Genomic DNA, 72,089 nt, shown 5'->3' with positions numbered 1-72,089 from the left:
TTTGTAGCCTCACAAAGCTGCTGGCATGGCTGTTTATTATCATGACGGGTCATTTGTAGTGATGAACTGAGGACGTTAAATACTGGATGAAGATTGGGTCATTTGGACAGAAATACAACTTCAAATGAATGATCATGCTGCCCTCCTTTCAATGCTCAAATATTCTAATCAAGTCTAATTAAACATTTGACCTGTCATTTCCCTTCAGTTTGTGTAAAAGGAATATGAACATGGTGGGAAAAAACTATATTGGCTGTTGAACAGTGTTCAACACTATGCAAAAGTGAAGAGTGTGAACACTGAATAGTAATCTTTATCCTCACAGAGAGGGAAAGAAAATTGCACAGGGTTCGAACCATCGCACAAACTATAGGCTATCTGAATTTAAATAAGTGGAATCTAAGTGTCTTCTTTAGCGGCATCCTATAACACACATACTGTATATTGCATTATGGTTTTAAAATGAGCTGAACTTGAATGTTAAAAAATTTAATGTGTACATGTCTCAGACAAGCTGAACATCGAACCAGTGCCTCACTGTTTACACCCTTTGTATCCTTTTCTATTTAAAGGAGCACATTTCAAATGGAATTGCAAATAGAGTGTACATTTAAATAAGGCCTGCCATCTGATGTCTCCTATGGTTTTGAGTTTATTTCTCTACCGCAGCTCTTAAACTGGGGAAAAGTGGGATCATCACACACATAGACGGAGTGTTAACTAAGTCCGTAAGAAGATTTATTTGCATAAGCACACACAGGCAAAGCAGCTTCCTGTGAGGCAGCATTGGATGAAAAGACTATATGATAGTATATAATGTACCCTATGAATCCTGCAATGGGTTGTGTCTTTATTCCTTTTTATTTTTTATGGCAAATAAGAATGTTGATTTACTAATTAATATGTTTGGTATTAACCTAAATACCTACAGTAATACTTGGTTCTTTCAAAATAATTAAAACCCCAATTGTATTCTTTCTTTTCAAAGTCCTGCTGCATGGGCATTAAAACACTGAGGAATGTAAATGAAGAAGGAAACATGCAAGAAGATAAAGAAGTTTTGCTTCATTAAAATCCCTAAAATTCTATATTTAAAATAGCCTGTGATGCTGGATGATCCACGGCACATCACAGGCTGGAAGGTTTGACAGTTTCTCAGCCATCACTCACCACAGACCGTAACAGAGACGTGTAAGTGTCTCACACCATCACTGAGGCATATTTGCACAAGTGGTGTTACTTGCTTACTAGTGACAAAATGAAATATCTTGGCAGTGAAGTTAGTCATGTAACATCATTTTCACCCTTTGGCAGCCATTGTCTCATCTCTCTTCACCAGATGAGCAACGTCAAAACTACAGAAATTAAAAACTATAAAGTAAATTATGATACAAGTAATAATAAGAAAATCCATGTTTTATTGGGACACCGAGGACTTGCAGGCACTGTGAGAGAGGCTACATAAATGGACTTATGGATGTATACATTTCCCAGTTTTGGTCACATGTTCAACTGCTTTGAGATTGTTCTTTCTTTTATGTGTTTTTAATTTAGGGGTTTATGTACGCCATTTTTTAAAGTGAATGTACGTGAAAATACAAATTATTATTAAAATCATGTTTGTTTTCGACCAGAAGAATGACCTAAAACCAATGTGTTTTTCTGTATGAACACTTTGAGCCATGACTTTTAATACATACTACACTTAACATTGTACAATTACCCCTTTAATCCATACATTAATTTGGTTTATAATGTAATAATTCAATTACACCATTAGAAAAAAATATTTCATAATGTCATAGGTGAACCACAATGTAATTAGTTTGAACATTATGTGCAAAATGTTATTACATTATCCACTCAGCAATTTGTTACAATATGTCGTTATGGGTCGTTGATACCTTATGTGCTCTCACCATAACATTGCTTTACTTTGCCTAAATTGTGTCTAAACGGTGATGCTCCCTCTCACACACCATCTCTTTCTTTCTAATTCTGACTACTACACAGCTCATTGCTGTCCCCAGCCACTAACATCAATGCTGCAGAACACACAACCACGCTTGGAGCTGATCTTCTTACCAACTGCTACCCTGATACTAACATGGTAAATATGATTTAAGGTTATTTAATGTTTTCCCCTTTCATTAACAATAGTGCAAAGTGCCTCCTATGAAACAGACATTGAACATGTTTAATTATCATTATCACAAAAGAACATGCTCCCATCACAAATCAAAGTAATAATAACCGCAAAAATGTGTTATGCATAGGACAAGAACCCATCACCTGCTAGGAGCTGCCAAAAATGTGGAAGGCCCCTTATGCCCTATTAAAAAAAAGTTACACTGGGACCGTTAAGTACATTTTGTGTATTTTGACCTTTAAATTGCATTAAATTTATGAAAGATCAATATTTTTTCACAATTTTTTCTTTCATATTTTTCATGAAGGGGTTGTTGTTCAATCTATGTCATGATTTAATTAATCACAATTAAAAATGAACCCTTTAGATGCCAGTTTTGATCATATACCACCAACCGCTTTATTGAAAAATACACAAAAATTCAATATTTGAATATTTTTTTTAACTTTGATTATTATTAGTTTCACCGGCTCACCCATCTGAATACTAGGTGAGAAAATTGAATTTGGTGCATTATTACTTTTTGTATAATGTCAGATTGAATAAAAAAGTTACACTGGGACCGTTAAATACATTTTGTGTATTTTGACCTTTAAATTGCATTACATTGATGTAAGATCAATATTTTTTCACAATTTTTTTCTTCATATTTTTCATGAAGGGGTTGTTGTTCAATCTATGTCATGATTTAATTAATCACAATTAAAAATTAACCCTTTAGATGCCAGTTTTGATCATATACCAACAACCTCTTTATTGAAAAATACACTAAAATTCAATATTCAAATATTTTTTTTAACTTTGATTATTATTAGTATCACCGGCTTACCCATCTGAACAATAGGTGAGAAAATTGAATTTGGGGCACTATTACTTTTTGAATAATGTCAAATTGAATACGAAAAGTTAGATTTCTACCATTGACTTACATTATAACGAAACTTTTTGGCAACCCGCCTTTAAATTAAAGTGAAACAATTTTTTTTCCTCTGATTTCCCATTTTACTGCAGAAAACACAATGCAATTGGGTAAAATGAAAGAGAATAGTAAAATTTACCCATTTTATCACCTCTTTTATCATCAAAATATGAGTTTTTATGATGAAAACCACTCACTAAAACTACAAAATAACAGCTTTTTTTTTTTTTTTTTTTTGTGTGTGAGTGTGTGTCTATGTGTCTGTGTGTGTGTGTGTGCAGGTGTAAGTGCATGTGTGTGTGTGAAAGTGTGCTTGTGTGTGTGTATGAGAGGAGAGAAATTACAAGGGGTACAGATTTACAGCCCTAATATCGTATGACACATGCAAACACACACACCCCCACACACACACACACATACACACACAATCTTATTTTGTCATGGACATGCAGACATCAGTCCATACTATCCATATCAGAACACCTTTGACATTTTTCTTTAGATTTTTTGTCACATTGGCCAGTAATCCTGAAGTTTGACAGAAAATATGAAAATTTCAAATTTTTCCTCGTTTTTGTCATTTGGCATGTTTGTTCCTCGGTTTGAGACCATATGAAATGAATAAATCAACTAGAAATGGGTTAAAACCTAAAATGTGATGCCTTACCTTCAAAATTAATGCAAAAAATTATATAAATTCTGATTTTATCTTGCCATTGCCAAGGAATCAAAAATACTGGTTGTATGGCTTTTTATGAGTTTACGAAATGGCATCTTTTTACACAAGGATATCAGTGTCTGTGATTTGAGTTCACACAGACTGACTCCTGGAAAATATTTTTTCTCTTCAACCATTCTGACTAAAAGAGGTGTTCACTAACTACACATCAAAACCATTTTATTGTATTTCTTTATTTTTGTTATTGGTTTGCAGCCATGAATTATAAAAGGATGCCAATTTGTTGTAAAGGGTCACCATAGAGGTCAGTGGGAGGGGGGGGGGGGGGGGGGGGTATAAATGGGGTATTTTTTTTATTGACCTTATTTTTACATAAGTTTATCAAGTTTACTACAGAGAAATGGCAAATTACAGTCAAAATAATTTTTCACTTTAATTTTAAGGTGGGGGTCAAAAAATGTCGTTATAATGGAAGTCAATGGTACAAATCGTGTAGCTAACCGTCCCAGTGTAACAAAAACATCTCACACAGTCAAAATGAAGTAGATATGGATGAAACTCAGAATATCCAAACTTCATTGTAAAACACACCTCCTTACCAAATTTTATGGCTAGGGGACAATCACAGCCGAAATTATCTCAAAAATGCAACCCCAGATACACAAATCTCCACCAATAGGGCATAAGGGTTAAAGGGACACAAGCTGCCAAGAGGAAACAGTTGCACCCTTGAGCCAGATCCACACCTTCTACAAAAAAAAGAAGCCACTCCAGGACATCTACTGAACCCGCCTCACCCGCAGAGCAACCATCATTGTGGGAGACCCCGGCCACCCCTCACACAGCCTCTTCAGCCTCCTGCCATCAAGAAGAAGGTACCAGAGCCTTTGGGCCAACTCCACCATGGTAAACAGCTTTACCATGCTGTCAGGAAGCTCAACTCTCTCTCTCTCTCTTCCCTCCCATCTGCCCCCAGGAACTCTGGACTTTGGACCTATTTATACTCTGCATATTGAAATTACCTTTTATTGTACACTTTAAATTTCATATTGCACATATTGTAAATAATGTTCCCCATATTGCCCATTTTAATGTATTTAATTAATTTGTACCATTTTCTTCTTATTGTATATATTACTTATTTCATCATACCTTTTTATCCTTTTGTACTCATTGCCACATTTTAACTTGCACAACATGCACCTCTAGACTCCTGAAGCATTTATATTCATGTGCTGTAAAATAACTGAACTGTAACTACAGCCTCACAGCAGCTAAGTGATATTACCCTGTGAATATAGTGCAATACAATGTTACCACTTATGTGTGGTTGGGTCTACTTATTTATTTTTTGCTTTAATCTCACACTTTTTCCGGTACACTGAGAGGAGTTGCTATAGATTCCGTTATACATATTTACGAAGACAATAAATGGAAACTGAATCAACCTCCCGACCCACTAGGGGTTGACCTCTCTACCTCATTTCTACTCTGTCTCTACACTATCAATAAAGCATAAAAATGCCAACAAAATAACTTAAAAAAAAAAAAAAAAAAAAAAAGAACAGTGTGAAGAGGGGAAGAAGTCAGAGGTAAATGCCAAATAACAATATTTTTAAAAGTCTATCTTAAAAACAATCCTGCACTTGATCTTGTGTGATTAATACACACTGTTGTTTGTTATCATGCACAACGTGTATGTGAAGAAACTAAGTTACGGTGAGAAATCAGATTAAAACAGGAAATTGTAGCCTACAGGAGTCAGTAAAGTTGGATAAGATAAAGACACACACACACAACACACAAACACACACACACACACACACACACACACACACAGTCTATCTCTTCTACAAACAAACTATTCTCTAAAGGGTCTGTGTCTGTTCAGCTAATCTGTGTCAAATGTTGCCTCCTCTGCCTTTTCTGGCTCCAAAGTAAAATATAGTATTCTGCTGTGTAGGACATTGATTAAGATCTACTTCCCCCTTGTGGTTACTGTGAATATTGCAGCAGCAAACAGAACTACTTAGACAGCATTTAAGTTGATAAAGTAGACAAAAACAAAGGAGATAGGCCTACAATAAAAAGGTGAAATCTTAACTTGATTTTTAAAACCTAATTAAACCTTGACTCGTTAGCTTTAAAGAACATTTATTTTTAGGAGGCAATATTAAGGTTCTAACTCAAAGTTGCTAAGTTACCATGGAGTGAAATAGCACAAGTGCAAGAACTGCATTGGAAATGTTTATTACACTTAGGCCTATATCAGAAAAAAAAATACTTAAAAAAACAAATGAGAAGTTGGCCTACTAAATTTAGAAAAATGGCACCTTTCGGTGTGCTTTTTAGGCCTATATATTGTAGCATGCAATTATCTACTCAGGTCTACTGATGCATTCATGTGTAAGCCACATTGTGCAATTATTTACCCAGCCTATTTATGAAAACCCAACACACAATTGGTTAGGCCTAGACCTAGGCTAAATAAAAACACTAAAGCGGTGCCTAGAAAGGTTTCAGTTGAACTTTGCTTTTGTTGGCATCACCTTAGTTTTAAGTAGCCTACCCTGCCACTGACAGGCACGTGAGCGAGACCACGTCAGGGGGTTAAACTTGGCCTATTGCTGTTGTGAGTGATCTGTTTAAATTGTGGGTGATCTGTAGCCTACCCCCGTCCGCCCCGCCCACTCGTCTGTCCCATAATAAGTGGTGTGAGCCAGCAGCAGCAGCGGCACAGCGGTTCCACACAGCTGCCCCACTGGAAATGGACGCCAACATTGTTGTTATGGGAACGGAAAGCGTGGGCAAATCAGGTAGGCCTACCAATAAATAAATACATAGCCTACACATGTTTTATGAGGATAACGAGTAGGCTAGCCCAATAAGGAACATGTGTTTATGTGGCCGGTGTCCTAAATTGTTGTGTCTTTTTCAGCTCTGACTGTGCGCCTCCTGACTCGGAGATTCATCGGAGAATATGGAGATATTGGTAAGTACATTTTTTTAATTAGGCTAGCTATTATTAAATAGCCTACCGATGCAGTGCAGCCCTAACGTCATATCACTTTCCATTAACGTCACCTTTTTGTCCTCCAGAGTCCATCTACAGTCACAGTTCGGTGGTGGACGGAAGGGAAATCAGTTTCAATGTGTGGGATTCGCCTTATTCTGAGGTAAGGGACACATCGGCCTACCTATTTGACTCCTGCAATCAGTGATTTACTGTCATGAAAAATGCTGGTGTAATGTAATCGCTGGCAGTAGGAGAAATAGCCTGCACATTTAATGAGTTAAAAGTAGGAAGACCACAATGTAGCTAAACGTAAAGGTTCATCATTCAAGGTTTTACTTCTGTGACTTAAGTCAGTGATTCTTGAGAAGTAGGACAAAACAGGGTGCAATGTTGAACAAATACAAACCCTATGTTTAGGCAAATTGAATTACATGTAGGCTATGTATCCAACGTATAGGCTACTGAGCTAAGCTTTGACACAACCTCCCAGCTTTTGTCCTTTTATCAAAATGGGCTTATTATCTTGCCATTCCTTATTTTGTGTCAACACCGTCAGAAACCAACAACACAAATTAATTTTCCCTCAATTTATGCTAGACCCATGAGATGTATAGTGATCACAAATATTCACCAAGACTGACAGAGGCCACAAAAAATATTTTCAAAATGTATATGAATATTTTTACATCTGATGGTGTTGACATATTTAACGTTTCAGAAAAAAATTAGTTTTTCTAGTAGCCATTTGGTTTTTCTGTTGATAATAGGTGCTAGTATGAACTACTTCAGGAAAATAAAATGACCAAAAAATGTCAAATAACTTCTTCAGAAATTGTAAGTCGGTGTTGACCTATCGTGGTTGTGACGCAGGACTTTCAAGATTTGGAATGTAAAATATTCTAAAACTACAACACTTGAACCTGTCTGACTCTATTGTACTCTGCAAAGGTAGAATGTGACAAGAGGTCCTTCATAGTGACAGCTGCCCCTTATTTTGGCTGATTTTATTACATTTTAATGGATTGTCTTACGGTGGTGACAAAAAATGTCCCACCACTTTGAAACCTTTTAAAACATGAACATGTTGAAGAAAAACAGTTTCTATTGATATGAGGGATTATTAAGTGTTGCTTTCGATAGAAAAAAAAAACACTTTTTAATCATTAAAGTACATTTTTAATAGGTTTTATTGCATATGAAAGATTGAAACCCTCTCTGTGGACACACTGTTTTGGACGTCGTGACAAGTGTCATATATTTGACATAATAATGATCCAATTAAATTTAAGGGGGTAATTGTGCTCCAGACATTCTATTCTCAATCCCTAATAACATCTACAAATTTAAATATTTCTATTTTTAAAGATAACAGCAGTTATATATGGAAGATGGCCTTTTGTCCCGGTTCTCAAGAATCACTGAAGTATCAGATTTAGGCTAAAAGTGCCTTTCACCCTGTTTTATTATGCTATATTATAATATAGTTACATCATAACTAATATCTTGATAGCGCTTTGGGGCTGAGAAAATCGGCTAGAAAAGCGCTATATAAATCAAGTCCATATGTAAGCACCATTTAAGTAATGCAGTAAAAGTTCAATCCATAATCATTTGATGAACATAAACATCTGATTTGACAGGATTCGTCTGTGGGGACGCCACTCTTTGAGAAGAAGGTTCAGTGGGCGGACGGCTACGTTCTTGTCTACAGCATTTGTGACAGGGCCAGTTTCAACAGCGTCAGCCGGTTGGTTCAAACCATCAAGTCCACCAAAGACTACCTGAGTGCAGACAAAGCGCCCATAGTGATTGTGGGCAACAAGAGGGACCTGGACCACAGGCGGACAGTGCTGAGCGAGGAGGGCCGGCTGCTGGCCCTCAAAACAGACTGCCACTTTTACGAGGTGTCAGCGGCCGAGAACTACCACAGCGTGCTCAAGGTGTTTCATGGGCTGGTGGACAGGATAAAGGATGCCAAGTTGACCATTAAGAGGCCTTTGGGTCTGAAGGGCATCGTGAAAAGCATGTCGGCGGTGTTCGCCAGGAGACGGACCGATTCCCTCTAGTCGGAGCATGAAAGAAGAGGAAAGAGTCTCAGCTAATGCCTATTTGGCTGGATAGTAAAGTTTTACCAGATGTGTCACATGTTACTGTGACAAAAGGTACCAGGGAAATGCCCTGATGTAGAGGCACTACAGAAATGGGAGCTTTGCTACAAGTGTGCAAAAGACTTCAGAGAAGAACAATAGCAACTAAGCTGAAGAAAACATGGAGACTTAATATATGTCGCATACGTTTTCTGGCTACACAAGACTCATGAAACTACACAGACTCATTAATGATCCACATATCTGACACATTGTATATTATTGTTTGCAACACAGTGTGCAATATGTGTAAGCTGTACCAGCTATGGCCTCGTACGGGAAGAACCCATGATGATGACCAAAGATAATGTCCTGAAAATAAGGTAAACGTTTGTATTGCTTAAAAAGTGCAACTTAAATTTTTGTGTATTCAAATCTTATCACTGTAAAAAAAAAGAAAAAAAAAGTTATAAGCTCTCTCGTGCCTTATTAAATGATTGTGGGTTTTGGTGTGAAATGTATTGCTTATGGCATAAAATGTGCACAGATGTTTATTTTTTTATTTGCATTCACGATTGTAAAATCTTGAAAGAGTGGCATCCTAATTCCTGCTTCCCTGATGGACACAGTGAATAAATGGTCCAGCCAGAGAGCTCTCATGGATCTGCCTCCTTCTTGTCTGTCTGTCTGTCTGTCTGTTTGTCTGTCTGTATGTCTCTAAACTCTCTAAATGGACAAGCAACCGCCATACTCATATTTAATACAGCTTTAGTAAAATCAGACACTGTATAGAATAATCAACTGCCAGCTTTTATCACATTAAAAATACTAATCTGACATCAATAATACATTTCCTAAAGCCCCTTTCAGATGCAAACTATTTTAACTGCCTATATAGCAGTATGAATAAGATTAAATGTACTTGTTGTATACAACCCTTTTCAAATAGTATCAATCCATTAATTAATTTAATGAATGGCATTGTTCACACTAATGATTTTGGCTTCTCTCCAAGTCCTTCCCAGATCTTAAATCATATTGGCTACACTTCAGACGGTCCTCTTTTTATATCGAGGGTCTGTGAATTTCATTCTAAAACCATTTCCCCTGGACAGAAAAATCATAATAATAAAAGAGTCTTATTTGCTTCTGTTGAGCTCCAGTTAACTTGGCCTGACCCCCTATTAAGCGGGGTAGATTTTCTTTATTTATTTTCCTTAGTGTGTCAATTTTTTTTGCCAAGATGACACACACTTACAGGTAATGAACAAGATGTCTACATAAAAAACAGGGATTGGCTGTGTTTCTTCTTTTCGTGCCACTGAATAAGAAAAAATGCATTTGAAGGAATAAAAATGCCATAACAATATTGCCTTAGCATCTTGATTCACATGCTTTAGATGAAGTATGCCTTTTTGACACTTTGCAACCATTAACACGCTGTCTACATGACAAACTTTCATGAACCTGTAATGCTTTTGTGTTGTCAAAGGGCAATTGAGAAGCACTTTACCGGATTAAATAGATGTACATGTGGTATAAAGCGCTGGCCAAGTGTCATGAAAATGCATTGTGGGCACAATATTCTTGGCATGTGCGGATGTTGCTCACCCCTAATGGTTAAAATGTCTTTTAAGTGCCAATTCTGCTGCTGGCTTTTTAAACTGTCACATCTCATCTATCAATTACTTCTTGCATCACAATTGACAAACTTCTGCCTATAGATCAGCCTGAATATCACATGGCAAGAATTTGTCAAGGTGCCAGTTTTGGAGAGATGTATGTCCAAAATCACCTGAAAAAATATATATATTGGGGGTATGGGTTTTTTTATGTGAAGGGGCTCAACACATTGGAACTAAAACTGTAATCTTATAAAATCAAAAAAATAAATCAGTTGTCTTCTATTAATTCTATTATAAATTGTAGCCTATTTGTACTAAGCAAGACTGTGGTCATTAGAAATGTTTCAACCGGCGTTGTAAAAGAAACAGGGAGCTGATTTTACTTCTGCATCTTCCTGTAAATTGACTCCCAGAAGAGTGGCATCCCCCACGATGATGGTCAGTGAATCAGGTTTTGTAACACACACTCAAAGTTGCATATCGTAAAACTCATTTAGTAGAATAGTAGCTAAACCACTAGACCCTGACTGAATATTTTTGGTCAAAGTCACTTCGTGGAGGGAGGTGTGTAATCAAGGAAGTACAGTAAAAAGTATAAAGAGCACTCTGTAAAGTTTCTAGGATAACAGTTAAGGTCAGAAGAAGTCTCAATTTCTTAATGAGTTTTAACATGTGTGCATTTTTTCCACCTTGTCTTAGCCAAGCATCTACAATGACATGATCAAAAGGCAGCTGACGATTTGTTGCTGACATTTATGTGCTAGCTCTGCTTGCAGATAATCAGTGTGATTCTGTTGCTGTGGCTTCAAAGAAACAAAACCTTCATGAAAGTTAACCAATTTTCAGATGCCTTTGTTCTTACACAGAAAAACCAACATAAAATGATTTTTGAATGATCTGATTGATCATCCAACTTTGACTCACTTTTACATTATGTTACATTTACCAAAATATACATTATTTGGAAGACAATACATTTAAATCTATACACATCAATCAATATCTGATTGCTTCAGGTTACCTGTTAGACCTCCACTGAGTGCTGTGTGCTGTTTCCTGCCAGGAAAAGGCAGTATGTTTTCAAAGGACATACTGTAACATGATTTACCTCATCTTATTAAATACAAGCTGGCAAAACTATTTATTATTAATTTTTTATATTAAACAAATTGACTGGACTTTTTTTTAGCTACTGGCCTTATTATGAAGACTGACGAAGTTAATTCATGTGATGTGGTTTATTAAAACCGATTATTTTCAAAATGAAAGAGTACACAATGATGGTGTATGGGGGAGTATTTGCAGTGACCTGTTGCTTCCACAGCAAACTAGTTGTTTGATCAGAAAGTTGAAGACACCCTCAGGTCTTTACAATAAGTACATTTCCCAAAGTGTTGAATTAGTCATTTATTATGGTAAACTACAGTAACAGTTATGTCTCAATTTAGCACAAATATGTTGTTACTTTGCTTTGGCCGTGTTGAACATTGCTGTCCTATGGCAGCTTAGTCATGTGTGCAATTTGGTCACTTAAAACCGCCAAAGCCTTATCTCACCTGTTCCAGCCGAGGCAGGCTCACATCTAGAGTCTTACATTGTGGCATTACAGGCTTTTGTCAACATGACAATGACTTTGCTTTTCCTAATGCAGGATTTACATAGGGGGTCTGGAATGTGTGGACTGTAAAATAAACTAAGGTTCTCAATGAGCCCTTTTCGCCGAACAGATTTATAAAAAAAATTGTTAACTGTTCAAAAATGCCAACTATGCCCTGATTGCCAAGCTCCCCTGCAAAGACTTAAGGACCCCCCGCAGCGCTCTGTAGCTCAAAAGCTTTCCAAAACCTGTCCTGGTGAGTGCACACAGAAACTACAAGTCAACCCCCTGGGCAGTAAAATTGCGAAAGTTTAAAGTTCAGTAGCACTTTAGCAGTTTTTCATGTAAGAAGTGAATGGCTCAACTTACTAGCAGTCTACAAACAGCATACAGATGTTTTAAACATGTTGCAGCACAAATACTTTTAGCATTCTCAAGACAAATTTTATGTTTGAATCTGACACCAACGGTAGAAATGGGGGGGGGGGGGGGGGGTTATTTTGACAAATCGGCATGTGCTCTAATTGTTTTATACCCATTTTATATCTAAATGTTAATAGATGGTTACCTCTGCCAACTGCTTTTAGTTAACATACAGTTCATAGGGCAGCACTTAACATGATTAGCTCATATAAAAGTTTCTTAACACAGTAATTGATAAGGATTATAATTCACACCATTTCTTCCAAGGATAATTGCATGCTAAAATAAACAATTTTTTAATTTTAGGTTCAACATCTTCATTCATCATAAATGACATGATCCAGCCGTTGCAGATCAGCGGATAAATATTCTCGTTTGAGCTTTTAATAACCTGAAACTCCACTGAGAGCAGGGTGGTCATGTCTGGAGGGCAGAACCGATAATGCCTGGCCTTGATTGCATATTAAAAGGGTGATTGAGTTGGGGAATGTCTCCTTTCACATGGGTTCATGTGGAGGGGAAGTGAGACAGAGCTTTGCACGTGAGCCGGTGAATTAAATCAGTGTTGGGGATGAGTGACTCATCGCACTGTAATGGGTGTTGGGAGGTTGACTGGATGGCCCTCTGCAGCGTACACTGCCAGCAGTAACTGGCCACATAAAACTGGATAGACATATTGATTATTTAAGTCTGCAGTCTGAAATAATAATAGCACAGTAACTGCTACACAACCCCACTCCTTCACAGTATCATTCATCTAAAGAACAGAAGTCAGTTAAAATCCACAAAAGCTCTTGAATCACTGGGAGCCCAACTATTTTTCTGGTGAAATCTCTATATATCATATTAAAATATTGCTAATTTAATTTGAAATCTAAAGAAATTGATAGAAGTTGATGATGTTGTGTAACAGCCCCTTTATCTGACATTCACCCTCTGAATAATGCTACGAAAAGGGGAGTCGCAGGGAATGTGCACTGAATGTGAGGAATGCTATTGATTGCATTTCTGAATAATTTCTATTAAAGACCTGGGTCACATAGCAAGACATTCAGTGGTGTGTCCAAGAGTTTGTAAACGAGAGCCAATAGGGCGAACAGTAAAGCAGATGTGCAGTTGTGTCTATTTGTAATGAGTGAAAGGACAATAAGCAATCATGTAGGCTGTTCCTGCTTAATTAATGGCATCTGGAGAACAATTGTGCCTTCCTTGTGCCAACGGCAGAGAAAGCCTTGGATTGGTTATCGCTTATAACAATGTTAACACAAAGACTTTCACACCTGGAGACAATTGAAGCTATAGTTAACATGCTGCAGTTTGACCTTTTATATACCATCTATGACTGTGACAGAATAAAAGGAGCTCCACACAATGCAGAGTAGAGGAAGATATTGCAAAGTCCATAGAGAAAGAACCACAGTCATGATTCAAGCCCAGCACCTTCTTGCTGTGTGTGTGTGTGTCACGCACCCACTTATTGTGGAACGTGACCAAATGGTGATCCCAGGTGAAAGGGATTGTCAAGCTGATGCTGGGGTTAAATGCAGCCTAACTGTCATTCCCCACTGGATTTCCCATCAAGATGAGATTTAATTACATTGAGGATGTTATCAGCGAGCCAAAACCCAGTGAGCAGAATGCAATCAACAATGTCAGAAGCAAAAAAAAATGTAGGGGTAAACAGCAGTCACCGCTGTGTCAGGAGGAATTAAGAAGTCATCATGCTCTGTGGTAAGCTGTGAAAATCTGAATAAAAATGCTTAAAAATTATTATTGAATTCTCTCTAGGTCGTCCTCAGACGAGCCCTCCAATTAATTAAGACAAGCAGCCAAGAAATAATAGTGTTTTATTGGTCCAATGTGGGTAGTTTGGATCAATAAACCATGGTGTAGTCTTTTTTCTGATAAGACCACTGGCGGCTCTAAAGTCATGAAATCGATATCTTGTGGTTTTATTTAGTTCAAAATTGAAATCCTAAAAACTTCAATGGCTACAGGGTAAATATGAAGCTACAGCTAGCAGTATGTTAGCTTAGCACAAAGTCTGGGAACAGGGAGAAACAGCTACCCAGGCTAAAATGGATAGATACTGTATATTGGTCTTCTAAAGTAACCCTTTGCAAGAAAGTAAATAAGCAGATGCGTCGGTATACTTTCGTATAATTCCTTTTTTCATTGATATCAAAATTTAAAAAACTGAAAACTTCTGTTGATTTCAAACCAATAACGGACTGGGTGCTGGGCTTGAATCATAACCGTGGTTCTTTCTCTATGGACTTTGCAATATCTTCCTCTACTCTGCATTGTGTGGAGCTCCTTTTATTCTGTCACAGTCATAGATGGTATATAAAAGGTCAAACTGCAGCATGTTAACTATAGCTTCAATTGTCTCCAGGTGTGAAAGTGAGTCAGTCTTTGTGTTAACATTGTTATAAGCGATAACCAATCCAAGGCTTTCTCTAACGTTGGCACAAGGATGGCACAATTGTTAAAATTTTGATATCAATGAAAAAAGGAATTATTCGATAGACCCCTCTTCTTACAGATTTCAAGACTCTATATATAGCCTTCTTTTATATATTTTATTTATAAAAAAAAATCAAAACCATTTTTTTAACAATACACAGAAAAACAAGAACATACAAAAGACAGAATACGAAAATAAAATAAAAAAATAAACAGACAGCCAGCACTCACTCAGGACCCAGTTTGAGGTATTTCCCTCTTTATATTTTCAGTGTAAGGGCCCCAAATAGTTTCAAATTTGGAATGGGAAGAAGACAAATTAAATCGGATTTATTCAAGGTGCAAACAAGAAACCATATCATTTAACCACTTTTTTGAGCAATCATGTAGGCTGTTCCTGCTTAATTAATGGCATCTGGAGAACAATTGTGCCATCCTTGTGCCAACGGCAAAGAAAGCCTTGGATTGGTTATTGCTTATAACAATGTTAACACAAAGACTGACTCACTTTCACACCTGGAGACAATTGAAGCTGCAGTGTGACAGAATAAAAGGAGCTCCACACAATGCAGAGTAGAGGAAGATATTGCAAAGTCCACAGAGAAAGAACCACAGTTATAATTCAAGCCCAGCACCTTCTTGCTGTGTGTGTGTGTGTGTGTGTGTGTGTGTGTGTGTGTGTGTGTGTGTGTGTGTGTGTGTGTGTGTGTGTTACGCACCCTCTTATTGTGGAACGTGACCAAATGGTGATCCCAGGTGAATGGGATTTTCAAGCTGATGCTGGGGTTCAAGATGTGATTTAATTGCATTGAGGATGTTATCAGCAAGCATGTCAGCAAGCCAAAACCCATGTTCTGAGTCAATGAGCAGAATGCAATCAACAATGTCAGGAGGAATTAAGAAGTCATCATGCTCTGTGGTAAGCTGAGAAAACCTGAATAAAAACGCTTAAAAAGGATTATTGAATTAATTAAGACAAGTAGTTAAGAAATAGTGTTTTATTGGTCTAAGGTGGGTAGTTTGGATCAATAAACCATGGTGTAGTCTTTTTCTGATAAGACCACTGGCGGCTCTAATGTCATGAAATCGATATCTTGTGGTTTTATTTAGTTCAAAATTGAAATCCTAAAAACATAAATGGCTACAGGGTAAATAAATATGAAGCTACAGCTAGCAGTATGTTAGCTTAGCACTCACTCTTTTTAAATAAAGAACCTCAGGACCCAGTTTGAGTTATTTCCCTCTTAATATGATATGTTCAGTGAAAGGGCCCCAAATATTTTAAAATTTTTAATAGGAGGAAGACAAATTAAATCGAATTTCTTCAAGGTGCAAACAAGAATCCATATCATTTAACCACTTTTTGAAGCAGGGAGGAGAAATTGACTTCCATTCTCTTAAAATAACCCGCTTTGCAATGACCATACCAAACATGAGAGTTTGTTGTAAAACGAGTCAGGGAATAGTCGGAGCAGCCCAATATCACCAGGAGACAGTCAGGAGTCAGTTGTCTGTTATATATGATACTGTACAGATGAAACATTTCAGTCCAAAACCTTGTGAGCTTTGAGCAGGACCAGAAAAGATGCCCGAGAGTTCCATCAGCAGACTTACATTTATCACAAGTAGCAGAAACACAACCGGTGAATTACTTTATACTGAATGAGCTGAAGCTTAGCATTAATAGAGCATACTTTTATCCTACTAAGCCCTTTCTTCCATAGCTCATCAGATATTGCTTCACAGTGTGCTTGATCCATGCCTTTTTGAAGCAGATAGCCTTCTGATTGCAATCTTCAATGCACAAAGTGCTGTCCAGGGTCCACAAGTCTTTTGGAGCACCAGGGCAGCAGCCTAGGAGTAGGGCATAACTGACAATTCTGCTTCCCATCATCGCCAAACATCATTAGGTGAAACCCCTAATTACCAAAACCAAATTCAATGTTATGCAAAAGGTTTTGTCAAAACAAAATTATTTAAACAAAAAGGCTTATTTTGTTCACATTGACACTGATGCATAGAGATTGTTTCTAGTGTGTGACATTTCTAACAATTAACAATTCACAGTGCATCCTATATATAAAATTGGTGAAATCCATTAATAATCATTGTTTTTGCAAACTGTACACACTATCTGATTTTCACCTCACAGAGACAAAAGAGAAATTAACAGATACATTTATTGTAGGGGCTACAGTTTATATTTCTTTGAGTTTATATCAAAGAAAACCTGTTCAATCATACTCACACAGAGCAATATACACTCAACAAAAATATAAACGCAACACTTTTGTTTTTGCTCCCATTTTTCATGAGATGGACTTAAAGATCTAAAATTCATTCCAGATACATAATTGTACCATTTCTCTCAAACATTGTTCACAAATCTGTCTAAATGTGTGATAGTGAGCACTTCTGCTTTGCTGAGATAATCCATCCCACCTCACAGGTGTCCCACATCAAGATGCTGATCTGACATCATGATTAGTGCACAGGTGTGCCTTAGACTGTCCACAATAAAAGGCCACTCTGAAATGTGCATTTTTTTGCTTTATTGGGGGTCTGGGGACTCAGAACCAGTCAGTATCTGGTGTGACCACCATTTGCCTCATGCAGTGCAACACATCTTCTTCGCATAGAGTTTATCAGATTGTCAATTGTGGCCTGTGGAATGTTGGTCCACTCCTCTTCAATGGCTGTGCGAAGTTGCTGGAGAAATGAACATTCAATGCACGAGCAACAGATCTGGTTGACATTCCTGCTGTCAGCATGCCAATTGCACGTTCCCTCAATGCTTGTGGCATCTGTGGCATTTTGCTGTGAGACAAAACTGCACATTTCAGGGTGGCCTTTTATTGTGGACAGTCTAAGGCACACCTGTGCACTAATCATGATGTCAGATCAGCATCTTGATGTGGCACACCTGTGAGGTGGGATGGATTATCTCAGCAAAGCAGAAGTGCTCACTATCACACATTTACACAGATTTGTGAACAATGTTTGAGAGAAATGGTACAATTGTGTATCTGGAATGCATTTTAGATCTTTAAAGGGGTAGTTCAGGATTTTAGACATAGGGCCTTATTCCCAAGTTAGCCTTGGTGTTCTTTATCAGTGGAGACAGTTTTCAACACATTTAATTCAGTCCTTCTAGTTGCAGAGTGCGCTCGTGCTAAACTAGCGCACGGCATCGGGGGGATACCTAGCCTGCTACTAAAACAGTCTTACCCACTCCACAGTACACCCGAGGCCAATCAATTATACCGCCAGACTATCGATGTAAATGTCTGTGTTGATAGAATAATTTTAGAAATAAAACCAACCTCGCATATTGCATTTTGAGGGACTTTATTCCTTGTAGGCTGCGGCAGCGGCGGACTAATACCTAGGTTACAGGCTCTATAATAGTTTGTTTACCTGCTGCTGTCTTACAGACGCAGAGTACAGTGCACAAAGGAGTTGTATTAGCCTATGCAATAAACAAGATATGGCCACGTTTGGAGGACTTAGCAATGCGTCTGCTTTTGAAGACGATTATGAGGAATTTGTTGTATCCAACGAACCGTACCTGTACGAGCCGGAATACACTGATGAAGAATTGAGAGGGATGCTCAAAGGGCAGAAAGAGAAAGAGCGTCTGTAGAGACAGCCCCCGCTGGAGCTGCAGCAGAGAACCAGGACAGAATGACGGTAGACTGGTGGCAGTGCAGTTTCAGTTTCTGTCCCACGCTGCTCTGTTTACTTTCTGCTGTAGTGATTCGGTTACACAGCAAAGTAAAAGTCCGCTGCTGCTAAGAAAGTAGTCCCTCAAAATGCGATAATTCATGCGATGCGGGGTTGGTTTTATTTCTAAAATTATTCTATCAACACAGACATTTACATCGATAGTCTGGCGTTATAATTGATTGGCCTCGGGTGTACTGTGGAGTGGGTAAGACTGTTTTAGTAGCAGGCTAGGTATCCCCCCGATGCCGTGCGCTAGCTTAGCACGAGCGCACTCTGCAACTAGAAGGACTGAATTAAATGTGTTGAAAACTGTCTCCACTGATAAAGAACACCAAGGCTAACTTGGGAATAAGGCCCTATGTCTAAAATCCTGAACTACCCCTTTAAGTCCATCTCATGAAAAATGGGAGCAAAAACAAAAGTGTTTCGTTTATATTTTTGTTGAGTGTACAACTAGTCGGTAGCTGAATTTGAAACTGGGCTTTTAAGAATAACCACAGGAGGGCAGCTGTGCAGCAGCAGACTGTGCTGAATGAGTGGCTTTGTCTGTCTGCATGAGTCTGCTTTTTAAAATTGGTCTGTCCTCTTATCGATGTCTCTCTACCTCTATTTGTTTTTGTTTGTCTGTATGTCAGCCAGAAAACCAGAAAACCAGACAATTAATACATATCCAATTTCAAAAGATTACGGTATCCTTTAAAAAGAACACAAAAACAATCCAATGTTAATCACAGCATAATTGATTATGTCACAATGAACTAAATATTAGAACATTCTCAGTCAATTTGTTTTGATTGGAATAACCCATTGTGTATGTTGACATGGGCTCTGAATTGACAAGGATTAGTGACAGCAGGGGTTATGTTTTTTGGCTACAGAGAAAATTAATCTGTTTGTGGCATATTTCCCAAGTGTCCATCAGCAGCCCCCAAAAATAATTATTAATAATAATACATTCATTCATTTCATTTCATTTAACCTTTATTTATACTCGAAAGATCAGTTGAGGGGTGACCCTCATTTTCAATGATGTCGAGTCATTATGATATTTTTATGGCGCTTTTCTCAGTGCAAAGTCGCTTTACATGGTCAATGACAGATACAAATAATATACTTTACTAAGGCTTAGGGTAGGAAAAGAAAAGGACTAAAAACTATTTAAAACAACTTTATTCCAGAGTTATAAGGAAAATAAACAAGAGAATAAGACAAACTGGCACTGGCAGTGACCTTTTTGCAGATGTATTACATTTTAAAAAACACGCTGTAGAAAAGTGCACTTAGTTACAGTCAAATGCCATTGCTCGCTCCCACACAAATCTATATCATTTCTGAGAATTATTGAATATGAATACAATTAGCAAGTTGTATATGGATTTGTCAGTAACAACTATGGACATGTTTTGCTACTCAAGGTCACATTACAGTTTTGCTATCATGACTTATCAACCTAGTTGACTTGAGCAACCTGGTAGAATAGACACAAACTGTACTAAATTAGAAGTACCTCAACTTCATTATACTTTTAAGGAATTCAACAGCAGTAAGGATCATGAGTAATTCATACAGTGTAAGTGTCAGTTATTTATGTTGTATGACATATGAATACATTTATATGACTGGAACAGCTCAGTGCAAATGATGGCTTCTCTTGCTCTCTGTTAGCTCATTGTACTCTACCTCTCTCAAACTAGTGTGCGGTACCACATTTGTGGCTGAACAGCACGCACAGCAAAAGCACTGAATTACAGGTTGGAGCCATCGACCATGACATACTCCTGGATCGGCTCGAAAACCTGTTTGGCTTTACAGGGCCGGCCCACGATTGGCTGAAATCATACCTATCCGGTAGAACTCAGTGCGTCTCCTACAACAACAGTACATCCATGTTCACTGACGTGAAATACGGAGTACCTCAAGGGTCTGTTCTTGGACCTCTGCTTTTCTCTTTGTATATTTCTCCGAGCAAGAAATCTTGGTGTTAAGTTCGACTCCAACCTGTCCTTTGATCAACACGTCAAAGAGATTACCAAAACTGCGTTTTTTCACTTACGGAACATATCGAAAATACGATCCAGTCTGTCCATGGCTGATGCGGAAATATTAATACAAGCCTTCGTATCTTCTCGGCTTGACTATTGTAACATACTACTGTCTGGGTTGCTCAGGGCAAGTACTCGAAGCTAACAAAAGGTACAAAATGCTGCGGCGAGGCTTTTGACCAGAACTAGAAAATACGACCACATCACCCCCTGTTCTTGCCAGTGTTAATTTTGGCAGCAAATTCTGATTTAGTCTTAGTCTTAGTCTTTTGAATATCACACCATTTAGTCTTAGTCCTATTCTAGTCATCTAAAATCTTTTAGTCTTAGTCTACTAAATATAAGCAGATTTTAGTTGACTAAATCTACAGCGGACTTCGTCGACTAAGTGTTTTTCTTCATTGAATGGTATTAAGGTTTCAATATGCAATACAGACACAGATTTAATAGTTGTAATACAAAACATGTATTATATTTAATTCGTAATAATCTCACATAAAATCAGTGTACCTGACTGGATATCTCATGATCCGTCTATGAACCAACTAGATTCCACAATCTTTTTTTCTTTTTGCGGGGAGCATGCACAAGCATTATTTATAAAAAATAGAAAATAAAAAAAATAAGTGGGGTGCCCCACACTAGGTCTTGAAACGGGCCCCGAGATCTTTAAGGCCGCCCCTGTGCAGCAGCAGCAGCATGCAGTTACGTGCTGATAAAATTGAGCAACTGCGCTTTCCTTTAAGCAGCACTGCTGCCGCTGTGTGTGTTCGGACTTTTTTGCATCAAAGCCTTTTTGAAAATAAAAATTAGAGGTTTTAATTGAACGCTATATTGATTGATTGATTGAAACCTTTATTTATTCAAACTCGAAAGGCATTGAGGTTCCCCTCATTTACAACGCCGACGAGCGCACACAACACAACAACAACAATAACAACAGAGTGACAGAATAAAACAGAGAAACACAAAATCCTAGCAAGATAAAAAAGATCAAAAGAAATAAAAAATTACAATAAAAGAGCTTAAAAAATTAATTCAGTTAAAACAAATGCAGTGGTGATGGTGAAAATCAGAAATCATAGATTTAAAAGAAGAAAAAGTGGGGAGAATGGTCATATTGAAGTTGCTCTGAAGGGCATTCCATATGCGTCGGAGTTGATTGTAACTTACTCGGGTGAAAACAGAAACTAACGGAGGGAGGCGGGAGTTTCACAGTTCATTTCCTATATAGTTGCGCAGTCAGTTTGGGGACATGGCTCTGTGTATTCAAGCTCGAGACACAGCCTACTACAAACAGATCGCGGAACTTAGCTGTTCCCCTAGACAACGTTAACGGGCAGGATATCCTTAACTATCATTTTGTCCATCAAACCGCAGAGTTTTTCTGCACGTCGGCTCTCTCCACCCGCTCACACTGTTGAGGTCTCCCATCAATTTTCACCGACACATGGTTGCATTCGCTGCTTTGCACTGATTGGATTTCTTCCCAACTTGTCCCACAGTTCTGATTGGATCTCTTCTCCATTCGTCCCGCCCTAACAGTTTCGTCTCGTTCCTATTCGTAGACTATAGTGTCTAGTTTTCGTGCGTGAAAAAGGTTTGTTGACGAATATTTTTCGTCATAGTCTTAGTCTACGAAATTAACACTGGTTCTTGCGTCGCTCCACTGGCTTCCGGTTCATGTCAGATCCGACTTTAAGGTGCTGCTATTGACCTATAAGGCATTAAATGGGCTTGCACCTTCATATTTGTCTGACCTAGTTGCGCGATATGCCCCATCACGGGCACTACGGTCTACGACTGCAGAGCTCCTGTCTGTCCCCAGAGTTAAGAAAGCTGCCGGCAGCAGGGCTTTCTCGTATCGAGCTCCTTCGTTATGGAACACACTCCCGATAGAGATCAGACAATCTGAGTCTATCGAGGTATTCAAGTCTAAACTTAAGACTTATCTCTTTGAATTAACCTTTGGTTAGCGCTCGTCCACCTCTCTGCTGGCGCGGGGTCGGTGGCGGGTCACCCTGTCTGGAGTCGGTTCTCTGGCCTCTGCTGGGGGGGAGTTTGCTCTGGGGGCTGTTCCGGTGGGCTGCCCTGGCCGCTCGGGCTGGGGCAAATTGGCGTCTGACCGTGGGCGCCGCTGCTGGGGGGTGGGATCATGCCTTGCCTCCGGACATGCAGTCGCGGCGGCCTCCGGGGCTTGGCTGGGTGGTCATGTCGGCTGATGGGGTTGGGCTGGCGGCGGGGCACTGGGGCAGCGGCGCTGCCTGCCGCTGTCATTGGTGTGGTCTGGGCTGGGGGTGGCCGGGGGATGTGGTGGTGTCGGGGTGCGTGCTCAGGTGTCTGCAGTGGCGCCGTGCTATTGCCTGACTGGACCGTTGGGTGGGGTGGAAATGGGGCATCGGGTGCAGATTGTGTAATTGTTGCACTGGTAGGTGGGCAATGCGATGTTTTTAATCGTTTAGACGCGGGTTGCTTTTGACCGCCTCGGGAGAACTGCGGATAGATTGTCCTGGGGTGGTTAGAAGCAATCTATACAATTTGCGTTTTAACAGTTTTTAACTGTTTTTAAACTTTTTTAACCATTTACCCCTGCCTGGCGGTCCGCTCTGTTGCGTCGCTGTTGGCGTCTGTGTTTCGCTGCCCGGCGTCGGTACTCCTCCGGCCGGTCCTAGCTCTGGGTGTGCCGATGGCGGCGGCGGATGCGTCGCACCCTTTGTGCTTGGCGCCTCTGGCCTTGCCTCATGGGCTGGGCATGGCCGGTCCGGCGGGCCCGAGCGGGCTGTACGGGCCGCCCCTCCGGGGGTTTCAGCTGTGGTTGCTCCTCGTGGCAGCGGTGTATTTGGCTATTTCCCTATTCTATACTGTCTATTCTCTATCTATGGCCCTGGTCCTCCTCGACTAGTGCCGCACTGGGGCGTGCTCTCTGGGGGCAGGGTGCTGGGGGGCAGGCTCTGGGTCTGGGGGGCTGGCCCCGATTGTGTGTCGGTGGGGAACGGTAGAGTGTAAATCAATGTAATTTAATGTTAATTGTGTTCATATTGTTTAACATTGTTATAGCGTTATTATTAACAGCCTGAGGAGCTGCCTCGGTCTCGGTTTGTCTGGGCCTGAGTAGCGGTTGTCCTCCCACTGAAAAATTGTCCTGCCGACGCTAATTGCATAATACCATTTCTCTGACATTTGTTCTCCTCTGTCTATCTTCCATGATTGGCTGAGCGATGCCCTGGGGGTTCTCTCCCTATGTCTACCAAGCACTCTCCATGCTACTCGACTGACTCCGAGTTCTGTGCGGAATCAGCTGTCCTAGGAATGGATGCTCCCCGCCTGCTATTGCCTCACATCAGCACTGATTCACCGTCCATCAGGATAGTACTCTTTCTACTCGCTTGCTTGTTCAATCTTTAAATTCATTTTTGCTTTGCTCATTGGTTGCCTGTCTGTCCTCTTCCAGTTTTTCCTGGTCGTGTCGAGACGGTGTGGATCTGGTCCCCCCTCCGGTAACATCTGAGAATGGACCATCAACGCTGAAGATGTTGCAGTGGTTAAGGACGCCACCTGGAGACGTGGGATGTAATCCCGGCGCTGGAAACCTTAGTTTTCCCTGGTGGTGACGAGACGGTGTGGATCCTCTGGCAGCATCTGAAGTCTTCCTGCATCCACACTATTCGCACTTTACTTTAGTATTACCATGTAATCACCTGGTCAATGATCAAATTCCTTCGTGATTTTCTCTACTTATGACATCTATTGCAGTATGTCCGTCCTGGGAGAGGGATCCCTTACTTTGTCGACTCTCCCTGAGATTTCTTCAATTTTATAAAATCCCGGTAAAGGGTTTTTACTGGGAGTTTTTTCTCAGCCGAGCTAAGGGTGTAAGGGCAGGGTGTCATATTGTATCATATTGTATCATATTGTATGAAATGTAAAGCCCACTGTGACAAATGTATTTGTGATTTTGGGCTATACAAATAAAACTGATTTGATTTTGATTTATGGAGTGTTCAAACCTCACTGTCTTTCACATAAGAAAAAAACTGTTTGTATTAAGATAAGTATATTTGCACAAAAGATGCTAGTAGAACATTTCTATTTTCCAGAAACAGGTAGTAAATCACCTCAAAATGGCTGAGCTTTTGGCGCTTTTCCACCGCATGGTATCAGCTCAACTCGACTCGACTGAACTCAACTCGCATTTTTGGCGTTTCCACCGCAATTTCATGGTACCTGGTACCTGGTAGCGGCTGCTTTTTTGGTATCGCCTCGCTCTAGGTTCCAAGCGAGCTGAGCCGATGCTAAAAGGTGACGTCGGCAGACGGCCGGCCACTGATTGGCCAGAGACTATTGTCTGGCCAATCAGTGGCCGGCCGTCTGCCGACGCTTCTGATTGGCCAGAGACTACCGGCTTCATTCTGTTGTTTATTCTCCCCAACTCTCCGGGACTTTTGAGTGTATTTATGCCGCGTGCAGCCTACTCTGGCTCTCTTTCATTTGATTTGCATCACAGATCCAAATTTTTTTTCCATATATTCGCTAAGCTCACCCAGTGTTGGTTGTTGGGGAAGTTACTTTTAACATACGAGTGGAGACATGTAGGGCAGCTAGTAGCTAGGCTAAATAGTAGCCAGCTGGGACAGACATGATAGCGAGCGATTACATTACAAGCCTCGGACTGAACTGATTAGCTCAATAAAATATTCAGGCTGAGACGTGTTTACGTGCATAGGGATGTACGTGATGCATCCCTACAGCTGACTGTGTGGCAGAGTCACACATCGGACAACAACCATCCCTTTTAATGGCCCGTAGCAATATTCTTCTACTTCTTTTAGCAAACAGAGACAAGGGGGGTATTTCTTAAACATTTTTCATCCGTGTTTTTGGCGGTTGGTTCAGTTAATAGTGCAACAACTGCTCGTAATTTCTGCTTTGCTACTTTGCTCCGGAGTAGGCTTTCAGCCCCTTACGACAACCCCGCCCACGTTCAGGAGGTACTATTTGCGGTGGAAAACGACCCGTGCTGCTACCAAACCAAGTTGAGTCGAGTCGAGTTGAGTCGAGTCGAGCTACATGTGCGGTGGAAAAGCGCCATTTGTAAGGCAAAGATTGTCTTCATCATGGTTAAAAGACAGACTTGAGAAAAACCTTTTGAGTTGCTACAAAAATTGATGCAAGTATTATAGAAGATCTTTACGAGAGCCGGCGCTGGTGTCATAAAAGCACTACTGCTTTTGTCCAAAAAAAATCACAAGAATCAACAAATATACGTAACTCGTAATCACCAAGTGAATTGCAAGGTTTTTAAACAATGCCTTTGCAGTCCCTGAGTTTTATAACCATGCTCACAGCTGCCTGCACTATTCTCAGGTGTTGAATTTGTGCACTAAGACTTAAAAATTGCTTGTTGCAGTAAATATCAGTGCGTGTGAAATTAAATAATTTTCTCATGCATATGATTTATCGCTCGCTCGTCATGACAAATGTAATTCCATAGGTATCATGATTGATGCATTTGGTTGACAGCTTGTTTAGGCCCCTAACAGTAATTGATCGCTCTCACTGAAAGATACAGAAAAAATGTGCTCAGCAAACAGTTCAAACCTGAGTAAATAGTGTATATTTAATTTTTTTTCAAATCTGGTGCTCCAGTGATAAAGAGCAGACCTGGACTCACTGCACCGATACCTTCACAAAGACAGCAAGAGAGCGGCTTTTCTTCCTCAGAAGGCTCAACATGGACTCTAGGATAATCTGCAACTTCTACTTCTGCAGTTGCACCATTCACAACCATACAAATTTACAGAGGGTGGTGAAAACTGCCCTGCACATCACAAGGCCGGGGCTGCCATCAATGGAAGAGCGCTACACTAAAGGCTGTTACATACTCCGCGAGAAGAAAGAACAAACTTCTCGGCGACAGAGCTGCGAGAAGAAGATGACGTCATTTTCTTCTCTCAGCTCTTGTTTAGCTGTTCTCGCAGCTTGTTCTCGACACATCACCCGGGCCGAACTTTCTTCTCGCAGCTTGTCCGAGAACTATTGTGTGATTGGTCAGTCTGAAGTCAATGAGGAAAGCGAAGTGAAATCAGCTGGCGCTACTGAGTCAATTACCATGGTAACAATGCGCCGCGGTGAGGAGTTCGGCAGTTGAGTTCTCGTGAAGTATGAAATGTCCAGACCAGAAAGAACTTCTCGCAGCTCTGTCACCGAGAACTTTGTTCTTTCTTCTCGCAGAGTATGGAACAGCCTTTAGCTGTATAGAAGAAGGCCAACAGAATTATTAAAGACCCCCATTATCCCAGCAACAAACAGTTATCTGCTGCTGTGTGGTACCGCACCACCAGGATCAGGTACAGCTTCATCCCACGGGCCATAGGACTGCTTGTATGATTTTCTGAATGCATTTTGCAAACACTATAGTAATTGTTGAGCAGATGACAAAAAAAAGAACTTTGAACTCGGTTTGTGACAAAACATCCACAAAACAGCCGCAGTCCTTGTTCGTTGAGCACTTATTATCAGATGTAAGCACAACGGTAACACTTTAAAATAAGGATACCTTAATTATTATTATTATTATTATTATTATTATTGTTATTATTATTATTATTATTATTATTATTATTATTATTATTATTATTATTATTATTATTATTATTATTATTATTATTATTATTATTATTATTCATGCTTAGTTAATAATTAAATAAGCCTTAGTTAACTAAGCATAGTTTGTGCTTAACCAAGCATTAATTAACCATTAATAATTAAGCATGAACAGATAGTTAATGCATAATAAGCATTAACTTAATAAGCATTAACTACACATAAACTTACTATTAATTAATTTACCCTTATTGTAAAGTGTTACCCTCGTTAAAAGATTTTGGACAACAACCATGGAAAGAACGGAAAAGAGTTTGGTTAACACTGTTGTTACTTTTTAATTGGATCCATTTTTAGTTCATGTCTTACAATGGGATCTGTCAAAAATAATAAAATATATACGAAGAATACTACCAGACTTTGTCTTGAAGAATAAACCTTAATTAGGGTAAACTCTTTGCTTAGAAGTTCTTGTACTGAAGTGAACCACCACACAAGCACTTGGTTTACAAAGATAACTCTTCTTGCCTCATGAGATTCCTTCAACTAAGCATCCTCATTATACTCTCATTCAGAACATCAGCCAAAGGAACCCCAACACCTGGCATGAATATCGCTCCTGGTCTTAAGGCAGCAGTTCCGTAGCTTTTATGGTCAAACATTTGGATATAATAACACACTTTAGAACTAGAAGTGTTTTGCGGTTTGATTATGTGGGTGAAATCTCACTGATTACATTGCATACTGATTGCAGGTTCGACGTTCTAGCAACACATTTTTTTTAAAGTATAATTTTACATAATTTTAATTAGGATTTGTCCCTGTATTAGAGGCGGTTTACGTCCTTTGAGTTACTGTTGGAGTTCCATGCAGCTTCTGTACAACTGAATGTTGTTTTGAAAAAGACTGCTGTTTTAATAAACAAAAAGAAAGAGATGTCAATTCAATTCTATTCATATAGCCAATCATTACAAAATACAATTTGCCTCTGCGGGCTATACAATATACAGAATAGACCAAGTAATCACAGTGCCAACGCATTTTAATGACAAACTAATTACATATAGATTGTTAAAATGTTTGGAAGATAGAGTGTATGTTGCCATTACTGTTCCGCACAAGACAGTCTCTTCTCCGCTTCTCAGATGTGGTCATTCATATGAACAAAGTAAGAACAAGAATACACCAATATTTACTGCAGAAAACCACAACACGGATGTTCATAAATCTCTAGAGCTCTAGATGTAAAGGAAGAGAGGGCTTTGTCGACAACAGTGGCACTCATATTCCAGAGGTTCAGGCCTCAGAAAATATTCTAATACTTATTCCTCAAGCAGCACAGTTATTGTTCCATACAGTTTTACAGCTATGAAGCTGTTATAATGAGATGAGTCTAGTAAATACTGCGTTAGACAACTATGACCATCTAATACCTGTTACATCAACAGCCTGTTACATTGATACATGACGGAAAAATGTATGATAGAGCTGCTGCCAGCTGTCCAATTTATCATAAATCTCACTCACATATTCTGAATGAAGACTGGCTTGTTTATGCCTGAGAGATGTGTTAATTCAACTTCACCATGTCCTGTTTTAGATGTGTTGATCTGCACATAAGAGGAACATTTTTAAACATGGGAAACACAATATCGCATTTGAAAATAAGATTTTATCCAAAATGTTGGATTTTTCCTTTAAAGTAAGGGAACGGTAGCAGCCTTTGGTTAATATTGAAACAAATGAAGGATTAACTCAAAACACAGGACCAATTCAATCAAGGACATTTAACTAATCTAATCAGTCTAAACTGAACTCAGAATGTAAACATCAGTCTCCTCTATAAAATGTTTACACATTGTACATAAACTATTAACTTGGACCACCTGTGGTAGAAGAATGTAGCACTTTGTTTCCCAAAAAAATATGAATGGAAAATTAGAAGTGGATTAATTCATTTTTGGAAGACAGGCTTGAATGGCACCATCTCTAGACGTACTGATCCAGAGATATGAAAATCCTTATCAATTTTTCTTATTCTCTTTTCCCTTTTCTCTCACATTGTCTCACTGTTGGATACATGATTGAGACACATCACAACCTTTTTTTGTCAACAGCCGTCCTCCTGTTTGAATATGCTGCATAGTCCACAAAGGCTGTTCTCCAGTTACAAATATTCTAGTACTGACTCCAAAACACCACAGACCTGAATCTCCTCAAAGCAATGAAAACATTATTTCTCATTTCATAAGTGCAAATTAAAAAGGGACACATTTCAAAGTGACATTACTAATTACCATTTTCACTGCTTCAAAGATGAACAGCACTCTCAACAGATCAATGCCTCAGTCGCTCAACATGCACTATATGTGGCACCTGAATCATGGTGACAATAATTAACCAGGGTACACAAGCTTTCAATATTTATTGTTACATATAGCAGAAGTAGTGTTCTAGATTGTGTGTGAGAAAGTGCTGTTAAGTGCTCCTTTCCCATAAAACAGCAAGTTTGATGGGTGATATGCAGGTAATATATTTTGTCAATTTTATATTTGTTTGACTTTGTTAGAGCCTAGCTGTTCTGAAGATTAGAATCAAAGAAGAATACAAGTTCTTGGTCTTTTTTTCATTGAAGAGAATGGCACTTGGCTATTTCTTTAGTATAGAGAAAATAAAAAGTTGTATCCTTAACAGTTGTACAGTAATTTCTACTCCCTTCATGTTCCTCCGGCAAGCACATGAATCATTCCAGCCTCAATATATTAAAGAAAAGAGCCTGAAGTGTTATTTATTATTAAACTGTGTGTTCCCATACAGTTATGCTGAAGAATGAGAATTGTGAAAGCCATCCCTACATTCTAATACATTCAGAAGATGTCTAAAGCAACTAACACTGAAAAAACACACACAACTTTTATAGCATGCAAAGACTGATGCAGTTAAGTGAGGATTAACTGCAATCGATTCACACAAATGGACTATTGTACATAAAAGGGTGATTTTCAAAATGACTATGTTTCTATGAAAACTTATTTTTATTTAACAACCCCTATCTGAAGCATATTTTATAAAGATCAGCAAAGATGGTACATTTGCAAAGCTTGTCATTGACAAAAAAGAAATATATTCACTACAGATTTATCTTCAATCCAATAATCCAATGAAACATTTATTTTACATTTAAATTTTTTCCTGTATCGAAAGAATCAAGTCAATCTTAATTATACCCAGCCCAATATCATAAATTCAATCACAACATAAATATATAGCAAGTACTCAGTAGGAATGTTGTAGTACTCACAATCAGTCTTGAGAGTGGTCTAGAAACGACTTTTTAAAGGTCTTTGTCTCGTCGGCCCTGTCTCAGACAAAGAGGATTTGGATTTTATTTCCAGTAACAGTGAGGAACAACTGCTGGGGTTATCACTACATTTCCTATGCATTATTTGATTTATTTGCTGCCATCATTACTGTGGCAGTAGAACATTGGATGGTGAACTTGCACTGGTCTGCTCCGTGTCTTGACTCAAGTTCTCCATGCCCGGGTCTGAGTCTTGGTCTTTTTCTCAGTTTCGATACATGTTGGTATTGGTCATTACTTGGTCTGGATTAAAGTGGCATTGACTAGGACTCTTTTCAGTTGTAATCTTATTGATGACATCCATCAGGAAATCTGCTAACTAATTCAAGGGAAAACATCAGAGACTCTCAAAATTGGTCTCAAATAGCATAAGCATCAGTACAGAAAAAAAGCATTTTTTTTTTAAACCTTTGAAAAACCTTTTAAACCTTGGCAATGGACTCTGCTGAACCGTCTATGAACTGGGGTCGGTCGGTTCAAATCTTCAATGAAGAAGTGGGGCCTGGCAGACAGCGCTGCATGCGAGTGTGGTGCCCCTGAACAGACTGTCGAGCATATTATGACCACCTGCCCCCTATAGACCACCTTCAGAAGCCAGCCTCTTTGACGTGGGACCAGAGACTAGGGCATGGCTACAAGACACTGAGTTGGACCTCTGATGTTACACGAAAGAAAAAGAGAAGAATAAATATGTCATGATAGTTGTGAACTTGTTCATATTGCTAATCAAATCTGATCAATCTACACCCACACCGTATGGATGAAAAAGATCAGCCGAGGTTTTGAATGTCAAACTCTGAATAAATGATAAAAAAATAAAATCTTAACTTGAACTTTTGCTTATGTAATCAAAAATGTAATACACACGTTCTCAAAGCCAAACAGACACATTCAATCACAATGATCTGAGAAGACTTTTGGTCCAAAGCAATTTACACGCGTGTTTAAACTCCATACAACAGGAACAAAAGCTAGATGGCATGACATTTTTTAATTGCATCAATCACATCAATCTCGATGGTTACTGAATTCCACAGAAATACTGCAACTAAACATTCCACCAAATTGAATCATTGCGTGGGGGCCCAAACAAAGCTCCAAATCTAGGGCTACTAAAGCAGGTACAAGCACAAACATCTATATTCTGGTTTACAGAGAAGAAAATCCAAATCCCTGAGCTATGATTTGGTGGTCTGGTTTTGCATGTACATATGTATTGCCAGGATTTATTTACACTGTTTGCAACACAAACAGTACATACAGGCATGTATACATTTGTCCTGAGCAAAATGTCACATTTCATCCAAGATGATTGTTTACAACTGTCATATAATGTAATAGATCCATTATGTAGTTGGAAAGCCTTGTATGGTATACATCAGGTCTGGTGATTATATGCATGGTTGTATAACACCTAATGCATATATTTTATAGCAGCTGTTGTACCCAACGGTGCCAACTGTGTGTCTTCATGATAGCACCATATTCCAGGCCAATAATGTCTCCATACTGGTATAAATTCAAGAGGTGGTTCAGTTTCTGGCTTCACAGTCAGGACCGGTATGACAGTGATCAAAGAGGCTTCTAAAAGCAATGGTTCAAAACACAATGCGTGATACTAGCCAATAAGTAAAAAATATACTTTTGGTCATTCCATTATGTTGTTCATCTGTGACCCATGTCATTGGACACTGTAGAATTACAGCATAAAAGCCATGACGTGCATGTTGTAAAAGCAACACAACCAAAACTATCAAATTGTCAATTAATCCCCCTTTAAAGGCCAAACTATTAATCAAATTGATCCTTCCAACAAGCATGCTTAGCCAGCCATGAGTCTTATAGTTTAAGCTTATAAAGTGTCATCTGTAGCTGAAAATAGTCCCCAACATGTGCAACACTGACTGCACTGATGGAGCGATATAGAGAAAATATAGGGAGATAGTGGGGGTATGGCATGCATATGAAAAAAGGTCCCTGGCCACAGTCAAACCAGAGATGAGCCAGTACATGGTATGCATCTTAACCACTCGGCTACCAGACGCCCTTTGCCCTGTTTTCCTAAAATTTTAATATCTATATATTTTAAGATTCATGTCCTCAACAAGAACAAATCTTATTGGGCTCGAAAGTTACAGACTGGGTAGGAAAGTCGAAAAGCACTGAGACAAACTAAGGTTTTGCTCATTTTAATCATTGTATAGGATTTTATGAAAATAAAAAACATAGAATAACCAAAGCGATATCCTTTCCCTTTAAAAAACATTTACATAAATAGTTAGCATTCTTTCTGCATACCATAAACCTATAGCAAATTCGTAATGGTGCATCTGAAATGTACACACAAGGTTCTTGTTGAGTTTTAAAGTTTTTCCTTGACTCTGGAAACAGTTGATTGATCAAATCCAGCAGGAATGGATAGATTGTTTTTAACAATGTAGGAAAATGACAATGTAAAAAGATGACACAGTCAGTGCGTTTCCATGACACAACTAGATTGGATTAAGACATATACCGAACTAGACACTCGAACGGACCGTGTTACTTGTCTGAGTATACATGGCCCTTCAGTAATCGGATAAATGTCCGATGCATGGCTGTCTCCACTATGCTAGGTGGCGTTGTAGTCCTTTCAACAAGTGGTTAAGAGCCACGTCCGGTTCCCTTCCGGCAATAATTTATATATACAGTGTCGTGCGAAAGTTTGTGAACCCCTTGAGCCTTTTGGAATTTTATTTATTTTAACCATTATTAATTCATTTTTTTCAATACCAGTATTTTTTATATGAAATAACAGATGTTTGTTTATCAATTCAACATTTTTCTTTTCCAGAAATCAATTGTTAAAATAGATAAAACAAATTATTTGACAAATGTTGTATGTGCAAAAGTTTGTGAACCCTAAGCTGCATTGCTTAAATCGAGCAAGGTAAATACAATCAGGTGGGCCAAACTGATTGATGAAATAGACCAATGTAATGAGAGATCTTGAAGGAAGAAATTGGGCGCCACTAGATAAAACAAATATAAAACCAGGTCAGTTTAGGCTCACCAAACTGAACCCATACAGGTCAGACATGCTCAAAGGGGAAAAAATCTCAGAGGATCTCAGGAATAGAGTTTTGATGTTGCACATTTGTCTCTCATTACATTGGTCTATTTCATCAATCAATTGGCCCACCTGATTGTGTTTACCTTGCTCGATTTAAGCAATGCAGCTTAGGGTTCACAAACTTTTGCACATACAACATTTGTCAAATAATTTGTTTTAACTGTTTTAACAATTGATTTCTGGAAAATAAAAATGTTGAATTGATAAACACACATCTATTATTTCATATAAAAAATACTGTTATTGAAAAAAATTAATTAATAATGGTCAAAATAAATACAATTCCAAAAGGCTCAAGGGGTTCACAAACTTTCGCACGACACTGTATATATATATATTTATATATATAAATTATTATTATATATATATATATATATATATATATATATATATATATATATATAAATATTTATTTATATTTATATTTTTATATACTATCTATACAATAACCCTACTATTTTTTTTACGTTGTCTCCTTCCACTTCCTTGTGAAATCCTCTGCAGGGATTCTCGAGCAGGTGCAGAAGCAAATTCCGATATGCGATGTCCGATCCCTGTATACATGCAAAGAGAAGGCCGACAATGAACGAGTTATCTAGGTGTGAGGAAACAGAGGATTTCAGCCCTGGCAGGGCACGGAATCTTCCGTCTCCGTGAGAATGGTGAATGATTCCCTCACTGCAATCTGGTGTGTGGCACTGATTGGCTGATTGGACCCAGGTGTGAGGAGATGATATATGCTCTGAGATCCCAGTGCTCTGTGCTGCTCATTATCTCGCCTTCTGAGGTTGTGAGAGGTTCTCTCTGAGTGTTCTCTTGGTTTTGTCTTTCTGAAGTAAACTGTTGAGTTCTTTGAGTGTGTTTTCAGCTGCTTGGCAGCAGTGGTTTAGTTGGTTGTTTTAAGTGTTATTTCTTTAAGGAAGCCTGTGTGGCCCTTTACTGTTCTGTTGTGTTTTTGATTTCTCCCCTTCCCCGTCATCGCATTGCGATTTAGTGGTTATCCCCTCCGGGGATAACTTTTTGAAGCCCCTTGGTCCGCACCTGTGTCCCAAACTCCCCCCCGAATCCTTACATCTAGGTGTTCTTATCCGACTTATCTTCTTCTCCGTCCGTTATTGTGCCGATTTGTGTGCGAAGTAGATCAGATAAAGGTGTTTACATGCAGTTTAAAAGTCCTGTTGAAGTCTTATTCGTTTAGTTACCCGATTATGAGTCTGCATGTAAACGCACTGAGTGAAACAGGTTGCTAGTAGTCATGAACCTGCAGATAGTTTTCACCTGAATTTGCAGGTCCTCTCAGATTTACAACCAGCTATTGTGAGGGTTGGGCCCAATGTTTAGCTTTCCAAGAAAGTCAATATTAAACTGTTTTTGCCAAGTGGCCCTACACAACCGATGCTAAAGACCTATGACCTGAGACAAGGGTGCATTTACTTGTTTTCCTGTGGCCGAAGTTAATTCTTAGATCTCATGATGCTGACTGATCCATCTCCAACAACCGATAACTTACCAAACCAGCTGTGAGACCTGTTGAGTGACATTGACTGACATGCCCTAATGCAGCTATTCTGTTTTCTTTGTTATTTATTTCCTCATGTGTAACCATGTATGATTGGCAGATAGGACCATCTGCTAAGCTATTTGTGTGTTTTAAATCACATTGTAGAAACTATTAAAAAAAACGGTATCCAGCTAGATTTGGGCTATACGGTCACACACTGCATGTGGCTGGTACAACAGTTATGTGCCCTGAGGCAAACCACCAACTTTGTGATCATTCAAAACACACATACGGCTAGTGTTGAAATAAGACATTGTATTGGGAAAATCATTCTATACATCAGATGAGCTCGGGTTTACAGGGTATCCATTGAGTGAAAGGAAGAAGTGGCAGATCTCAAAGGGAGTGAAAAATGGAAAAAGCACAAAATTGTGGGTAATTTCTCTCCATCTACTCTCAACCTCATCTCCCGCTCCATCAGTGTGAATGTAAACAAGCCTATATGCAACCGACTTTCAATGGAGCCAGTGAGACAAGTGACAGCAACCAGTGGGCAATTTTCTTTCTGAAAGAGTAATCCTGTTCAATGCTCATGGAAGATGGCTCGACATTCCTCAGCTTTGACTTGCAGTTGTGAAAGCAATAATCTGTCAAGGAGGTGCAGACTTTGACCTTGAGTCTGGGGGGACTCTGCAATTGTAAGAGAATGTCAATGAAGTGATTATAATTCTGCATTTCCCCTCATCATATATTTTATGAGGGGTCTCCTTCATATGTAGCAGCCAGTAGAGAAGGGTCAGGTTATCATTTATTATTAGCATTCATCAACTTTCAACAAAATCACATTTTGTGATAAACTGTTATTGTAACCATTGACATCATTGTCCTTTAAGTTCATATTGCAAACTTATTATCAAACAGTTACTAATCTAAGCATCCAACCTATACAGAACAACGTTATCATTCACTTGGGAGTCCTGCAATGTCAATCTCTTTGGCTGCTAAATGCTCTACCAGCTTCAGGTGTCTACTAACTTTGGGTAGTGTATAGTTTACACAGTGTTTAAAAAGAAAATTGATCAAATCTCATTATGAAAATATATAGATTGGACTGGCTTAATAAGGGCACTCCAATAATGTAACTAGAAATGTGCACATATAAAGTTTTACACAACGCCTACAAGCTTTTAGGGCCTTCTGATGTGAATCAAGAATGTGATTTACTGGGGACATATTCCCAAACATATTTGCAATCATTACCGGCATAACCTCAAACCAACTGACACGCATTGAATCTATAAGGGCTCTGTGGGAATTTCACACTAGGCAAGTTTCATACTTGAGTCACAATATCCTTGATTATTACTCAGTGATTGGATTTCTCTAAAGTTTTCAGTCAAGAGAGTTCAAGGGATTCAGCTGCGTGATATAAACATACACTTGTGGCAACTCAAGCTTTTCTATCTTTCTTTCTCATTTCCACCTTCCTTATTACTTTGGTCATGTTCCCTGATGGAACAAAATACCTGTGATTTTTTAACCTCATTTTGAGCCAGTGGTTTTGAGTATGCTTCCCTAAACTTGTAGCATGTTAGAATTTTTTAGGAAATTATTAACATGTTTTTCTTACAAATGTACAATATTTTGTCATATAAATTCAACCAAAATGGAATAATGCTTCCATATCCACATGAAGAGAAACTATCTAAAATGATGACCATGCTACCTTTAAAGTAAACTGATATTTCCACAGTGTTTTGTTAAGCGTAAGGGACGTCCCTATTCCTCCTCAGTTATTGATCAGAAATCAACCTGGCTGATGCTGTTGTCACTTGACATCTTTCGCGTCAGAGCTGAGGGATGAAGTGGGCTGAAGCAACAGCTGCAGACACTGCAGTAGATATACGCTCAGTCAGTGACATCCCTGGTTGCGCTCAGTGTCAGCTCCGCTCCTAAGTGAAGCAGGTAAGCTATATTTATCTGCATCAAGAACTAGTCTAAATGTCATTTCAGATTTCTTTCTTTCCCCCCTACCTTTAGGACATTAACGAGTCAGTTTAAAAAAATATAGAAGCAAAGACTGTGGAACAGTGAGAAAATTAAAAAGGACGGGAGGTATAAGTTCAGCTAATTACTGCATTATTACTGGCATGTTCTCCCTCGAGTGCGCTGTTCAGCAGCCGTATATCTTTTTCCTTTCCTTTATTAATTAGGGTGAGTTAGTGCCATAATTGTCTCTGTCTAATCACGTTGCATGCTTCTAAATGTCAGATAATAAGCTTAATATGGGCATGTATTGTGCACTAAGTAAAACTGCATGCGCCGTTTAACAGTTTAAACGATGTATAGCCATGATGCAGATGTCACTTAACGGACAGCATCTGCACCATGTGTGGTCTTAAGAGCACGCAGCCTTCATCCAGTCGAGCATGTTTTTAAAAGAGAACATTTTCTTCGCCTTTTCTCCGCTTTTTAGAGTTAAATTTGGAGATGCGCACGGACAAGGACGACACAATTTAGGGGTTATTTTTTCTTTTTCTGGCAGCCCCACTCCGGTGTTAATGATGTTCCACCAGATGACGGATCCAACAATGAACGGCAGTTGCCAGGGACAAACCTTGTCGTGCAATAAGAGCGTCGATGGAGATGCGCTCCAACTGCCCACTTTCTCCACCGCGGCAAAAGTCAGAGTCATCATCACCTTCACTCTGTGCGCTGTGGCAGCTGTGTGCAACTTGGTGGTACTGTGGGCGGCCAGCACCGGGGGCAAGCGCAAGTCCCATGTCAGGATCCTCATCATGAACCTGACGGTGGCGGACCTGCTGGTGACTTTCATCGTAATGCCAGTGGACGCGGTGTGGAACATCACGGTGCAGTGGCAGGCGGGAGATGCCGCCTGCAGGCTGCTGATGTTCCTCAAACTGGTGGCAATGTACTCCTGCGCTTTCGCAACGGTGGTCATCAGCTTGGACAGGCATTCCGCAATCCTCAACCCCCTGGGCATTAGCGAGGCCAAAAGAAAAAGCAAAATCATGTTGACTGTAGCCTGGACGATGAGTGTGATCCTCTCCCTCCCTCAGGTAAGACAGAGAAACAAACAAACAAACAACAAGAAAACAAACAAACAAACAAACAAGCAAATAAACAAGCAAACAAATGTTGTAGGTTCTTCCACCCAGGGGATTTACATCAAATGCTTATCTTGGTTACACACCACTCTGCTGCTCATATGAGGCTTCCTGCACACTTTAAAGCTGTTGGTTGTAAACATATCTTGCATCACTGTTCAAGAGCATGAGACCTTGTTCAGTTACGTGCTGCCAGCTTGAGTGAATCCAGCTAATGAAGTTTTTCTGAAAAGCGGGTTGAAGGTTAAAGGGGTAGTTCGGAATTTTGGATATAGGGCTTCATTTCCAAGTTGGGTGTTATTTATCATTGGAGACAGTTTTCAACACTTTTCATTCAGTCCTTCTAGTTGCAGAGTTCGCTCGTGCTAGGCTAGCGCACGGCAACGGGGAAATACTAGCCTGCTAATAAACCAGTCTTACCCACTCCACAGTACACCCCAGGAAAATCAATAATAACGTCAGACGTGTGAAGTTAGCCTGCTATCGGTGTATGAATGTGTGTGTGAATGGTAATGTGGGAAAGGAAAACAGGTCTCCCTTGTAAAAGAGTCTTCGGTCTCAATGGGATTTACCTGTATAAATAAAGGTTAAAAAAAAAAAAAAAAAAAGACTATCGATGTAAATCTCTGTGTTGATAGAATAATGTTAGAAATAAAACCAACCTTGCATGGCATTGCAGTTTGAGGGGCTTGCTGTGTCTCAGCAGCGGTGTTATATTCCTGGTAGTAGGCTACGGCAGCGGCAGAATTATATTACCAGGTTACAGGCTTTATAATAGTCTGTTTACCTGCTGCTGTCATTGCTACAGACGCAGAGTACAGTGCACAAAGGAATTTTATTAGCCTATTCAATAAACACGATATGGCCACTTTTGGAGGACATACCGCTGTGTCTGCTTTTGAAGATGATCATGAGGAATTTGTTGTATCCAACGAACCGTACCTGTACAAGCCGGAATACACTGATGAAGAACTGAGAGAGAAGGATGCTCAAATCAAATCAAATCAGTTCAATCAAATCAATCAATTTGTATAGCCCAATATCACAAATAGACATTTGCCTCAGTGGGCTTTACATTCAATACAATATGATACAATATGATACAATATGACTGTTGGTGAGGACCAGTGGACTGTAGTGGACTGTATAGGGTGGTATAGGAGATTGTGTTGTATAGGTGGCGTCGGTTAGAACCCCATAAGACACATGAAGCAGTGGTCCAGTTTAGTGACTTTAATTCTCTTTGGTTGGCATTACATTGGCATATATGGTGTGTGTTGGCGTTTGTGTGTGGGGGTGTGTGTGGGTGTGTGTGGGGGTGTGTGTGTGGTCTAAAAGAAAGATACAAAAGGAAATACTAATTAGCAATAATGTCACAGTATTAACTTAAGCAAGAACACAAAGTCACACAGTCACTGCATTAATAACATAAATGAACAGGCTGCTATAAAGTGGCTAATATTTCTAATACAGTCAAATGCACTAACTGCCCAAATGATATCAGCACTAGCTTAAAGACGAGTGAAACTCAACTGACACACGGCACACTATTACACAGCCAATGAATAACTGTCGGCTGTTAACATGCAAGCACACAGCTTTAACAATAAACAATAATGACCTAAATAAACTAACATCAGTGTCCTCTCTACACTACTTACTTTTTGTCAGTGACGCACACGGGCCGCCACACATAAAACACAGCCGAACTTTGGCGAGACACACATGAACTGACAAACGGCTCGGAACTTCACATAAACGGAGCGCGAGTCCAAACGGTTGCTTAGCAACGGGGGGACGCTGCATGCAGACAGGCTGCGCTGCACGTGAGCAGCAGAGCCTTTTGTACAGCCGCCCCTAAATTGCTACTGCAATTTACACATGAAAAAGGGCTCATCAGTTCTTAGGTTGTGGACGATCTGCATCCTCATCTGAATCCGGGATGGCAGGAAGGCGGATGAGTCGGGCCACTGGGCGGGTGTAGCTTCGATCCTTCACACGAACGTCGGCCGACCTCACGTGACCATCTGCGCTTCGATGAACTCTGGTGACCCTCCCGATGGGCCAACTTGCTCTGGGGAACTGGGGATCCACTAGCATGACGACCGCGTCCACAGCAAGGTCATCTGGAGTGGAATGCCATTTCTGACGAGGTTGCAGGGTAGGCAAGTATTTCCGGACAAAGCTCGCCCAGAAGTGGTCTGCCATAATCTGACAATGTCTCCATCTCTTCCTGGTCAGTCCCTTGTCCATAGGATACACCACCTGTGGCAGTGCACCATCAGGCCGCCCCATCAAGAGGACATTTGGGGTCACTGGGTCTTCATCAACTATGCTGGATGAGGTGTAGCCCAGGGGCTTGGAGTTTAGAATGGCTTCAACTTCCAGCAGGACGGTTAGGAGTACCTCTTGAGACACTGACTGAGCTCCGATCACCGTGTACAAAGCTGCCTTAGCTGATCTTATTTCCCGTTCCCAGGCTCCGCCGAAATGGGGTGCTGCAGGTGGGTTGAAGTGGAAAGCGATCTTCTGCTTTGACAGGAGCCCCTGGAGTTCTGGGTTCATGCTGGTGAAAGCTTCTCTCAGCTCCCTCTCACCGGCTTTGAAATTGGTCCCCTGGTCTGAGTAAACCTCTGCTGGGGTTCCTCTGCGGGCTATAAATCTTCTGAGGGACATGAGGTAGGAGTCGACATCTATGCTGTGCAAGAGGTCGAAGTGCACCGCACGGGTGGTAAGGCATTTAAAGATGATGCCCCATCTCTTCTCTGTCCGCCGGCCCAGCTTGACCTGGAATGGCCCAAAACAGTCCACGCCGGTGGAATAGAACGGCGGTTTGAAGAGACGTAGACGCGCCGCCGGTAGGTCAGACATCTTAGGCACAGAGGGACGACCCTTCCATCGGCGACACTCTTTGCAGAGGTGCTGCATGAGTCGGATAGCCTCTCTTCCACGTAGAAACCAAAAGGTACGCCGTATCTCTGCATACACGCGCTCAGGCCCTGGATGACATAGGCGGACATCGTAGTCCTGTATCAGGAGCTTAGTGGATGGATGGGCAGGGTCCAAGACGATCGGGTGTATGGTGCTGGTCTCCAGTGCTTCTGCTCGTCGTAGCCTTCCCCCAACCCCTCCATCAGGATCCAACTCTGGGGAAAGGGTAAGCAGACGGCTACTGTTCTGCACGGGTTTGCCTGCCTTCAGACGGTTTAACTCCTCTGAGAAGCAGTCCTGTTGCGCTCGCTTGAAAATCAGCATCTCTGCCTGCTGATAGTCGGACGCAGTAGGAACACTCTGGTCAGCCGCCCCGTGAAGCTCCAGCGCTGTGGCTTCAACTAAATCCTTCCAAGAGTCGTACTCTTCGGCAGGGGAGGCTTTAGGTTGTTGAACCGCTGCCGTAACTCCACAGAAAGCTGTCTTGCGATACTCCGATGGGTCTAGCTCTGACCCCGTGGAAGGCCTCACCGGCCACTCCTCTGATCCCCTGAGGAGGAAAGCAGGTCCCTGACTCCAGCGGTTGGGCTTGGCTAGCTCTTCTAGGGTTTTCGGTTCTAGCTTCTCCACAGCCGTCTGATCTTCCCCCGACTGGACATCCATCTTCACACTTAGAAACGGCAGGGTGTCCATCTGCTGGAGTTTCAACCCATCCCTCTTCAGCTCAGTGGTCTGTGGGGAGGTTGCGGTGAACAGGCACTGCTGCTGAGGAAGACTCTGCTGAAGCAGCCCGGTCGGGCCTTGCAGGGTCCATCCAAGCCGAGTGCGGATCGCAGCTGGACCACCTGGTGGTCCCAGCCTGACAGGCTCGACTGAGGCGAGCAGGTGAGGGTGGTCAGCGCCTATGAGCACCAGAGGCTTTACTCTAGTGAACTGCTTGAGGGGAAGACCGCAAAGATGTCTGTACTTCTTCTGGAGGCACGTGATGGGGTAGGAGTGTTCGGCCAGGCTAAGGCGCTGTGACGTGAAGGCCCCTGAGATATTAAAACTCCTCTTGGACTGCGCAGCTGAGGATAAGCGGAATGACACGCATGCACCTCTGAGCGTCTGAACATCTTGCCTTATAGTGCGCAGGCCCAGGTCCTCCGGTGTGCCTTCTAGCCCTAGCTGTTTGGCCGCTTCTGGGAGGAGCATCGTACGCTCTGAGCCGTCATCTAGTACAGCATATGTTTCCAGTTTACGGTCATGGTGACTGAGCAGTACTTTGATGACCTTCAGCAGCACTCGAGGGGGGTCCGATGGGCGGTCCAGATAGAGAACCTCAGTGGCTGTACTGATTAAGCAGCTACCCTCTGGTGGTGATGCGGGTTTGTCTCTCCTATTCACCTCAAGAAGGACCTTCAGGTGCTTCCCTTGGCACACCTCACAAAGCTTCTTGAGGGCTGCTTGGTGGGCCCTTGCGCAGTGCCAGCATCGCCGGTTCGCTTTGATCCACTCGGTGACCTGTTCCTTCGTGAGTCGTTGGATGGCTTGGCACTTATTGAGGAAGTGCTCTGAGTTCTCACAATAGGGGCAATAGGGCTTCACTTTGCTCCTTTGCTGCAACAGCGCTGAAGGTGGACTGCTTGGAGTCGTGGCTGTAGAATCTTCTACACCATGTAGAACGGAGGCTGAAGGTCTGCTCTGCCGGCTGTCAAACTTAGAGCTGTGCTGTACTTTGCCTACTGTCGGTTCGTAGCCTTGGCACCAGGACTCGTGTCTCAGCCACTCTGCCAGGTCAATCAGGGTGTGGGTTGAGCCTTGTCGCTGAAGCATCAGGCGGCGGAAATCAGCTCTCTGCTCAGGTGGGAGCTTGGAAAGGAGACGGGCTACGTGGGAGCCACACCGAAGTTCCACATCTCCATCAGGCCCAAGAGTCTGGAGCATACCGACCAAGGATTGTACTTGCAGCGCGAACCTCTCGAAGGCTGCCACATCTCCACGTCGGACCTCTGGTGACTCCATAACCGTAGCTATTCTCTGCAGAGCCACATGATGGGGCTGGCCAAACTTCTCATTCAAGGCTGCCATGGTGTCGGAGTAAGGGGTGGTGGAGTTGAGGTAGGAATCGGCTACCAGACAGGCCTCTTCAAGTTTCAAATGATCAGTAAGGACTTGATATTTAAAGAGCTCGGTGCTGTCTTCAGGCAGGAGGTTATCCAGGGCTATTCTCAGCCGGGCAAACTCCATTGGGTCCCTGTGGCTGAAGAGAGGGATCTTTGGCTTGGGCCCCTTGTACACTCTCTCTCCAGAGGTAGAGGAGGAGAATGTATGCTGGTTACCTGGGTGTGAAGACCTATAGCTGGCTTGGGGGCTAGGTGAATACCTGACATGTGATCCAGAATCATACTGAGCCCCATGGTCTGTTGGACTTGACAAACGGCTCGGAACTTCACATAAACAGAGCGCAAGTCCAAGCGGTTGCTCAGCAACGGGGGGACGCTGACAGGCTGCGCTGCACGTGAGCAGCAGAGCCTTTTGTACAATGACACTCTGCCCTTACTCCCTTAGCTCGGCTGAGAAACAACTCCCAGTAAAAAACCCTTTACCAGGACGGACATGCTGCAATAGGTGGCTCCAGGCGGCGTCCTTAACCACTGCAACATCGTCCGCATTGATGATCCATTCTCAGATGCTGCCAGAGGGGGGACCGAATCCACACCGTCTTGTCACCACCAGGGAAAAACTGCAAGAGGACAAACAGACAACCAATGAGTGAAGCAAAAATGAATTTAAAGATTTAAAGATTGAACAAGCATGCGAGTTGAAAGAGTACTATCCTGATGGACGGTGAATCAGTGCTGGTGTGAGGCAACAGCAGGCAGGGAGGGTCCATTCCTAGGACGGCTGATTCCGCACAGAACTCAGAGTCAGTCGTGTAGCATGGAGAGTGCTTGGTAAGGCCCCCGAGCAGCACCGGGCAAGCGGTCTTCCATACACCACATTTCCCACAGGGTTCCCTCTTTGCTTGCCGCTACTGAGGGAATCCTGGTTAGTTTATTTTCCTCCGCTTAGTAATATGCTTGAATTCAGCGGGTTTTCTCGTCTGATCTGTGGTCGTAGTCGAATGAGCAGTGGCCGAAGATGGGGAGTCTCACGGAGCCTGACGCAGTTGGGTACCCCGCTGCGTGGAGGGCCGACACGTCCCAGCCCACCCAAACCCCAATGGCTACCCAGCCCCAATCCTCCGCTGGAGCGACACCATCGAAGAATACGCACGCGTAATGCGGTCGGCACGGAGTACCAGAGGTCCACCAGCAGCCGCGCCCGACTCTTGCGGGCCCGACGGGTGCCCCTTCCCCGAGGGGAAAGGGTTGAGAGAGGAGGGAGAGCGCCAAAAGTGGAAAGGGAACATGCCAAACCAAACCACCGCACCGGGCATCCCATGGTCTGGGCACCACAGCTGGGTAATCCGCCGCGTGGAGGACCGACCCGTCCCAGCCCACTCAATGGGCAGAAAGAGAAAAAAGCGTTTGTAGAGACAGCCCCAGCCGGAGCTGCAGTAGAGAACTGGGGCAGAACAACGGGAGACTGTTGGTGCCAGTGCTGAACATGTAAGTCATGTAAGCTTGTAAAGCTTACATGACTTTTCTATCAGCAATTACCTAAAGTTAGCAGCTAACGTTGTCACTCTCTAAAATGCAGTGAACTGTAACTACTGTAACCGTTATCTCCACTAATGTTGTAATCAATCTGTCAGTAGGCTAACAGGGGCTAGCTTTATTACCTAGTGTAGCCTACCAAGTAGTGCATCTGAAAAGACGGATGGCACCACATTTGTTTTCAGTAACTTGTTACCCTTTAGATTGCCGGGTTTTTAGAAGTCTTCCTGTTTCCGCTGGTGTGTTGATGTCCAAGCCAGCAGCAATAAGTAACAGTTGAGTCCTTTCTGGAACTCGCGGTGGAAACTATGTGGTGCCCATCTGTAGCATTTATAATGTATAATTGCTAAATGCACACTGAATCACCATGTTGCCTAGTCGTTTGTTTCCGCTTCTGTCCCACGCTAATAATAATAACAATGGATTGGATTTATATAGCGCTTTTCTAGGCACTCAAAGCGCTTTACTGGGGCTTCTCTGTTTACTTTCTGCTGTAGTGATTCGGTTACTATACTAACCGGAGCAAAGTAAAATTCCACAGATGCTGAGAAACTATTCCCTCGAATTGCAATGATTCATGCGATGCAAGCTTAGTTTTTATTTCTAACATTATTCTATCAACACAGACATTTACATTGATAGTCTGGCGTTATTATTGATTTGCCTCGGATGTACTGTGGAGTGGGTAAGACTGTTTTATTAGCAGGCTAGTATTTCCCCGTTGCCGTGCGCAAGCCTAGCACGAGCGAACTCTGCAACTAGAAGGACTGAATGAAAAGTGTTGAAAACTGTCTCCAATGATAAATAACACCCTTGCTAACTTGGAAATGAGGCCCCATGTCCAAAATTCCGAACTACCCCTTTAATGGTAACACACTTAACAATAAGGGTACATTCATTACTGTTAGTTAATGCTTAATTAAGGCTTAATAAGCATTTACTGAGCATCACATAACTGTTGATACATGCTTAAATGGTTAATAAACAGAAACGTGACATTAGCTAATTGTAATGCTTAGTTTATCCTTAACTAAGCATTAAAGCTGGGGTATGTGATTTCTGATTGGTCAAAGTTAACATGAGCTGTACACTTTGACCAATCAGAGCGAGGCTCCGATTCTCTGTTCTTATTGGCTGTTGGGACTGTCCATTCACTTTGGCACAACTTTGTTGGTGTAGAGCGTGTCAGGGAGGGACCATAGGGGAGGGACCAAAGAGAACAAGTGGAGCGGTTGAGGTATTTGGATTCAAATCTCTATCCCAACTGCCATTTTCTCCCCAAATCCTCCACCCCAGCTTTAACTAACTGTTAATAACTTAGCATTAACAGTTACTTAATGCTTAACAAGCATTAACTACACATTAACTAACCATTAATAGCATTAGCTAAGCCTTAACTAACAGTTAATTAATGTTCCCCTATTGTAACATGTTGTTAATAATATTTTCTGTTTGCAAAAGTCTGCAATGGGAAACACAAGCAAGGTAATCGAGGCTCTATCTCTTCTGAAACATGAATGCGTCTGGCTCACTGAAGCTCTGTGGAATAAATTGAAAACATCAATTAGCCTAGTTTAAGGTGAAAACATTGCCATTTATCCAGTTAACAAAAAAAAAACACACCTGAAAAAGGTGAACTTGGCCTCTCCCTGATGTGTCGGATTTAGCCTAACTAAATAATTTTTTTTAAATTGTCATCTACTTGTAGTTGGAAGCAACGCCACAATTCAGGGGCAGGGCCCTATCAATGCAAGCTGCTAAACAAAACACGATACATCCAAATACGTTACCAGTGTTTCCCCTACCATTATACAGGCCTGGCGGCCACGCCAGGCCGCCGGGACCCCCCGCCAGGCCAACAGCAGCCTGACTTTTTTTTTAAATCAATCTTTCATTGATTCCGCATTAATCATTTGCGCGCGTCTGCGCGGCACTGTCAGTCTACCCCTCGTGTGCGCCTGTCTTTACAACAGGCTCGTTCGACCTGTCGCCGTCTTGCTAAGACCTGCGCAATTATGACGCTCGTCTTGCTGAGCGCACTGCATTATGGTTAGACTTTTTGTCCCACTTGCACCCGTGGCTGGCTGCGGCTCGGCTGCTTGAGACTTTGAAGTCCCGCGGTATCAAGACGGACACAGACACTGGAGCAAGTCGCTGCAGTTGCTCCCCACGGGCTGCGGGAGCGAAATGTCTGATGGGAAACGTCTTGCTGACAGGCGGAGCTGAGCGCTAATTGGGAGTTTAAACCTCGTGCCTTTGATGCGTTTCCCCAATTGGTTAGGCAAAAGTCTGACATCACCGCTCAAAATTAAATTACGATCCATTCTTTTTGATTTTAATTTATGTTTAATCATTAGGCCGCCACAATATGCATTTAAGCAGAAATGTACTTAATCAGAGTTAAACCTCTGAACCCTTGACATAGAAATAATTTGGATGTGTAACTCTCCTGTATAGATATATTTAAAAGTGAACACAAACTTGAGTCACATAAGATCTTGGTGAAGTGATTTTTATACCATTAAGATTAAATCATAGGCTTATTTCAAGTGATCTAAATGGTCTGGGAATTGTATTTTACATGTAGTGTCGCAAAGCCAGACCAAAACTACAACAAGTAGTTTGTTTGTTACACATCATAATACAGTTCATCATATCCATCTCTACAATAATAATAAGGGATCTTTTCTTAGACCTTCTTTATTTAGGCCGATCATATTCGTTATGTGAAGGGAGAAATACTAAACCTCCTTTATTTGGATTTGTAAATTATTCTTGTAAATTATTCTTTATCACTTAAAAGTAGGTGTTCTAGTAAAGTAACAAGAAAGATAAAGATGTGTGGGGAATGGGGATATTAGCTTATATCTCGTTTCTTGTTTTGAAAATGCCCCTCGCTTTTAAAGTGTTTACTCGTCTTTGTGTTGTGTTCTGCTTCTAATCGGTTGTAGCATGTGTGACTCTCCTGCGAATATGTTTCTAATAGGCCTTCAAAATAAAACTAGAAAACGAACTGCATCCGCAACAAGGACGCTACTTCCGACTCGGAGCTGTCCGGCTTCAGTCAGGCATTTTCGTCACTCCCCCGACTGCACTCGGCTACTCTCGTCTACTTTCCAGACGAGCTGAAAGTTAGGTCGAACGAGCCTTACCTCTCGTTTGATCATCCCATCAGCTGATCTGTGTCTGCGTGTGTCTGCGCGCGGCGCGATGCGCGTGTGCATTCGGTGCGCACTTGTTAAACACGGAAGCCAATGAGCAGGAGCATGACAAGCAAGCAAACGCTGAACTAGTGGCGAAAATAAAACCAGCGCCTGCTCTATGGAGATGTTAAGGACTCAGTAACAGGGACGTTGAACAGGAAAAAGTGCTGAGCAAAACTTAGAAAGTCAAAATCGCTACATCGCCGTGGCAACACAACCAATCTGTATCAACAGCAGAGACAGAGCAGAAAAAAACGGCATGCACACGTTTCAGTAAGTTTACAGAAGTGCCACACTGCTACTGCCTTTGACATTCTCAGAGAGAAAAGCATTCATTTATTTTCAAGGGAAATATTTATTTATTGTTTAAACTGTTAAGTTATCTTGAAAACAGCAGGCTATTGTAGGCCTACAAGCTTTTTTTCTTGTATTTTCAATGCTACTTTATTTTTATGTTTTAAATTGAGGAATAGGCTAGATGAAATATAATGGTCGGAATAGGGAATTTGCCTTATGTAGCACACATGTTGATAGGCTAATCATGATGTGTAGCCTATGTTAATTAATTTATTTTCAACAAGGCTATTTGCCTAAAAAAAAAAAAAAAAAAAATTCAGTAGGCTAGCTTCAAGGTTAGGTGATTATTCCAGAAATGAGTCCTAGACAGGACCTGTCTATATTAGATCTTAGTGTTTGTTGTTTTTTATTGAAATCCACGTGTTTTTCTTCAATAGTTTACATGGCTTGTGTCTCCAAATTATTACAGGAAATAATTATAGGCAGGACATATGACATATGTTTACAGAGCACAAAATTGATCAGATTTCGCCTCTCAAAGTGCACCAGATTGATGCATTTAACTTTAAAAGGATAAAGTTTTCTTCTGCAGGGGCATGCCCCCAGAACCCGCTAGAAGGTCCATTCTCACCCAGCAGGATCTAAAGATCCTGTGAGAAACACCACATGTACAAACGTACTGAATCACACAATAGTTCTCGGACAAGCTGCGAGAAGAAAGTTTGGCCCGGACGATGTGTCGAGAACAAGCTGCGAGAACAGCTGAACAAGAGCTGCGAGAAGAAAATGACGTCATTTTCTTCTCGCAGTTCTGTCACCGAGAACTTTGTTCTTTCTTCTTGCGGAGTATGTAACAGGCTTCAACTGTGAGGTTTTCAGGAAGTTTGTCAATATGAGGAATGATTATCATGCACCTAATCAGGCTTAACATCACCTTTTAATTTCTTCAACCTCCTCCAGTAGGGCTGGACCACACGTGGGTGAAATAAATTAAGCTTTAACGATGGGTCAATGTCTTTAATATGTGAAATTCTCCTCCCAAAAAAACCGACAGATTCTTTGGTTTTAGCAAATGAACAAAAACCATTTGTTGATGATGAAGTGACAAAAACCTCAAGCAGCCTTACAAATTGTCTGTGTCTCAAATGCCCATACTCACATACATTTTAGTATGACAGAAAGTAAGGATGTCCCATTTCATGCAATAAGCCTGTGCCAAAAATACCCAGATATCCTACTATATCTGATCACATTTGGCAGTTTGTAAACCAGCATGATTTTTTGACAATTCTGACTCCACAATCTTTAGCTCAGAGGAAGTTATGTCACAACACTAAGCCGCCGAGATAGCTCAACCAGGGATGTCACTAGGATTGAGAGACAGGGGGACTTCAATCCCAGGAGATGCTTAGGATGCGAGTGTGTATAGTACACGAGTGCAACATTTGAGTCCCAGCATAATATCTATGGCACCGTATTAGAATTACACAACAACCAGTGCCAAGACACTAAAAAGCAACAGACATTCTCTTCTTCCATTTCTCTTTTGTTGAACAAGAGTTGTAATGCTGTAATGTTAGCTTATTGGGGGGGAGGTCTTTCGACATAACCTAATCTTGTCAAGAAAGTGAAGTGAGGGTTGTTGCCTATGATCAAGCTTTTCAAAGGTGTTAGGATTGCACTGCATTTTTTCCAAAATGATGAAAAAAGACAATATTAGCAAAGCAAGTTATGGACCTCATCCTGGTGTAAATAAAACAAAAGATGTAAATACATAAGTGTCAGGCGTTATTTTCTAACAAAATGGTGATACCATGGAAAAGACACACCTGACGTTATACCCTCTTAGGTGATGATTCCCACTGTTCAATTTCCCTTTTATCACAGCTGGCTGCACTCATTCAGTGCGTCATAGTAATCACCATTATATGAGCTTCGTGTTGTCCAGCAGGTTCTTTTTCTTTACTGGTGATCCTTTCTGCCAATTTGCGCAAGTTCAACTGTCAAAGCTGAGGAGAGCTTTCCAACTGCGCTGTCCTTTACGCACCATCACTGCCGCCGTTATGTTTAGATTTCATAATTTGCATCAAAGCCCTTAGGATAATAAGAATTAGAGTCTTTACTTAAACGCTGTCCATGCTGTGAATATATTAACTGTGTCGGCTGTAGACTGAAACTAACGAGGGGGCAGTTGTTTCACTTTGCAGTAGGTCGCACAGTCAGTTTGGCGACATGTCTCTGTGTTCAGGGCTCGGGACTCGGGACATGCAATCGGATCGCGGAAGCCTTTCTTCTCGACAACGTTAACGTGCAGGAATCCCCGGCTGAACCGGGGCTAACCAGATTTCTAACGGGGCTTTAGCCCCGGTGTAGCGCCGTCACTGCCTATTCCACTCCCCCTATTATAAATCAAGAATTAATAAAAGAAAAGTAAAGTGTTGCTTGTGGCTCGCCCAAGCTGAGAACCAATATACAGTAAGCAATCTTTCTATATTAAAAATGTATGAACACATCATTCTGTAATAACCTTAAAAATACTGCTAAGAATGATTATGGAAATTTTGTTAATGTAAGTGCTTTACAAGTTTAGGTCCTTGGAACAGTATTGAAAAACATTATTTTGAGATAATGGTCATTACAGATGGTATATTTGAGAAATATCCAGACACATTTTAATACAAAAAAATTCAAATGTCCATTTTTAACCATTTGCTTATTATAGAATGAAATAAAGCGAAATGTTACAGAAGAAAAATAGCCAGACATTTCAAAATTGACCAGTGCTTGAAGTTGCTAGGGGGCGACACACCCTACCAACTGAGCTAAGGGCGCCCCCACTTTAGTGGTTTTACACAGTCTGTCAGTATTTTCAGGGCCACTCTGCAGATCTCACACTATGTGATGTGGGAGGATGTAGACTTCATGAACCTCCATCTGACGCAATGTGGATAGAGTGTAAAATGAGTAGCCTTGGAGAGGTGACAGGAAAGGCAATGGCAAAAATATTCGACAGTTTTCTTCTTTATTTGAAAGGTTCTTGAAGAAACACAGAGCCCTGGCTCCTGCTGCTGCAATCCATCTGAAGCCTTGTGTCCCAGGAGGCATCAGAGATGGTGGCTGCCAATAGTAATAGGCTCAAATAATTGTCTTCTTTATCCACATGGTGAGTCTGTACCCTAGTTTTCCAAATGGCATCCAACAATGACATCGGCTTCACTTACTGTAACCCACTTAAAAGTTAGGCTACTTATGTCTTGATTATGACTGATTTATAATTCAAAAACACAGTTAATACAGTACTTTCCAACCTCACACTGTGATTGGCTGATTTGATAATGGGTGTTCTAATGAGTAACTCTTCCAGCACCTTTCCAATGCTACAAAGACTCACTGACCTCTGATAAAACCTATTTTATGCTGAGAAGCTTCTGAAAAGATTCCTTTAAAGCGATCAGTGTCACAGCCCGGCTCAAGGGAATGACAATGAGGAAACCACACAATTTAAGTTTAACCAAATAATAATTCATTCAAACAATGAGTGCTGTGTCTGTGTGAGTGAAGAGTGTTATGTATGTGCAAAGCAAAACTAACTGAGCAAAATCAAACCAAACCAAAGCAAACCATACATCAAGGAAGGGAGGGCCAAAGTGGCTGATTCCTACAGCTTATATAGCTGAGGAGATCACCCAGCATGGGTGTTTGTAATTAGCAATCATCTCCTGTCACACCCCCCTCAATAGAAACAGGGTTCAACACGTAACCTGCAAGACAACAACAGTTACAAGTGGAACATAGTTACATTAGCAATCAAACAAAACAAGCCGAGGATACAACTGACACGTTGACCAATATCTCTCTTTGTTCTAACATTGTGTTTTCCGGCATCCCCGAGACCCAGCAACCTCATAACTAGGTACCTACAGAACGGAAATGAATGTTAAGCGGAAGGGTGTAGCGAAGGCAACGGCGCACGGGAAAGAGCATCAGCTGCTACATTATTCTGGCCTTTGATATGTAGAATATCCAGGTGATAAGGCTGCAGAAACAAAGCCCATCTCATCAAACGCTGGTTAGGATTTTGGAGAGACTTCAAAAATGTCAACGGATTGTGGTCAGTGTACACCACCAGCGGCGCACCGGCCCCAATGTGGGGCAATGTTGGAGAGCCCAAATCAATGCCAGCGCTTCCTTTTCTATCACTGAATAATGCAGCTGATACTGCTGGAACTTTAGAAAAGTAGCATACAGGTCTTTCAAAACCACCCCAGCCCCAACGTTGCTGGCATCTGTCTGCAACTGGAAAGGTTTCCCCAGCTGAGAAGCAGCCAGGACAGGAGCTGAACACAGTTGCTGCTTCACTTTCTCAAAAGCCACTGTTCAATTTCCCTTTTATCACAGCTGGCTGCACTCATTCAGTGCGTCATAGTAATCACCATTATATGAGCTTTGTGTTGTCCAGCACTCAGGTGACCAGTTGTATTTGGCTCCAGCCTTAAGCAGGTTTGTCAATGGGGTCGCTACAGAAGAAAAGTTAGCACAGAAACAACGGTAATGGGGCTGGTGTTACGGCCGGCCATACCAGGCTCGTTAACCGGCCAGTAAACATTAAATAAACCAGACAAAACCATGAATCAACGTTCAAAACCATAAGGTTCTTTATTAAATCAATCCCACAACTCAACTCAACCGGAGGCTGTAAATAAAAAGGAAAACGGGAGGAAGCCTGGGACAGCCACAGTTGGACTGCGTTATTGCCCAGGTCTTCCTCCAACTAAACTACACCTCTAAAACTACGGTCAAAACAAAAGAACACAACCTAACAGCCCTCCATTAATTATGTTGGGAATTCATAAGGGGTAGATTTGGTCAAAGTCAAGAATATTATTAATTTCAAGGAAATTATAATATTGAGAAAAATTGTTAATTAATGATCAATTTAATTAGTCCAGCTAATCAAATTACTTATTAATACCTACGGAGCACCACCCTTTGAAAAAGGGAACTTTGAATCAAATCAGAAAAACAGTCTCATAATGTTAAGGGGATTTATCTTGAAAATGTCAAAGTTGGTTACAATGTACATTTAAGATAATGAAGGAGTGAATATTCGAGCATAAACCTTATTTACCAGCCATTAGTGAAATACAAGACACAAATATCACAGACACTGCTTCTTAAAATCAAAATGGGAGGGTTTATTTACTTAGGCAAGTTGATTAAAACGATACACATAAGTCAATAACCATGAACTAATCTAATTTAAGAAAGCAGACATAGCACAAGCAATAATAAGAACAGTTTAAAATCAAACCCATGTATTTCTATTTATGTGCGGGTGTGTGCACATGTGTAGTGTGTGTGTGTGTGTGTGTGTGTGTGACAGAGGAACGTCACTTTAGAATTTAGATGGCAAACGCGAGAGTTTGACGTCACGCGAGGGTTTGAGGTGGCTTTTAAGCCACGGGTAGATCAATTGCTAAAAGCAATGTGGTGGACAACTTCTGAAAGTTGAATATTCTACCTTTAATCAGTAGGGGAAATAGCATGCAAAGCATGTATGTGACCTACTGCTTTAATCAAACACATACGAATTATAAAGGATGATGCTGGGAGACTTTGGTTTTGTCTTCACGCAATCTTAACTTTAAAATTACAGAAACTCAACACTCATGTATTCATTAAGAATACTTGAGGGGGAAATCACGAGTGTCAGTGTGTGTATGTGTGATGTACGTAGTTAGAAATGAGAAGGAGAGGAAACAAAAGACAGTAGCCGCAGCTCTAGCGCGAAGTGAACTGTTTCCTCCAATCACACAGTGGCTGCAAATGCGGATTTGCGTATACTGAGTTGAATTGATAAAGAGGAAATAACTCACTGGCTTTAAGAGTGACAGCAACAAAACATCAATACATTCCCGGTTAACGGGAGAAAAACACTGTGAGCGAAAAACACTTATGTAAAACATAAGTCAGTCAGAATTACCTTAAACTCAGGAAATAGTGAAATAGTGAGCTCGTCAGCTCTTACGATTACTTCAAGTTAATGAACAACATAAAATAACTATCTTAGCCCAGACAATAGCCTCACGTGAATCGCTTGGTCCAGCGATGATTGGTTGAAGGCAGCTGGTGGAGATAGGAGGAGAAAAAGGCCGCTTGCCGGGCCTTGTGCGCTGATGGAGCGCGTCTTGTGGAAGACAGTGGGGTGGAACCAGCTCAGCTGATAAGGGCAGCGTGCCACACCGAGAAGGAAAGCAGGGGATCAGCAGCTCTTCTTGGCAATAGCGGGCTGTCTGCGGTCCGATGGGCAGCGTAGGAACGTAGGCAAGGAGGAGAGAGGGGAGCGGGAACCTCGGCTCGCCTTGGGAGGAGAGGAAGCGGAGAACTCCCTCTGCGTCGGGCCTTGCTCTCTGCTGGCGCTGCGTCTGGGGGGCAGTGTAGTGGCGGCCCAGATGATAAGTGGTAGGCGGCTTCACTTCTCGTCGGGTCCGCTGGCTGTCTCCCGTCCGTGGGACGGGCAGTGCAGGCGTCTTGATGAAGGGATCCTGCGTCTTTGCTCACGCTTTATGCGTGTGGGGTCGTTCTGTTTTGAGGAGAGGCTGAGGTGTGCTTCAGCTGAAGCGGTTTTCTGTAGGAAAACTCTCTCGAATCCGGGAAAACAGAGGAAGATGTTCCAAGCAGTCCATCAACTCGTCTAGCGAGAATAAAGACTGGGACTTGGAGTTGCTTAATCCTAGGCCTCAGGGTTAAGCATGTCGTACCTTCTATCACGGCTGGAAGCCGGAGGCGAATGGCAAAGATGAGAGGATTGCATCCTGTATTAAAACAGTCCAAATGCATTCTCATCCAATCAGAAGTTAGTTGTCTAATCAGCAAGCAGTGTTTACATTCAAACCAGCCAATAAGATGCTTTTCCTTCCTTAGGAAAAGAGAGCTTTGAAGCTTGTGTCTCACAGTTGAGATAAGGTAAACACAGCAGGGTGCCTGGGCCCTGCTATGTCTGGTTTCAACTTATAGTTGAAACCAGACATCAAACAGAGTTTCATCCTGTCCCAAAGGTCTGGTTGGATTAACCAACCTCCTAGAATGGACTATCCCATCTTAAATTAGTTTATGACCTCCACAGGGGTCTGGGATGATTGACTCTACAGAGAAACTTATGTAAACATGCGTTAGACTTTGTCTCTTGGGATGCACTATGGCATCAGCATTAACCCATTACACCATTTCAAATGAGACACTCTGTGTAGGCACAACAATTAAATCATAAGAAAGGAAGCAGCAGCCGCACGGTGCAGGTCAGCAGGCGAGAGCAGCTCGCGTAGAGTGAGCCAGCCGCCCAGGCCACGCCTTTAAGCGATCAGCTGCTGCCCTTAATCAAGACACCTGAGAGAGAGAGAGGAGGCAAGAGGAGGGAGGAGCAGAAAGGTGGGAGCGTGTAACAGCTGGGTATACTTCAATGGCTGCAACCTTGGCCCCAACAGGCCGCACCTCACCTTGTCCCACCACCTTTCCCAGATATGCAGTGGCTCTAGCAAACTCACATTTGGCTAGATTGATAGTTAACCTGGCACAGCCACACAACCCTGACACAACTCTATTCATTAAGCGTTGGAAGGTGGCTGGCGCATTACGCAATCCAAAAGGCATGACAGTGTAAGCATACAAACCAGACGACGTAATAAAGGAGCTCTTTTAGAAAGGGGAACCTGCCAATAACCTTTTAGAAGGTTGAATTTGCTGACATATTTTGCTGCCCCGACTTGATCAACACAATCCTCCATCCTTGGAAGGGGATACACATCGGGCTTGGTAATAGCATTAACTCTACGGAAGTCATTGCAAGGACTAGAAGTGGAATACGTTTTTTAACCAACAGACATGGCGAAGACCAAGCAGAGAAATAAGGCTGCGCAATGCCATTTTCCAGCATAAAGTGTACCTCAGAATCTAATACCTCTTTTTTGTCAGGGGACGAGCCCCCATGTCACAGTCCGGCTCAAGGGAATGACAATGAGGAAACCACAGAAGAATTTAAGTTTAACCAAATAATAATTTATTTAAACAAAGTTTAAAGTAAGCTAGTAAGTGGTGTGTGAATGTCAGTAATCAGGAGTGAGTGAAGAGTGTAATGTATGTGCAAAGCAAAACTAACTGAGCAAAACCAAAGCAAACCATACATCAAGGAAGGGAGGGCCAAAGTGGCTGATTACTACAGCTTATATAGCTGAGGAGATCAGCCAGCATGGGTGTTTTTAATTAGCAATCCTCTCCTGGAAGCCTTCCAATCAGGAGGTGCCAGGAGCTGTCACATCAGCTATCTGAAAACCTTTTTGATGTTTATTAATGAAAGATCAAAAGGGAATAAAAACATGCACACTGTTGTGCAAATATATGTTAAGCTGAATGTAGGTTCAAGAGTCTCATTGGATGGAACAACATAAAAACCCTGAGCCTTTGATTGATGAAATTAGATTTCTGTTCACAACCTTTTTGACCAAATGGGGCAAATGATAATTAGATTAAGAATCCTCATGAATTATTATCAGCTGAGCTACAGCCACCACCATAGTCAGTCAGTTATTTTTAAAAACAAAAAGGTGTACTGTACAATAGGAAAGCTGATTTAAGACTGGGACTGCTGGGTAAAAAAACATACAGTAGGTATAGCAAGATGGCTCGTTAACATTTCTGCAAAACGGCATTTTATGTAAAGACACATTTTTGAATGATTGATTCCTACAATATCTACACATTGCAATGAAAGTATGACTTGAGTCAATGGGAAGGGGATCACGGTTATGGCAGGATATGGTTATATATGGCTGCTGTCATATGTATTTTCATATACAATATGTCTTATTGTATCAAAATACCAAGTACATGTACCAACTATGTTGTTCCCATCAGCTCTATGGAGTTTTGTCAATGTCTTTCAGCTTATTGTTTTGGTTTAAGGGCTTTACTGTTTCAGTTCTCTCTCAGAGCCCGAAACAGCAATGTTTCCAGAGGCAGCAGGGAGTTGTTAGCCTGGCTCCGCCCGCCTACCTACTTCCGCCCAAATTTCATTTTCCCTTCAGTAGTCAGTCTGGTGGTGGGGCGTATTAGTGAGATTTTTCCAAACAGATTTCTGAGTATCCAATCAGCGAACAGAGGAAGTGGCTGAGAACGACGGGTCGAAGTCGCGCTCCAGTTTCAGTTGAATGCTGCGTTCCCTTACGCTCGGAACTCGGAAATTTCCGACTTGGTAGTTCTGAGTTCCGACCTGTCTGTGTTCCAGTGCATCTGCTCGGGAAAGTATGGACGCCTACAACCTTTCTCATCCAAATAACTAAACGTTAGGTTCTAACAAGTTACCGTTGCCAGGTACCGGTAGATCCATAGACTACAATCCTGGCAGTCCTGTATGCTCAGATGTCTCACACTGAGCTATTGTTTTCACCATCAGGAAAGGAAGATGGCGCCAGCAGTGTGCATGGCGAAGCGTCTCCCTGTAGCCCTAAGTCTGTTATTTTTGATTCTGCAGTTTATTTTGAGTGAAAATGTCTCAGCTCTGATTGTGTACGATCGCCTGTCGCTTCTTAACCTTCGAAATCATTATGAATTGCTCCCGAAACAAACAATTGGTGAGGATCAGTCTTCAGTTCCTCCTTTCCTCGTGGATGTACCTGCTTTCCTGAGATGCGCACCTGAAGTCGCTCCACGAAGGAGACGCCCCAAGAGACGGGGTAGACGCGGCGGTGTTGTCGTAAGAGTAAGGGCTCGCTTACGGTCCCTCCGTGGCCAGCACTCCGGATCAGATCGTGGCTGTGTTCCTCCAGCCTCCCTGTCTGTTCTGACGGTGCGGTGGATTCTTCCCATCGGTCCTGACATCGCTTCGGTGGCTCAGCTGAGCGCGCCCGTGGAGGACTATTTCCTTCGTGTCCCTCGCAACACTGGCCGCGGTGTGGTCCCTGGGAATCTTCGTTCACTAATCCGGGCACAATCGCCACAAAAGTCCCAGGATACTACACTACATTTAGCGCTGATAAATGCTCGATCTGTGGGAAATAAGACATTTGTGCTAAATGATTTCTTCACGGCCAAATGTCTGGACTTCATGCTGCTGACTGAGACATGGATTCCAATCGGTGAGTCTCTAGTCTTCTCAGAGCTTGTTCCTCCAGCCTGCTCTTTCCTTAGCACCCCCAGAAAAACAGGCAAGGGTGGTGGGCTAGCGACGATCTTCAAAAATAACTTTAAGTGTCGCATGATTCCGGTAAAAACTTATGAGAGCTTTGAGTTGCAACTTCTCCAAATTTCACTGGATCCACCCGTCCTCTGTGCGCTTGTATATCGTCCTCCCAAATTTAATAAGGACTTTATTCGTGACTTTTCGGACTTTGTGGCTGAAATAGCTGTGAAAAGTAGCAACTTTTTAATTGTTGGTGATTTTAATATTCACGTGTGCTGTCCCTCTAAACCGTTGGTCCATGACTTTTTAAACATTGTGGATTCGTTTGGTCTTTTACAGCTGGTGGATTCTCCCACCCATGAAAAGGGTCATATATTGGAACTTGTACTGTATTGTGGCTTGAATGTGAATCTTGGAGAGATCTGTGATGCGGGCGTATCGGATCATTTCCCCGTGCTTTTTACTCTCTCGCTGTCCTGCTCCACAAACAAACCACTTATCCCTGCGCGTAAATTACGTGCTTTAAATGCTTCCACGGCATCGACGTTTTCCACTGCTTTTAATGCGGCTGATATAAGTATGAAAATTCTCTCCGCTGGAAATATGGGCATTAATGAACTGGTTAGCATGTTTGATACTTTGTGCACAGACATTCTCGACTCTGTTGCTCCTCTCAGGCCCTCAAATAGACGCGACAAACCAGCAGAGCCTTGGCTCAATGACACTACTCGCGCGCTCAGACAAGACTGTCGCAAAGCTGAGAGAAAATTCAAGAAAGACAACCTTCATGTTTCCCTGGGTATTCTAAGAGACTGCCTTTCTATGTATCAAAATGCTGTGAAGACTGCCAAGGCTCAGTATCTGTCTAGTGTTGTGTCCAACAACAGCCACAGACCCCAGGTCCTTTTTAATGTTTTGAATGGGATTATTAACCCCTCAAAACCCACTGGAATTGTTCCGAGTGTATCTTTGTGTGAAGATTTCTGTAGGTTTTTTATTGATAAAATTTCAAACCTACGGTCATCTTTGTCTGCTCCAGCCACAGATCCTAGTGTTTCACCCGTGTGCTCAGCAGTCTTTTGTGATTTTGACTGTGTTTTTCTGTCTGATGTTTCTAAAATTGTAGACAGTTTAAAATCTTCAATTTGTCCCCTGGATTGTATCCCAGCAAAACTTCTAAAAGCTGCCTTTGTTTCTGTTGGGCCTTGCATTGTACATCTGATAAATGTCTCTCTGTTGTCAGGTTGTGTGCCCACTGTTTTTAAACAAGCTTTAGTGCAACCACTTTTGAAGAAGCATAACTTGGATCCCACTGTTTTATCGAACTACAGGCCAATCTCAAAGCTGCCATTTTTATCAAAAATTTTAGAAAAATTGGTGTATACTCAACTGCAGTCGCACCTAAAATCATTTGATATTGGTGAAAAATTCCAATCTGGTTTTAAATCGTTGCACAGCACTGAAACTGCTCTTTTAAAAGTTTTTAACGATCTTCTTTTAATAACAGACTCTGGCAGCTCAGCTGTGCTTGTGCTTTTAGATCTTACTGCAGCCTTCGACACTGTCGACCACGGGATTTTAATTTCCCGTCTTGAGTCTTGTGTGGGATTACGAGGTACAGTGCTCAATTGGTTCAAATCTTATCTGTCAGATCGGTCTTTTGTTGTGAACGTTGATTTATTCAGTTCAAAAAGTGCCCCCCTATCTTGCGGTGTGCCACAGGGCTCAATTTTAGGACCAATTCTTTTTGCCTTGTACTTGCTGCCTTTGGGTTCCATATTTAAAAAATATGGCATTCAGTTCCATTGTTTCGCAGACGATGTGCAAATTTATCTTCCCCTTAGTGTCAATTCACCAAACAAGTTACATCAATGTCTTCAGGAAGTGAAGGACTGGATGTCTTTTAATTTTCTAAATTTGAACGAAGACAAAACAGAGATTGTTGTTTTTGGCAAGCCCGGTCTCTGCAGTAGTGCCCTTGGTCCACTAGCGTCTCGTTCTCAGTCCTGTGGAAAAACCCTTGGTGTTTTTATTGACAGCTCTTTTAAGCTGGAAAAGCAGCTAAGCGCAGTGGTTAGAGTTGGCTTTTTTCATCTTAGGCTTCTTGGGAAGGTGAAGCGTTACTTGCCCTCTGACCAATTCCAGACAGTAGTCCTTGCTCTTGTAATTAGTCGCTTGGACTACTGTAATTCACTTTATTTCGGTTTGAGCCAGTCCTCAATTCAGCGCCTCCAGATGGTTCAGAGTGCAGCTGCACGCTTGCTCTCAGGAGCATCTCGATATGAACACATCACTCCTGTCCTGGCATCTCTTCATTGGCTGCCTGTTGTTTTTAGAATAGATTTTAAAATCCTCTTGTTTGTTTTTAAATGTCTAAATGGTCTAGCGCCAACTTATCTGTCGGAGATGATCTCTCTGCACAGTCCTGTCAGAGCACTGAGGTCCTCTGACCAATGTATTCTAGACTGTCCCAGGTCTAAGCTGAAGAGCAGGGGAGACAGAGCCTTCGCTGTAGCTGGACCCAAGTTGTGGAATTCTCTTCCTTTATACATCAGATATGCCACTTCTTTGGAAAATTTTAAATGTCTGCTGAAGACACATTTCTTTGCACTGGCCTTCGGAACCAGCTGAGCTGAGTATTTTCTTATGTGTTTTCTTTTGGTTTCTTATTTGTAATAAATGTGGATTATTTTATTATTATTTAACCTGTACAGCACTTTGGGGCAGTACCCGCTGTTTGTAAATGTGCTTTATAAATAAATTTGACTTGACTTGACTTGACTACAATATGTAGTGAAGTCGGAAATTTCCGAGTTCCCTGAACGCACCGTCAGAAGCCGGCTCACGACCAAACGTTATGCGATTGGTTGGCTAATCCAGAGTGGCACTGAGCAGATCCAATAGTTTTAAACTTCAACAGACACCCGCCTCCAAGTGAGTTAACGTTTGCCAATTACAGCACTTCCAGACCTTCTGTACAAATGAAATGAAGTACGATGGTCTGGTAGCGCCAGGCTAGGGAGTTGTTATACGCACACACAGAGCCGGCCCAAGCCTTCAGGGGGCCCTAAGCGAAATATGATTAGGGGGCCCCTCTCCAATGTTAGCGCTGCTGAAACTATAGATCTTTGTTAAATATCATTCACACACCCAGTGTTTTCCGCTAGTGCCTCCACTGTGCGGCTGTGCGAAAATATTAGACAGCCGAGATTCAGACCGTCCTAGGGGGGTCCGGGGGTATGCCCCCCCGGGAGATTTTTTTAACCTTTTTAAAGTGAAATGCATGAATCTGGTGCACTTTGAGAGGAACATTAAGAGGCTAAATCTGAGAAATTTTGTGTGAACAAATAATTTGGAGACACTGGGTCAGATGAATTATTCACATGAATGCATATCACATGAATGCATTTAAATGCAGTGTGAGGAACGAAGCAGAAGAACTCTGTTGTCCAGCTACTGTATCTTTTTTTCCACAGACAAGGCTGACATAGGCTATAGACCAGGGGTCACCAACACAGTGCCCGCGGGCACCAGGTAGCCCGCAAGGACCATATGAGGCGCCCGCAGGCCTGTTCTAAAAATAACAAAATAATCTGTTTCCCACCTTTTTTAAGTCATTGTTGATCATTATTGTGAGAAATCATTAACATGATCAGTGTCTTCACATAGATGAGTATCATTAATCATTAATAATAATATATAATGATGCAAATTTGTTATTTCAGAAGAGTGTATCAAACTGGGTGCCCTTCGTATGACTCAGTACCAATGAAGTAGCCCTCAGGTTCAAACAGGTTGGTGACCCCTGCTATAGACTATACACAGTGCATGGGCAACTGAGTACAGCCCCATTTCCAATTGTTTTTAAATAAACTCAATACACACTGTGCATGGATGTGAACGTGACATGATCAGATAATTTCGTATTTCCTCCCAGATGAACTGATTACATTTTTAGGCTATTAATTATCTAGACCAAAACATTTTATTCCTTTTTTTTGTATGATAACTCACATTTGCATAGTATGATGTTAATATCAAACACACAAACTAAAAAAAAAAAAAAAAAAAAATTTTTTTTTTTTCTTTTAGGGGGCCCCCCAGGCAGTCGGGGGCCCTAAGCGGCCGCTTAGTTCGCTTATGCCTCGGGCCGGCTCTGCGCACACATAAAATACCAATACCTGCATCACCCTCTCACTCCTGAATTGGTTACTCGACCCAAGACTATATGATCAACCCTTCAGGCATCTGTGTCCTTCCTAAACAACAGCCAGAACATTACATAAGAAGCATGGATGCAAGTGATTTCGGAATAATTAAAATAATTAATTTGTTGTTGCGGCATGTTTTGTTTGACAGTAACTGTAAACTTTAATTTTCTGTAATTTTCTTATTTCATTGTATACTAGATTCATAAATGAAGTAACTACTTGGGGCGACCGTGGCTCAGGTGGTTAAGCGGGTTGGCCAATGATCCAAGGGTTGGCGGTCCGATCCCTGCTCTGCCACCTGTGTCATGGTTGTTGTGTCCTTGGGCAAGACACTTCACCCACCTTGCCTCGTGTGAATGTGTATGACTGCTGTATGTTTGAGGTGGTGGACGGAGGGGCCGTAGGCGCTGAATGGCAGCCACGCTTCCGTCAGTCTGCCCCAGGGCAGCTGTGGCTACTATGGTAGTTTACCACCACCAGTATGACTGTGTGTGAATGAATGGAACCTGGAACCAAGGCATCTTTGAGTGCCTTGAAAAGTGCTATATAAATCCAATCCATTATTATTATTACTTCATCAATACTACCATTTGTTGATTTTATTTAGATCAGTCATATTTACATAGAGAAAATCATACACAAATAATCCACCTGTTCTACATTCCTCCTGCCTTGGTTAAATTAATTGAGTGATAAAGAGAGAAACTCGACTCCATATGAATGTTAACATTGCTATGTTTACTGGACGCTATGCAAATCACAGTGCTTCTATCGGTTGAACTCAAGCGGCCAAATAAAAAATAATTGAATGCTGCTTTATGTTTAAGCAACTTGAAACAATTGATTGGATTACGCACATTTCCATCCATCCCCCTTTATCTCTCATTACTTCCTGAAGTGGCACTGAGCATTGGTAGTGAATAAATTGTGAGCTGTGAAATTATTGACTACGATCATGATTCTAAGCCTTTGCACACCGGACGCATCGCAAATAAACGTTACAAAAATGCAAATAATTTGGAATGTGAATTTTGACACGTCTGACTATCGGAAGCCGTCTAGAAAAATTTAAATTTGTTCGATAAAATTAAAGCCACAAATCGCAAAGCAATATTACGTCGCTGATATGGAAGCTTGTATTGACCCTACGTATATATACGTTAACTAATTATTATTAACGGGCCAATGAATTGCACAAAAATAAAGTGCCTAGTGTGTAAAGGCCTTTAGGGATAAAAAAAAAATGCAGCACCAGAGAATGTAGTAATCTCAGGATTGAGTCATGCGGTAGAACAACCGAACATTCACTGAATAATCCAAAAAGTAATGAGACAAAGTAGAAGGATACTCCTTACATAATTACTCATGATCTGAAATCTTGCCTCATTAACCCTGTGCAGTGTCTTCTAGAGTCTTACTGGTAACATGTATAGCAACCATCACTGAGCAACACAGCCCCTTGCGCAATTACCAGTCTGTAAACACGTCATTTCATGCTCCTGAAATATGTTTGTCAGGGTTTTGGCTTTGTTTGACAGGAGTGTAATGAACTGGAAAAGAGAAGACAATTTAATTTTGAACCCACAAAATTCAAGACGCCTGGAATCGATCTCAGGAATCTACCAGATGCAATTCAGAGGCTGATGGAGCCTTTGACTAAATAGTGAATTCTCTCCTCACATGGCGGTGACTCTCTCGTTTATCCGATTGTTGAGTTTGGTGGAAAAAAGCAATAAAATGTAAAGGATTTTTTTATCCAAGCCACGTCTTCTAGATTTACCATTGTTATTGGGGACATCGATGAAGTGTTTCACCCAGAGACATGTGATTCAGACAACTGGATGCCCTCCAGCATTGCACATAATATCCAAGACATTCTGTCATTGAGAGGCAAACAAGTGAAATGTGTATTTTGATACACATCACAGCCTGAAGCATGTAATGGAAAACGCTGTGAGTTAACTTCTGTAGCTCCACACAGTTCAATTTTAAATATAGTAAAAAAAAAAAATCTGAAAGGTAGGTGTTATCTAATACATTTTTTGAACATGGTGTAGCATACAAAGAGGACTTGGTTAAAGATAAAATGCCTCCAAGGTTGTTATTTTATTTAAAGATATGCCCCCGACAGCAGTCGTTCACTGATCGCAGTCCTGGGATAATGAAAGGCATATAATGTAAAGTGATTTGGATCAGAAACGCTATACAGTACATGTTTTCTTACTTCTCATCAGTTTTGATGCATCTCACTTTTTGTCAAAGTCGAGGTAATTTCCTGGCGTGCTGTAAACATTTCTGCGGGCAGCTGATAACCCTAGTCATCTGATTAAATGAGGCTTAAAACTTCCAGGAGCCTTTTTTTTATACAATATTCATAAATATACATTATGCTTTTGGCATTTCAGAAAAACATTTCATCATCTAATTTTTTCATAGATGGATGGATAGATAGATAGTAAATTATCTTGTGTAAGTCACGTCCTTGTCATTTATAAAAAGCTCAATATCACAAATAACAATTTGCCTCAGGGGGCTTACCTGGATGCACAGCATACATTTGTTTTAAGACAAAAAGATCTTTATAAAATGAATGTTGTGATTTAGGTCCAGTCCACTGTAGCCTATTACAAAGACTGGCCTGTCACTGACAAATGTGAACCTTTAGATTTTTTGGTTTAATAAGTGGATTGGTTCTCAGTAGCTCAGCTGTAAAATTATTAACATAGGAATTGATATTAACATTTAAAACAGATCTAGATCTTGCCTTAAGAGCAGATTATAAAAAAGCAAAATCTGACCATCGAGTTACTTAGCCTACTATTCTTCTACACTTACTATACTTCTTACTATTGGATCCATTAACAGACCATCCCTAAAGGTTTGAAGGTTGAACTCTTATGCCTCGTTTCCACCGAGTAGAGCGGGTCGGATCGGAGCGGCTCAGAGCGGGACAGCTCACTTTTAAGAATCTCGGTGTTGTTTCCACCGCCGACCCTACCCTTACTGGTAGGGCGGGGTTTAGGCTGGACTGAGATAGCCGCCGCCAGAATGTGGGTCAAACTATCGGGCTGTGGAACAACTGTGGTCAAGCCAGCGGTCTCTTTTTTTGCTTGGTCAAACCAAGCCGGTCAAGCCGCTTCTTTATTTATTCCCCCTGTGTTGTGAGCACAGAAACGGCTCGGTGCAACTGATAGAGACAGCGAGCGAACAGCGCTGGCTGCGGCAGCTACGTGACATCGTAGCAGTGAGACACAGTGTAGCCAACTGATTAATTTAATGACGAGGAAAAACACCACACAATAAACAGAGCTGTGCTCACATTTTCGCCAAAACACAAGACTATCTTCACTCTTGCCGAGATGACTACACATGGCGGAAAGTATTCTTTCGACCAATCAAATGACGGCAGTGTGTAGCTCCGCCTTTTAGGCACCCTTTCAGGTGGCTAGTACCCCTACGGAGGAGTACTGAGATTTGGAGCGGCTCAGAGCGGTTTGGTGCGCTTAAACCGTACCCTACCCAACTTTTGGCAAATGAAAAGCCAAACTACCCAGACCGAACCGCTCCGATCCGCTCTACTCGGTGGAAACGAGGCATTAGATAATGAGTGTGTATGACCCTTAAAGCTCCCATATTATACACTTTTCGGTTCTATTATACACCATATTATATGGTCTTAGTGGTCCCTAATACGTTTTTCTTTAATTGTTTGCTGAAAAAAACTTTCAGATAATTTATTGTACTATGCTGATGTTCAGCTAATCTCACAATGGCCTATTTTTTAAAAAGAGCTGCTGCTCCCCTCGTAAATATACAATCTTTGAGCTCCCCCCGCCCCCTGTCCGGAAGCGAAGCCAGATACGCCTCGCCCTCTGTCTGTCAGGGCCGTGGACCAATAAGAAATAGGGGTGTGGGCTGCACAGTGGAAGCTTCTGGCTTTCCAGTTTGTGAGGTCAGAAACGAGGAGAATTCTGACTGGAGTATATTGGGGGGGAGGGGTGGGGGTTTCAGAAAGGGGGAGAGTGAGAAAAGAAGAGATTGTTATTTTTTAAAATATTTTGGCAGTCTCTAGGCACACCGTGGACCCATGGATATGTTAGAACACATTTAAAAAGTGCATTTAGCATAATATGTGACCTTTAAGGCTTATTCCTGCTGTGACTCATTAACGTGAAGTTTTTTCACAAATCTCCATCTCAAGAGTGAAAGTGGGTCTAAAGGTGGTAACATTAAGCTCTGCTTGAACTTCTTCACAATCAGAAAGGGGTCAATGCTGCAGGCAGATAGGTAATTGCTTTTAACGGCTTACAGCAGGTGTAGGAAGACGGGAAAGAAGTTATGCCATTTATAACTATGGCGTTGAAAGATCCTGAGTAACATTTCCAACGGGTGGTATGGTGGCCTAGAGGAAAGAGGGGCCCACCAGTAACTATGAGGTCGCTGGTTCAATCCCTGGCATTGGACAGGAGGGTGTTATTTGTAAAATTAGTGGTGGCTGGTATTACATATATGGTGCCCACCATCTCTTCCACTGTGTCCTTGAAAAAGGCACTGCTCCAAAGGCACTGCTCCAGAGGCACTATACTGTGGCTGACCCTGCTCTCTGACCCCCTCCGAAGTGTGGTAACTTGAGAGAGGATATGCAAAGATACAAAGACAAAAAGTCCAATTTCAATGTAACCATTGACTAATAAAGTAACTTAACTTAATTTAAGCATGTGTCATAGCTGTCTCAATAGTCATAAATGCATTAATAAGTCTCTTGAGGTTGGGCTTCAACATGTTCATCAGGTCAGCACCTCACTCATCCCATCTGCTATTACTGTTGGAAGAAAATCTTCTTAAAATAACATCAACTTTTGATGTTATTTTATTGTACCTTATTTTACTTATTTTTATTGTACCTTATTTTACTTATTTTTATTGTACCTTATTTTACTTATTTTTCAAGCATTTTTCTAAACTAATACTTATCACTTGCACTTGATGAACCTGATGACGCTTCTGATTTATTCCTGCTTGTATCAACACATCCACCCAGGGGACGACAGGGAAGGTGATGATCTCATCTGAAGAGGACCCCCTTGTTAGGTAGTCCCCCCTTCCCTTTGAAGTATTGGAAAAACCCACAATGCCCTGCATAGCTATGTGTATAGAGCAGCAGCGTGGAAATAGGGCCCGCATTAGGGGCAACTATAAATAGTGGATTGTATCCTTGATACCATGGGTTGTTTGGTCACACAGTAAAACCAGGTCGACTTCTTCTTGGAATTTCTCTTCATTGAGGAATTTGTTGAAATGATGAGGAAGGAAGGGACCTCCTCCGATGAGGCTCATTAGAGTTTGCCTTGGCTGCCCCCTTTTGGTAGGATTCCCAAAAAATTAAGCTTATAGTTGGATACACTATTCAAGAGGTACCCCAAAGCTTGTCAAGTCCTTGTGTGGCAGAACATGTACGTGGTGAGAAGCTGAACATAGCGCAGGAAAGGCCATACGACTAAATGCTCTAGTCTAGTCTACTCCCACGTCATGAGGTAAAAGCTATTTAACGCAGTAAAAAGTCAAGGTCTGTCTCATCGGGAGACAATGCCTGGAATTTTCTGAAGTACTGCAGTGTGTAGAGTTTGTATCAGGTGTATGAATGAATGGATGAATGAGATAAGATTTGTTTTTGTTTTTTTTATTAGATAGCTTGACGTGTTTGTCCTTTTCATAAGATCCTGAAAGATTTTTTCCAAATAGACAATTTCACATATTCTGCAATTCCAGTATTGACTGTATATGAGACGGAATGGCAAGTATCTGATAAACTGTCAGGAGCGGATGTGTCGACCGACACTCGCGTTTACTTTAAAAGCAAATAAAAAAGCACGGCTCCTTTTCCTCTCCCTGACTCTGCAATTGTATGTTGGCACACGTCCCGCACGCATGCCCGCACGCTGAGCACACACACACACACACACACACACACACACACACACACACACACACACACACACACACACACACACACACTGTATGTACTAACAGTATCATACAGTGTATAATCTGTTTGAGCGTGTCCCAACATTTTAGCTATAGTACATGATGGTAAGATGAACAGGGAGTTTGAACGTTGTAGGGTGGCAGACACAATGAAATTGATTTTTTATTCGGTTTGACAGTGACTGACAGTAGGGTTTAAGAGGCAGATAAAAATACAGCAAGACTTTCAAAGCTTTCTAAACCATTACCTCAAGCAAAGACATTTCTCAGACGCTATAAGCACACACGTTTGATTCCTAGGCAGATACTTCATTTTGACACTTTCCTCTGGACCAGGAAAGTTACTGACTCACTTTAGCCTTTTAATCCACACACAAAACCAAGTTTATTTGTATTCCTTATTTTTTTTTTTTTTTTTTTTAAGTCTTTATTGAACATGGTTAAAAAAAATAATACAAACAAAAATAAAACGATTGAGCAGTAAAAAAGGAAATTAATAAATTAAAAACAAACAAATGGGATCCTCAGGATCCTAAGCAACAAATACATAACTCAAATAACATAGTTCATGTTCAAAAGGGCATTTGAGCGGGCGCCACACATGCCAAAACCATATCTCTCAAAAACACAATGTGTGAAATGCGAAGCCCTTCACCCTGTAAGTCTGATTAGCTGTATAGGCATGATTTCACATATCCTTGGTTCTGTTGCAATCTTCTCTAGAAGCCACGTCTCGTCTCATCTCCTCAGTGGATTTCTGGGTCAAGGGCTGGGAGATTAGCACTATCTGATGAACAAAAAATACCCCATTCTTTATGCACCTGATGTAGAATCATCGCTAAGCAAACCCTCTCTTGTATTTTCGTGCAGATGTTTATATTTCACAATGTGACCATCACAGTCCCGGAGAACTTCACCCAGTGCACCACCCATGGCAGTTTTGTCCAGCACTGGCAGGAGACCCTCTACAACATGTTCACCTTCGTATGCCTCTTCCTCCTGCCTCTGGTCATCATGATTTTCTGTTACACTCGTATCCTTGTTGAGATATCTGGCCGCATGGCCCAGAATAACTGTAAGTTTCACGCTTTTTGCAGTCAAAACACGTTTTCTGAGAAACAAGAGATGTGCTTGATAATAATAGTGTTTTCCTGTCTTCTAGTGCAGTCTAGAGATGTTCATCTCCGCCGCTCCCACAACAACATACCCAAAGCTCGTATGAGGACACTTAAAATGAGCATCGTCATCGTGACTTCATTCATCATCTGCTGGACCCCGTACTACCTGCTCGGCCTGTGGTATTGGTTGTTCCCGGAAAAAATGGAGGAGACGGTCTCTCATTCGCTGACTCACATGCTGTTCATCTTTGGCCTCTTCAATGCCTGCCTAGACCCCATCATTTATGGTCTGTTTACCATTCATCTTCACCAGGGTGTCAAGAGATGCTGTCGAAGGTCAAACCCACGGACAGTTTCCGAAAACAACACTTGCCTTATACACATGACTCATCTGTCATGTCAGAAGCAGAACTCACCTGCCTCGGGTGGCCACAATAAAGACATGGAGGATGGCAACGATAACCACAGTACGAAAAATGGCTCAAGACCAATCCTGCCGATAAGCAAGATGTAACACTTTTTCTTACAAATAATCTCCGCTCACAGTGTTGAGTGTAGTCTTCAGAGATGACGGTCAGTTCATTGATATTGCTTTGAAATGCTAACATTTTTTAGTGTTCTTTATCAAGATGAACCATTCCTTTTTTTCTCTGCAGATGGAATCAATGGTGCATTGTTGCTCTGGTTTGATCATCCTGCAATATCTTGGATTGGATTTTGACAAAACGCCATTGCAACATCACCATAATAGGCTGATGGTGACACTGTATATCACAGAGATGTCTGGTTGGATTTACATGAAGCTTAAATACCCATGTTGAAAAGTCATGATTCAGCTCGAGGTAATGACATATGTGCTTTCAGTTGCCATAAATAGTCTAGAAATGTTAGTAACAGTGAGTTTAATTATTATTTTTTCAATAGTTTGACCTCAGAGTCTGGAGTTCACCCTCAACAAACACATGTAAACAAATACAACTACTGGGTTTTCTAATGGCATCCTATATTATTTCCTGGTACAAAGAAACTCCATAAAAGATGAAAGATAAATAAACTATGATATTTCAAGTAGTTGCCACACTGATACAATGGAGATTTGACAACTGGCGTGTCGTGTAACCTTCTTTGTATTGTTTACATTTTAATTACATATGGAGTTTTTGCCAAAAAGGTCCTGTGGTAATCATGCTTATTGACAAGAAGCTGCTTTAATTTGTCTCTTGAAGTGCAATGTGTAAATATTGTTAAGACTTTGATGTTGTATCAAAATGATTGTTATGACAAGATCCTTATGTTAGTCTGTTCAAAAGTTGTTTTCCACAGGTCGGGTTCTGCTTGATTACTGTTCAACACATCTGAAAATAAATTGCAAAGCAATCAGGAGTTGCTTTAAATATAACAAGCACACAGAGCGCAAAATCTATGTGTTATGTTTGTTTGCACTGGCATACAATGTTATGTATTGAATGTAACTGCGCAGCATGATTTCTGATGTGTACTTTATTGGCGTAATTGGTCCAAGATAAATTATGTGTTTATTTTCTTGCACAAAAATTACACTTGAGACAAAGCTCCATAAAATGTTCCTGGTTCATCTACTATTTGGTACATTTTTAATTAGCCTTGTCAAGGTATTATTATGTGAATTGTGTAGTTTTCTAAAAGGGGGAAGAAAAAAGCTTAAGAAATACCTCATTTAGATTTGAAACTTTAAATCTCTGTGCTTCTGTAAAGTTGTAAGTAATCAATGTAACGATTTAATTCTTTGATATGTTGTTGTAAAGAGATATCGATGGTGTTTGTTTGTTTGTTTGTTTGCATGATGTTGTTGTCAGTTTTCTTCAAGTAATGTAAAGAAGGTGTTGCAATGTGTTTTATCTGTTGAATAAAATGTTAACAGTGCACTGGGTGATTCACAAACAATGCGCCCGTATTCCTACTAAGCTCGTGTACATTTGTCATCAGCAGGAAATGGCCTAATCAGAGAAAATGAGAACACCTCTATGGTTCTAGGATGATGTACTATGTACTATGGCTAATATCATATATCTTCACATTTTTCACCACCAAAATTAAAACCTCAATTAATTACTCA

At 41.2% G+C, this 72,089-nt stretch overlaps 2 protein-coding genes across 2 annotated transcripts; both read left to right on the top strand.

The window, feature by feature from the left end:
* Nucleotides 1-6,514: 6,514 nt before the first annotated feature.
* Nucleotides 6,515-8,829, top strand: LOC307251090 (ras-related and estrogen-regulated growth inhibitor-like protein; the record flags this gene model as incomplete). Its single annotated transcript, XM_080028409.1, has 4 exons — nucleotides 6,515-6,563; nucleotides 6,686-6,739; nucleotides 6,847-6,923; nucleotides 8,404-8,829. 4 exons carry the CDS (start codon nucleotides 6,515-6,517, stop codon nucleotides 8,827-8,829), a joined length of 606 nt encoding a protein of 201 aa, XP_079884535.1.
* A 29,041-nt stretch (nucleotides 8,830-37,870) lies between these two features.
* Nucleotides 37,871-70,508, top strand: gnrhr4 (gonadotropin releasing hormone receptor 4; the record flags this gene model as incomplete). The annotated part of the gene is made up of 3 exons (XM_080027653.1): nucleotides 37,871-38,386; nucleotides 69,747-69,951; nucleotides 70,039-70,508. The coding sequence occupies 3 exons, from the start codon at nucleotides 37,871-37,873 to the stop codon at nucleotides 70,506-70,508; spliced, it is 1,191 nt and encodes a 396-aa protein (XP_079883779.1).
* Between the last annotated feature and the right edge of the window lie 1,581 nt (nucleotides 70,509-72,089).

This window comes from Ammodytes marinus (genome assembly GCF_949987685.1).
Source record: "Ammodytes marinus genome assembly, chromosome: 5".
In the NCBI taxonomy this organism is placed as follows: domain Eukaryota; kingdom Metazoa; phylum Chordata; class Actinopteri; order Uranoscopiformes; family Ammodytidae; genus Ammodytes; species Ammodytes marinus.
This window is presented reverse-complemented; position numbering and strand designations above follow the sequence as displayed.